Below are 72,089 nucleotides of genomic sequence, written 5' to 3' on the forward strand. Positions count from 1 at the left end.
TTAAGAAACAGTCGTACAAAGTTAGGAACAATTTCTGTATGCTGGGCGCAGCTGCTACGCCTGCCTACAACGCCATGCTGTAAATGTCTCTATCGTAACGCCTCTTCGTAGCTCTGTAGGAGGGGACTGTTTTAGCCTACAGCCGTTTGCACTTCGAAATTGAACGCTGTCAAAAGCGTTGCCAGGTGTCAGGGTCTTCTCTTAAGTTGACTCGACTGTAGGAGTGTCTTAGTAGTGAAAATTAAATGTATAAAAACTTCATGCATGATGCAGCATTTTTTCACGGATCTCAGTGATTATGCCGTAATATCCCTTGACCTGCGTGTCGTACAATAATGGTATATTTACGTAGGTACATTCAGCGGCGCATATGGATATTGTCTGCGAAGTATGTTGCGAACAGGCCCAGCAGCAAAGAAGTAATAAATTTAAACGTCATGCATGAAGCGGAAATGTTTTAATACATGACAATGTTTATGATGTTATATCCCCTGAACCATGACTAGTAAGTGGCTCTTCCCTCACAACTATTGTTCCTTGAGATTTACAAGATTTGTTAAAAGGAGGAGATGTGGAAAATACACACTCACACTCATGTTCAGAAAAAATAGAACACCCTGAACGACTAGAGATAGGAGGTACATATTTACAGGGCATGCACATTAGTATGTTGTGCAGAAATGATCAGCGTTTCAGGCAACTCGGTCCAGCATGTGTCCTGTTGCCTAGCAGGAAGAGGGTGCGACATAGGTTCTGATAACTTGTTCCATGCGTGATGGCATCGACGCGTATAAGGTGCGAATGGCGTTCTGTGGTGTAGTTACCCATGTTGCATTCACCTGGCTCCAAAGTTCGTCAGTGGTGGTTGGGACTGGGACACAGTGCAACATCCGTCATTTCACCATATTCCACACATTTTCGATTGGCGACAGTTCTGGAGATCTCGTTGGCCAGGGTGAAAGGCTCACATGCTATGACACCAAGAAGGCATGCGTTCGTGTAGCAACATGTGGTCGTGCATTGTCTTACTAAAAATTGTGTCTGGGGTGTTGTGCAGAAATGGTATGGCTACTGGTCGCAAGATGTCATTCACGTAGGACAGACTGGTCACATTGCCCTGGACACGCACCAACTGTGACTTGTGGTTGTAGCCAATAGTACCCGACACCATAAGGCCTTAGGTTGGCGCTGTTATGTCTTGTCCGGAAGCAGTCACCGTGATGCCGCTCCCCCTGTCTGCGGCGAACCAACAGAATCTGGATTCGTCCGAAAACACTACCTCATGCCATTCCCGTCCCCTGTCTTTTCATTCACGATTGCCGTCCAGCATGTTTCTGCACATTCGTAAAAGGTAGGCAGAGAAGTGGACGGCGCGCACGTAATCCATGCTGTAATAAACTGCTATGAACTGTCTTCGCTGATACTTTACGATGTGTTCCACTGTTGCACCAGAGCCGAGGAGGACGATATTCGGATGAGGTGTTTATCTTCTCGGGGGGGAGGGGGGGGGGGTGTAGATGGTGCGACCTAACCAGTCTCGTCGTGTTTTGCGGCCTTATGTGAACCATTCTGCACATACCCGTTGCACTGCCGAAAAAGTTGGTCTCACACGAGAAGCAGTTTTCAGGACGGATGCATCACATTTCTCATACCAAAAAAGCGCCCTCTTTCGAAGTCACTGATTTGACGGTACGATTAGGGCATACGTCTGTGAGCCATCCTGTATATCTGTTCAAGTCACGCTGATCCGTTCTCCTCGGTTCATAGCGACAACAAGCGCCGCAGGCATATTTTACCGGTAGACTCTGTTGCATCGCGATATCGATGAAGTACTTGAACCCGACATGGCTCAAATGCTAATCATTTCTGCAGAAGATACTAATGTACATGTTCTGAGGATATCAACGTCCCATCTCTGGTCGTTCAAGGTGTTCTGTTTTTTTTCTGAACATGAGTGTACATACATCCACTTCTATAGCATGTATGGATTTGTAAAAAGAGTCACACTACATCGAACACAATAAAGCCATAAAAAGACTCAGGAGAAGATGCCTTATGTAAATGAAAGTAATGAGCAAAAAGGAAAAAAAGTTATGTATTGATAATATAAACAGACATGTCTATCACAGGTTGACAACAATGGATTACAATACTTGTTGTAAATAAATAAATGTCGTGTGACTAGGGCCTCCCGTCGGGTATACAGTTCGCCGGAGCAGGTCTTTTCGATTTGAAGCAACTTCGGTGACTTGCGCGTCGATGAGGATGAAAATGATGATGATTAGGACTACAAAACAGCCAGTCCCTGAGGCGAAAAAATCTTCGACCCAGCCGGCAATCGAACCGAGGTCCTTAGGACTGACATTCTATTGCGCTGACCACTTCTTTTTTTTTAGTTGATCTCGTTTTGTTCGTAACTAATCGTTGTATTTGTTCGGGGCGGATGTCCTATGACACTTGTTCCAGCGTTGATCCTCTAACTCAGTTTCTTTATTACAGAGGTCAGCTAACTCTCTGACCGAACACGCTGAGCTACCGTGCCGGCTGTCCACTCAGCTGCCGGAGGCGGAAATTGTGAAGCTAATATCTTTCGAATATCATTCTCAGGTTTAGTATTACAAGCTTGATACGAGGGGTGCGTCAGGTGCGAATGACATTGTGATTACTCGAGAGGCTTGAGGTTTCACGACATTCTCTTTATTAAAAACAATCAGTCAGCATTCAGTAACGAAATAATACAGTATTATATACAATATGTACAGTTTTGGGAATCTCTGGGTGGCAGACTTTTACAGAGGAAGTGGTGTCTTGTGGCAGGACGCTACGCTGTAGGCCTCTTGCTGAGCCTCAGCTGTATCCCGCCCTTGGGTGTCATCAGGAAAGTCCTCGGTTCCAGGGACAAGTGGCGAACGCTCTTCTCGCTAGGTTCAACGCTGTATCTCGACAGTATGTTTATAAGGCCCACCTTCGTTTGCACCAGACCAAACCGCATGCCTGAAACAAGAAACATTTACTAGAGTACAAAAATACCCTCTCACATTTTGTAACAAGATGCAGGTGTTGTCTCGCGAAATGAGAAGTCTGTAATATCTGAACTTGATGAATCATGAAAAGAAATGTGATCGCAAACAGTCCAAGTCGGTTTTTATTTAAATGTGGTCAAATTTGTTCTGGCCCATGAAAATCTTCTAAACGTTCCAAAAACCCGTGTACGTTCGAGAGCTATAATTTTACGTACAGTTTAAATAAAAAGAGACTATAACTGTTTGAAGATCAGCTGTTAACATACAGTGACGAACATCGAGCATTACCAAATGTTCCGATATGCGAAAGTCACGTTCGTGCTATTTTTCTACACACGCTCATATACTCATCGTAACAACCCCCTGTTGTATAATACAACCCAACACGTGAAGCACTCGCGAGAGAGGAAAATCGAAATACCTTTATGCATCTATAACATGCCATTCCGGCCTTTATTTTAATGTGACTGACAGACTGGTGAAAGAAGCAATCACCATGTACAGTCAGGAGCACAACAACATCGAGAACTCAGGTTTAATAATTCAGTTCAAGAATGCGTTAAGAAACGCAAGGAGCCGTGAAAGGAAAATACCTAGCATTACTACACTGACGGAAACGAAAATCGCAGCATCAAGAACGAGATGTGCGACATAAACGAAAGTTGGCAGGTGTGTTTTTTCATCTGAAAGATGAAGTCTATTCAGATTACGTGCCAATCTCATACGAGTGGCGGTAGTACCGCCAGTATGAGGATGCAAATCAGGTTTGCTTTAATACACAGTGGAACGGTCGTGAGAGTTAGTAAGCTTTGAGATTGGACGTGGTGTACATATAGTAGTCAAGAATTCCTTTAAGACGAGAAAGACGCTATCTTCAGCACCACACTGAGGTTGAACGACGTCATGTAATGGGGCTACGAGAAGCTGCACGTTCGTCCTGCGGTATTAGACTTGACGGGAATGTAGCCACTATACATGGCTGCTGACAGCGGTGATCACGAGAATGTACGGGTTCCGCACGGCCACATGTCATTACCGAGAGGGAAGACCGTCGTGTTCGACGTATGGTTCTGGCCCATAGTATTGCATCTGCAGCAGCAATTTGAGCAGCAGTTGGCACCACAGTGAAACAACGATCTGTTACAAATTGGATACTTTAAGGACAACTCCGAGACCTTCCACTGACCCCAAACCACCGCCGTTTGCGGTTTCAGTGTTGTCAAGCGAGAGCTCATTGGAGGGCAGGGTGGATCTCTGTTGTGTTTTGTGATGCAAGCTTGTTCTGTCTCGAAGCCCATGGTGGCCGTGTATTGGTTAGAAGGAAGCCAGTTCTTTGTCTGAAACCAACCTGTCTGCGTGCTAGCCACACTGGTCCTACTCCCAGAGTAATGATCTGGAGTGCGATTTTGCATAACAAAAGAAGCACCCTCGTGTTCATCCCACGCACCCTGACTCTTATTTGTACATCAATCTGGTGACTCCACCTGTTGGGCTGCCGTTCGTGAACAGCATTCCGAGGGTGTTTTCCAATAGGATAACACTCGCCCACGTACCGCTGTTATAACTCAACATACCCTCCAGAATGTCGACTTGTTGCCTTGGCGTGCTCGATGACCTGTCTCCAGTCGACCACGTATGGGACATCATCGGAATAAGTCCAGCGTCATCCACGAACAGCATTAACAATCCCTGTATTGATCGACCAAGTGCAACAGGCATGGAACTCCGTCCCACAAACTGACATCCGGCTCCTGTAGAACACGCTTACATGAAACATTCTGTTGGCTACATCGGTTATTAATGTACCAGCATCTCAGATTTGGAATGGCTTATCTCGTGCTTACATTGACCTGTGATCTTGGAATATTTGTCGTTTACGAATGTCAGCCAGACAATCGCATTCCGAAATTTCATTACTTTGCATTAATTATTTTGTGCTGCGAGATTTTTTTCTCGTCAGTGTACAGGATATCGTTGTAGTTAAGTATATCCATGTACATCAGCATTCCACTGCTATACTAAACGACGTGTACGATCAGGATTTTTCCTAACTGTGACTCGCCTCTAGCTTAATTATGGATACGATAAAAAACCACACCCAACTGGGAGAGAGAGCTCGCCACATTGAGGGCGCCAAGAAACAAGAATGTGTCGAGGTAAGAAAATCGAGTTTTAAATAATAACTATAAAAATACACATAAAGAAAGACGATTAACACTTGTAATGTATGTGTGTGTGTGTGTGTGTGTGTGTGTGTGTGTGTGTGTGAGCATATATGTAGCAAAGAGTGTGATCAAATGGTTCTGAGCACTATGGGACTTAACATCTGAGGTCATCAGTCCCCTAGACTTACAACTACTTAAACCTAACTAACCTGAGGACATCACACACATCCATGCCCGAGGCAGGATTGAAACCTGCGAGCGTAGCAGCAGCACGGTTCCGAACTGAAGCGCCAACAACCACATCAGTCAGTCACGTGATTCCTCAAGAGGGGCAGCAGCTTTGGGGGCAACAGTCTGTGTGAGCGATTGACCGTGTCACGCTGGCCAACTGCTTTGTCGATACTACAAACTATTGAAAGCAAGGGAAACTACAGACATTATTTATCATAAGGGCATGCAGCTCTACTGAATAGCTTAATGATGATGGCATCCTCTTGGGTAAAATATTGCGGTGATAAAATAGTCACACTTTCAGATTTCGGATCTCGTGATGTCCCATGAGCCACTATCAGTTAAGTGAGGAAGATGGAAACGCGTCACAGCTCTCTGAATGTCGCTCCCAATGAAACTAGTAAGAAAATCAGAAGAACTGTAGTGATCAGAGGAACGTGGAGCAGCCACTCTTCCGGCATTCCACCCACGACTGGAACGGAAGAAAACACTACTGTGTGGAACAATCCATCGCCGTGTACTTTACGGTGACTTCCAGAATATGAATGTTCGTGTAAATGTAATAATGATACATAAGTAATGAGAAATCAACACATTAAGATGGAATCGCACAAATTAACAATACGATCCTATGGCCAACTAATGGCCTGTTGTAATTGGGGATGTTGAAGACAATGACTGGAGGTACAATGAAAGAAATAAAAGATTATAAATGCTCTGTAATGTATTGACAAATTAAACATAGGTTTCAAAACTAACATTCCCGTGTGTCTAGTAAGAACCTTCTACGATCAGTCACTGTGTACTGATGAAAGGCAGTAACAGTTGAACTTTTCACGAGAAAATCATTTTAAAAACTGAGGACTACTTGACGAACAATGTAGACATGCACGTGTGGAATCTCTGGGGAGGAGAGGGTGGAAAGGAGGCACATGGATCACGGGATGGTCAGGAGCAGCAAACCAAATTACAATCATACTGACGATGAATCAGAGATAGGCGTGACATGTAACCAGCTGGCTGTATGAAAGGTGAACCAGTGAAGATACCTGTGTGTTTCCAAGAGGTAAGAACATAATGGAGCACCGAACTGACGGAATATGGGCTGATGACACAAGAAAACACTTTAGAGATTCGTAATGCAGAAATAAGTCTCGTGTGGACCTCTGTCCGAAAAAGGACGTCATATTGTTTAAAATATAACAATTCACAGGATAAGTACATTTTAGATATTTTTCCCTGCTTGTGACTGAATTCAATCCGTGCGTCCTTTTAATTTCCTATATAAGTCCTACCTTAACTTGAAGTAATAACAACGTTAAGTGAAACGGAAGAAATTGTGGGGGATGTGAAGTCAGTTGATAGATACTTGAAAATACGTGAAGAAACCCATTTATAAACACATGTAGATGCAACTTTTGTGTGAAACGAAACAAGAATACAGTTGAAAAATTGTAATGCTGTAGAAACAGCAAGAGAGAAGTGAATGAGCTTGACTGCCAGAAGAGTGGGACCCTGTGGATCAGCAGCAATGAACTGTCTTGCTCGTTCTGATAGTTCGTTTGAAGCAGTAAGAAGTGCAAGTTTCGTTCGACTCGATGGAGGCAGGATGACCAGCTTCACGGGAAACTTTCTTTACAGACAAACTAAAATATATTCAAGTCTTCAGCATAGAATATAAAAAACGAAGAATGACTAATTGTACGAGGGTCATTCAATACTTAAAGAGACAAATTGGTCTGGGGAAAAAACTGTTAGCAGCGCAAGTTTGGCACTTTTATGGCTTTATTAAGTCGACATCACCGGGATGAGCCCTAATCAGCTGATGTACCAACAATGTTTTGTTTATAACCTCCAAAATACATTTCTAGATTGCGAGTCCGCCTGGAACGTCCACTTTAGTTAAACAACGTTCTGTTATTCGTTTTTTACTTGCTGAAGGCGAGAAATCAGTGAATATATACTGTAGAATATCTAAAGATTATGGTGAAGGTTGTATGAATCGTGCAAATTTTTACAAGTGAGCAGAGCAGTTCAAAAATGGTCGCGACTCAGTGACTGACGGACACCTTCTGGCCGACCATTTGCAATTTTAACTCCCTCACTTGAAAGTCGAATCGATGACATTATTCGTGCCGACCACCGTGTGACTTTGGAAATGATAGCTGATAACGTTCAAGTTAGTACTGGTACAGTTCATAACATTATCTGTAACAAGCTGAAGTACCGCCAAACATGTCCAAGATGGGTCGCAAAGGAGTCGATGCGCCTACACAGGGAAATAAGGTTGAGAGTGTGCAGAGAGCTAAAAGAACATTATGAAAGAGAAAGTGAGCACTTCCTCAACAAAATTTTAACTTGTGATAAAACTTGGGTTCAATACTATGAGCCAGGATCAAAAAGACAAATCATGGAGTGAAAGCACACCAACTCACCTGTCAATAATTCTAGTATTTGCTTTTAAACAAGGTGAAGCCAGCCATGAGAGAGAGACGTCATGGATGTCAGAGGAGAGGTGTGATTCTCCACCAAGGCAACACACGTCCTCATGTTGCTCAACTAACACGTGAAAACATCGACAAAATGGGCAGGGAAGTACTGCCACATCAACCATACAGTCCTGATTTAGCACCAAGTGATTTGCATTAATGCACTGAACGAGGGAACACCTGGGAAGCGACCGCACTCCGTAGCTGAGTTGTCAGCGCGACAGAATGTCAATCCTAAGGGCCCGGGTTCGATTCCCAGCTAGGTCGGAGGTTTTCTCCGCTCAGGGACTGGGTGTTGTGTTGTCCTCATCATCATCATTTCATCCGCACTGACGCGCAAGTCGCCAAAGTGGCGTCAAATCGCAAGACTTGTACCAGGCGAACGGTCTACCCGACGGGAGGCCCTAGTCACACGACATTGACATTTACCTGGGAAGAGGTTCCAGGACAATGAGAACGTGAAAACATTTGTGAGAAATTGGTTCAAACATCAAGATAAAGAGTTCTTTGCAGCCGGAATAAAAATATTGTAGCCTGTTGGAACAAGTGCATATACGTTCATGGTGATTATATTGAAAATTTGAAGAAGTATTTTTTTGCAAAAATAAACGCTTTTTTCTCCAGACCAATTTGTCTCTTTAATTATTGAATGGCGCTGATAGCTTCAAGGGCGAAAAATTACAGTTTTAGAGAAGGAATAACAAGAATTTTAATTATGAGAAAGTATACGTTTTAGGATCGAAAAACGAGAATTTGCGTTGTAAAGAACGAAGACTTCGTAGTTGTGAAGATGGCAGGAATTTAGTGTTTAATGTTATAAACTTTAATCTTAAGAATAATATGTAACTGGCACAATAGGAAGATAATACGCTGACGGGTATTAACACATGATAAAAAAAAGACACTCCGTCTACAGGCCACAAGTGGCCCATCGAGACCATCCGACCGCCGGGTCATCCTCAGAGGAGGATGCGGATAGGAGGGGCGTGGGGTCAGCTCAGCGCTCTCCCGGTCGTAATAATGGTATTCTTGACTGAAGCCGCTACTATTCGGTCGAGTAGCTCCTCAGTTGGTATCACGAGGCTGAGTGCACCCCGAAAAATGGCAACAGCGAATGGCGGCATCGATGGTCATCCATCCAAGTGCAGACCACGCCCAATAGCGCTTAGCTTCGGTGATCTCACGTGAACCGGTGTATCAACTGTGGCAAGGCCGTTGCCTGATACTTACACATGCAAGAAGAAAAATATTGCCATTTCTGAAATAAAAGAGTCATATTGTGTTCTGAAGAACTGACTGCCAGAAAGGTAAATGTGGATGTAGAGAGAGCTTTTCCGTTTGATTTGTGATCTGAAGATGCATTTTTCGCACTGTACATATAGTAGCAAGTAATGCTATAATGATAATGTGTAGTTCATTGTTCAATGTTACGAAATTTTGTGTGTACTGTAGAAAAGATGGCGATATTTAACAAAGCGACTGCGTTCACAGATCAGAATCATCGTAAAAGTCCTTGGATGTGTGGGTAAAAATGTTTGACCCTAAAACCTTGGAACAAAAAACCGTTAAATTTCAACAAAAATGGCCCGAATTACAAAAAAAAGTTATTGAAATGTCATTGATTTTAAACAGAAAGGCAGAACATAATACAGTACGGAAAACATGTAAAATAAATGTAAGTCTTCAAGCTGATTCCAACGATCTTTGTAATGGTGAAAAAAAGTTCTGTATTATTCGTATGAAAATGTAAATGACGTAAGTCAGGATTCGTGAGAGACCGTCTCTGTGGGCAATGGTTGACAGACCGACTACATGTTCCGTCCTGCGGTTTTATAAACTAAATGGAAGTTAAAAGCACAAAGTTATTTATCTGGGGAAGAACTTGGACCAGTTTACCTTGTAGGAAAATTGAGTAATTCGTAATTTTATAGCTTAACATTTCCGCCCCCATCGCCGGTTTGTACTGTTCTGATATACATGTAGTAATTCATAACAACAGGCCAGGACGGTCTTGGGAACACAGAATACATTTCAATGAGAGTTCCCACCTGCGCAGTTCAGAAAAGCTGGTGTTGGTGGGAAGGACCCAGACGGCACAGGTTGTGAAGCAGTCATGGAAATGAAGAATGTCGTGCTGGGCCCTTGGGCAAGACCAGATATCAGTTCTATTTTTCTCGATGACTTTCTGTCAATTACTACGAACTGTGACCGTTCTGGCAGAAAATTAGGAATCCAATAGCGGAACTACATCCACATCAATACTTCGCAAATGATGTGGGTGTAGTCGCGCGATTGGAATCGTAATTTTCTGACAGAACGGTCACAGTTCGTAGTAATTGACAGAAAGTCATCGAGCAAAATATTGTATTGATATTTTAGTTATTATCTGCGTTAATTAGGCTAGGTGAGAATGTTAAAAGGGAAACATTTTAACTTCTCAAAGACAAGAATTGTCCCTTCAGTTCTGATTCGGACAGAAAATAAATTTGGTTTTAAGAGCGGATAAAGGATTGTTTGCGAGAGGATGACGCTGGAGCCACTAATGGCAGGTGCAGATCATCTAAGAGACTCTGCCTTTGGAGGTGGAGTAGCGAGCGTAAGCTCGGACGAAAGGGTCGATTAGACGCCAGAGGAAAAAGAAGTGACCGAGTGCCAGTCTGATAACCTAGAGGTGCGGGTCGTGGGTTGGTCCCAGGACATTTTTTTGTCGTTTACCGCCTTTTTACACTCTGATAATCATTTGGTAAATGTTGCACAGTAGATGGGAGTCCACCTTATACTACAAGTCCCCTTATAACTGGCTGCTTCAGTCGGTTCTAGGGTAGAACGAAAGCGAAAGCATAGTACCTGCAATAGGACCGTGCCTCTTGGAGCACTGTGATTTTGAAACCAACCTTCGCGTAGAGGAAAGGTTTACCCTTTTTGTAATCTGGAATTTAAAGACAAACTTAAACACTGCTCATGGCGGGAGTGTGTACTCTTAATGTTTGTTCTAGCCTGAACATGTTATTTGCTTGTGAGGTGATTATGACGGGTTCTAGGCACTGCAGTCTGGAACAGCGCGACCGCTACGGTCGCTGGTTCGAATCCTGCCTCGGACATGGATGTGTGTGATGTCCTTAGGTTAGTTAGGTTTAAGTAGTTCTAAGTTCTAGGGGACTGATGACCTCAGAGCCATTTGAACCAATTTTATTATGACGTAAACCGACATTTGTAAAGTTTGGGCGGTGTTGTCGTGAGGGTGAAGGGCAGCTGGTACAGCTGCAGGACTCACCTATGCAGATGCGAGGCCCCTCTCCGAACGGCAGGTAGACGTAGGGGTGTCTCTGGGCCTTCTGCTCCTCGGAGAACCTCTCGGGGTCGAAGCGCTCGGGGTCCGGGAAGATGTCGGGGTCGTGGTGCAGGCCGTACACCGGAATTATGATGGGGGTGCCCTTGTCGAGCACTACGTCCGTGTCGGGAATCCGGTACTCGGCGTTGCTCTCCCTGTTGAGTATCATCACCGGCGGGTACTTCCTCAGCGTCTCTGCAACAGGCGTCGGACTCCGTAAGCCTTCTCCCTATCATTTGACAGTCACGACAGCATTCCCAAGCTCAACAGTAGTTGCTGATTACCCTTTAGATATGAATAACTCAACTACTGGCCATTAAAATTGTTACACCAAGAAGATGACGTGCTACAGACGCGAAATTTAACCGACAGGAAGAAGATGCTGTGATATGCAAATGATTAGCTTTTCAGAGCATTCACGCATGGGTGGCGACACCTACAACGTGCTGACATCAGGAAAGTTTCCAACCGATTTCTCATACACAAACAGCAGTTGACCGGCGTTGCCTGGTGAAATTTGTTTGTTGTGATTTATTTATTTATTTTTGATTTACATGTCAAGTTCCGTAGGACCAAATTGAGGAGCAAATCTCCAAGGTCATGGAACGTGTCATTACATGAACTTACAACATAAAAGTAATAACAGATAAAAATAAATGTTCATGAACCTGAAAGAAAATCAGTCCATAAGTTTAAGCAAACGCTAGCAGAAGTACAATGAGAATCAGCTTAATTTTTCAAGGAACTCCTCGACAGAATAGAAGCAGTGACCCATGAGGAAACTCTTCAGTTTCGATTTGAAAGCGCGTGGATTACTGCTAAGATTTTTGAATTCGAGTGGCAGCTTATTGAAAATGGATGCAGCAGTATACTGCACACCTTTTTGCACAAGAGTTAAGGAAGTCCGATCCAAATGGAGGTTTGATTTCTGCCGAGTATTAACCGAGTGAAAGCTGCTTATTGTTGGAAATAAACTAATATTGGTAACAAGAAACGACAATAAGGAATATACATACTGAGAGGCCAATGTCAAAATACCCAGACTCGTGAACAGAGGTCGACAAGAGGTTCGTGAACTCACACCACTTATTGCCCGAACTGCTAGTTTCTGAGCCAAAAATATCCTTCTAGAATGGGAAGAGTTACCCCAAAACATAATACCATACGACATAAGTGAATGAAAAAAAGCAAAGTAGACTAATTTACGTGTCGAAGTATCACTCACTTTCGATACCGTTCGAATAATGAAAATGGCAGTATTAAGTCTTTGAACAAGATCCTGAACGTGGGCTTTCCACGACAGCTTACTATCTATCTGAACCCCTAGGAATTTGAACTGTTCAGTTTCACTTATCATATGCCCGTTCTGTGAGATTAAAACGTCAGGTTGAATTGTGTGTTAGAAACTGTAAAATCACAGTCTTACTGTGATTTAACGTTAGTTTATTTTCTACAAGCCATGAACTGAGGTCATGTACTGCACTACTTGAAACCGAGTCAATGTTGCACACAACATCCTTTACTACCAAGCTAGTGTCATCAGCAAACAGAAATATTTTAGAGTTACCCATAATACTAGAGGGCATATCATTTATATAAATAAGGAACAGGAGCGGCCCCAGCACTGATCCCTGGGGCACCCATCACTTGACAGTACCCCACTCAGATCCCACATCACAGTCGTTATCAACATTGTGAATAATGACCTTTTGCTGCCTGTTGCTAAAGTAAGAGGTGAACCAATTGTGAGCTACTCCCTTTATTCCGTAATGGTCCAACTTCTGGAGCAATATTGTGAGATCAACACAGTCAAATGCCTTTGTTAAATCAAAAAATACCCCAAGCGTTCGAACCTTTTTGTTTAGCCCATCCAGTACCTCACAGAGAAAAGAGAATATAGCATTTTCAGTTGTCAAACGACTTCTAAAGCCGAACTGTACATTTGATAGCAAATCGTGTGGTATAAAATGATCAATTAACCTTACATACACAGCCTTTTCGATAACTTTTGCAAACACTGATGGAATAGAAATAGGTCTAAAATTATCTACATTATCCCTTTCTCCCTTTTTATAAAGCGGCTTTACTACTGAGTACTTTAATCTCTCAGGAAACTGACCATTCCTAAAGGAAAAATTACAAATATGGCTAAATACAGGGCTAACATGTGCAGCACAGTACTTTAATATTCTACTAGACACTCCATCATAACCATGAGAGTCCTTAGTCTTCAGTGATTTAATTATTGACTCAATATCCCTCTTGTCTGTATCACAGACGTCAATCTCGGAAAGGCATTTGTTAAGAAATTTACATGATTTCCTGTCGAAAATAAATTTTTATTTAATTCACCAGTAATGCTCAGAAAATGGTGATGCCTCGTGTAAGGAGGAGAAATGCGTACCATCACGTTTCCGACTTTGATAAAGGTCGGGTTGTAGCCTATCGCGATTGCACATTATCGTATCGCGACATTGCTGCTCGCGTTAGTCGAGATCCAATGACTGTTAGCAGAATATGGAATCGGTGGGTTCAGGGGGGTAATACGGAACGCCGTGCTGGATCCCAACGGCCTCGTATCACTAGCAGTCGAGATGACAGGCATCTTATGCGCATGGCTGTAACGGATCGTGCAGCCACGTCTCGATCCCTGAGTCAACAGATGGGGACGTTTGCAAGACAACAACCATCTGGACGAAGAGTTCGACGACGTTTGCAGCAGCGTAGACTATCAGCTCAGAGACCATGGCTGCGGTTACCCTTGACGCTGCGTCACAGACAGGAGCGCCTGCGATGGTGTACTCAACGACGAACCTGGTTGCACGAACCTGTTTACAGCATCATGATGGTCCCATCCGTGTTTGGCGACATCGCGGTGAACGCACATTGGAACACGTGTATTCCTCATCGCCATACTGGCGTGCCACCAGGCATCATGGTATGGGGTGCCATTGGTTACACGTCTCGGTCACCTCTTGTTCGCATTGACAGCACTTTGAACAGTGGACGTTACATTTCAGATGTGTTACGACCCGTGGCGCTACCCTTCATGCGATCCTTGCGATACTGTACATTTCAGCAGGATAATGCACGACCGCGTGTTGCAGGTCCTGCACGGGCCTTTCTGGATACAGAAAATGTACAACTGCTGCCCTGGCCATCACATTCTCCAGATCCCTCACCAACTGAAAGCGTCTGGTCAATGGTGGCCGAGCAACTGGCTCGTCACAATATTCCAGTCACTACTCTTGATGAACTGTGGGATCGTGTTGAAGCTGCATGGGCAACTGTACCTGTACACGCCATCCAAGCTCTGTTTGACTCAATGCCCAGGCGTATCAAGGCCGTTATTACGGCCAGAGGTGGTTGTTCTGGGTACTGATTTCGCAGGATCTATGCACCCAAATTGCGTGAAAATGTAATCACATGTCAGTTCTAGTGTACTATATTTGTCCAATGAATACCCGTTTGTCATCTGCATTTCTTCTCGGTGTAGCAATTTTAATGGCCAGGAGTGTATTCTACTACTCGTATTTCGCCACTGGTATCCACAACTAAAGTAACAAACCGCTATTTCCCCGTGTTCTGTCCAAACCACGGTATAACCATACAAAATGTCAACAAATTTCCTCAATCGTGTTCTTCGCGGAGTATGGCACTCCGGTCCATGGACGACCACGTTATCGATGACGTTCAGGACACCTATCAAATGGGGTACTGTTTGCCGTTTAGTCCCATATCCCCAATCGGTGTGTGCACAGTGACAGACGCTGCAATATTGCACAGAGAAGACGCCTACAAAACCTTGCTGTGGAGGACCATGAGAAGAATGGAAGCAGGACAGACGCAAACTGATGTTACCGGAAGGCCTATTGTGAACCGTTTTGTTGTTTCTCGGATGTGGTGACAATTCATAGACACCAAAACAGTATCCCGAAAACCAGGGCAGGGCCGACCACGTGTGATATCAAAAGGAGAGGACCGTTATTTGGCCGTAAGGGCCTACGGTATCGCCTTAGTACCGCGCGGCAACTCGCATCTGACTTTGCAGCATCCACTGGAGGCGTTGTATCGAGACAAACAGTGCACAGAAGGCTTCGGAAGAGTAGCTTTTATTTTCGGAGACCTTCTGTATGTATATGTCTGATACGTGTTCACAGGCGGGAACATCTAGACAGAAGTCTTCAACATGCCACCTGGACGTAGAACAGTGGGCCAATGTTCTTTTCGCAGATGAGTCTCTATTTGATTCTCGACGCATTCGCATCTGGAGGGAACGTGGGACACAACTTCGGAATTCAAACATTGTGGAAAGAGACCGATATCGAGGAGGATGCTTAATGGTGTGTTGATCACTCGAACACCTCTTCATGAAACTGTACGGGTGAATCAGCAGGGTTTAACTGCTGTCACGTATCGTGAGGGGATCTTGGGACCTCAACTGCGGTTGTTGCGAGGTGCTGTTGGTCCAGACTTGATCTGATGCACGATAATGCTCGACATCATAGAGCACGGGTGGTTGATGTTTTCTTGGAAACGGAAGATATTGCATGCATGGTGTGGCCTGCTCGCTCTCCTGATTTGACTCATGTCTGGGATGCACTAGGGAGACAGGCTGCATCACGTCAGCATCCACCAATCAGTCTCCAAGACTTACGAGCAGCTCTGCGGGAAGACTGGGTGCTATGGCCTCAACATGAGAATGGATGACATCACTCAAAGCATGTCCCGTCGTTTTCAGGCTTGTATTGCAGCCAGACGTGGTAACACCCCACGCTCAGCACATTAACCAGTTCCACAGGTTACCTTCCATTCGGAAAGTGGGTGCTATCAGTGACTGTTATGTGACTTATAAATTATGGAGTGCGGCAATCAGTCGTCCTTTTTTAGATTTTACTACACAATTCCACATTTCGGCAAGTAGTTACTCATTCTCAATGCACTATTTTCTATTCTCATTGCGTGTAAGTCCCTGTTGTTCGGATGTCAGTCACAGTTCTTTGAATACTCAAAGAATATTCAAAGAACTGTGACTGACGCCCGAATAACAGAGACGTACATGCATTGAGAATAGAAAATAGTGCATTGAGAATGGGTAGTTACCAGCTGAAATCTGGATTTGCATAATAAAGTCTAAAAATGGACGACTGATTGCTGCACTCTATAAAATACGTTAACTAGTTGTTGGAATGTGGGTGCAAATCAGTTAAGTTGGATAAAACGCAGAACATTTTTGTCTACCGTTATGCGTATTGCCATTGTTGAGGTTCTGCATTCTTTAGATTGTTTCTACTTTACTATCACCTGTTTATATTGTTTTGTGGCAAAATAAACCCAACCTTGAAACTTCCTGGCAGATTAAAACTGTGTGCTCGTCCGAGACTCGAACTCGGGACCTTTGCCTTTCGCGGGCAAGTGCTCTACCATCTGAGCTACCGAAGCACGACTCCCGAACGGTACTCACAGCTTTACTTCTGCCAGTACCTCGTCTCCTACCTTCCAAACTTTACAGAAGCTCTCCGCAGTATCCTTTCTTTCAGGAGTGCTAGTTCTGCAAGGTTCGCAGGAGAGCTTCTGTAAAGTTTGGAGGGTAGGAGACGAGATACTGGCAGAAGTAAAGCTGTGAGTACCGGGCGTGAGTCGTGCTTCGGTAGCTCAGATGGTAGAGCACTTGCCCGCGAAAGGCAAAGGTCCCGAATTCGAGTCTCGGTCGGGCACACAGTTTTAATCTGCCAGGAAGTTTCATGTCAGCGCACACTCCGCTGCAGAGTGAAAATCTCTTTCTGGAAATCTCCCCCAGGCTGTGGCTAGGCCATGTCTCCGCAGTATCCTTTCTTTCAGGAGTGCTAGTTCTGCAAGGTTCGCAGGAGAGCTTCTGTAAAGTTTGGAAGGTAGGAGACGAGATACTGGCAGAAGTAAAGCTGTGAGTACCGGGCGTGAGTCGTGCTTCGGTAGCTCAGATGGTAGCGCACTTGCCCGCGCAAGGCAAAGGTCCCGAGTTCGAGTCTCGGTCGGGCACACAGTTTTAATCTTCCAGGAAGTTTCATGTCAGCGCACACTCCGCTGCAGAGTGAAAATCTCTTTCTGGAAATCTCCCCCAGGCTGTGGCTAAGCCATGTCTCCGCTATATCCTTTCTTTCAGGAGTGCTAGTTCTGCAAGGTTCGCAGGAGAGCTTCTGTAAAGTTTGGAAGGTAGGAGACGAGATACTGGCAGAAGTAAAGCTGTGAGTAGCGGGCGTGAGTCGTGCTTGGGTAGCTCAGATGGTAGAGCACTTGCCCGCGAAAGGCAAAGGTCCCGAGTTCGAGTCTCGGTCGGGCACACAGTTTTAATCTGCCAGGAAGTTTCATGTCAGCGCACACTCCGCTGCAGAGTGAAAATCTCTTTCTGGAAGCCTCCCCCAGGCTGTGGCTAGGCCATGCCTCCACAGTATCCTTTCTTTCAGGAGTGCTAGTTCTGCAAGGTTCGCAGGAGAGCTTCTTAAAGTTTGGAAGGTAGGAGACGAGATACTGGCAGAAGTAAAGCTGTGAGTGCAGGGCGTGAGTCGTGCTTCGGTAGCTCAGATGGTAGAGCACTTGCCCGCGAAAGGCAAAGGTCCCGAGTTCGAGTCTCGGTCGGGCACACAGTTTTAATCTGTCAGGAAGTTTCATGCCAGCGCACACTCCGCTGCAGAGTGAAAATCTTATTCTGGAAACCCAACCTTGAAAAATTTCTATTTGTTCCTTTAATTTTGGACACCAGTGTATTTCATTTTTTATTCAAACTTCCTTCTTCTCCCTATTAACAAACGTAAACATGGTCCGCAGTAGGCTGTAATGTGAGGTTTATTTAATCGTGCGATTATCTTATTTCGACTTTACGTCATTGTCAGTCAAATTTCTAACATCTGTGTTTCATATCATTTTCAAATCACTCATAATTACAAGTAAAAGGTAGACATATTCCGCCATTTTACGAAAGGATCCACACTACAGTGACAACTTTTAGTACCGTATTCTAACCTCTGTTCTATGTACAATATTCTTCTAATTGCATTACTCATTTTCAGTGGTCTGTAAAAGAAGTCGCAGTTATTCTGTGGTGTCACCGCCAGAAACCACACTTGCTAGGTGGTAGCCTTTAAATCGGCCGCGGTCCGTTAGTATACGTCGGACCCGCGTGTCGCCACTATCAGTGATTGCAGACCGAGCGCCGCCACACGGCAGGTCTAGTCTAGAGAGACTCCCTAGCACTCGCCCCAGTTGTACAACCGACTTTGCTAGCGATGGCTCACTGTCTACATACGCTCTCATTTGCAGAGACGACAGTTTAGCATAGCTTTCAGTTACGTCATTTGCTACGACCTAGCAAGGCGCCATATTCAGTTACTATGAATGTATTCTGAACAGATAATATTGTGTATCATGTACCGTCAAGAGCGACGTTCATCATTAATGGATTAATGTTAAGTATCAAACTAATTACGTCCGCTTTCTAAATTCTAATTCCTTGTCATGTTCCAGACCTCACGTCAGTATAGTTCTTCCCCCCTCATGTCAGCCTGCGTGAACTACAACGCGTGCATTTCGGCCTCCACTAGTAACACGGTGTTGGCTCTTCTGCCAACACAACATATTCTAACCATATGCTTTATTTTAAATACTAGCGGAGAAACCAGGTGTTGCCCAGGTATTTACTTGTAGCAGTGCGTCCACGCCCACACCACGCAGCGTTCAGTCTTGTGCTTAATGTTCACGACGTCGACACTCCTGAACTGCTGATCTACGTATCGTCCAGTGATATAATTTGTAGGTACATTCAATGGCTTTTGTGGATACTGTCTGCAGAATGTGTTGCAAATGGAGTTAGTAGTAAAGAAGTAATAAAATTAAACTCCACGCACGATGCGGCAGTTTTTCACGCATCTCACTGTTCATGACGTCATATCTCCCGAACTAAGTGTAAATAACGTATAAAAATAACTCCTGAAGTTGTATATGAGACCTTACAAATAGTCTACATAGTGAGTGAACCTAAATGTGTTGCCGTGACACTCCACACGTATAAGGAAAACGTCTCAAAGTAAAATATTCACAGTTAATAAAATAGTTACTAAAAGAAGCATTTTACTTAGAGATTACAGAAAATACCTGAGACGCTTAGAAGATACTTGTTGCCTCAACGAGCTCAGCTAAAATTCAGTCGCAAAACACCCAGTAATCGTACACTCCTGGAAATTGAAATAAGAACACCGTGAATTCATTGTCCCAGGAAGGGGAAACTTTACTGACACATTCCTGGGGTCAGATACATCACATGATCACACTGACAGAACCACAGGCACATAGACACAGGCAACAGAGCATGCACAATGTCGGCACTAGTACAGTGTATATCCACCTTTCGCAGCAATGCAGGCTGCTATTCTCCCATGGAGACGATCGTAGAGATGCTGGATGTAGTCCTGTGGAACGGCTTGCCATGCCATTTCCACCTGGCGCCTCAGTTGGACCAGCGTTCGTGCTGGACGTGTAGACCGCGTGAGACGACGCTTCATCCAGTCCCAAACATGCTCAATGGAGGACAGATCCGGAGATCTTGCTGGCCAGGGTAGTTGACTTACACCTTCTAGAGCACGTTGGGTGGCACGGGATACATGCGGACGTGCATTGTCCTGTTGGAACAGCAAGTTACCTTGCCGGTCTAGGAATGGTAGAACGATGGGTTCGATGACGGTTTGGATGTACCGTGCACTATTCAGTGTCCCCTCGACGATCACCAGTGGTGTACGGCCAGTGTAGGAGATCGCTCCCCACACCATGATGCCGGGTGTTGGCCCAGTGTGCCTCGGTCGTATGCAGTCCTGATTGTGGCGCTCACCTGCACGGCGCCAAACACGCATACGACCATCATTGGCACAAAGGCAGAAGCGACTCTCATCGCTGAAGACGACACGTCTCCATTCGTCCCTCCATTCACGCCTGTCGCGACACCACTGGAGGCGGGCTGTACGATGTTGGGGCGTGAGCGGAAGACGGCCTAACGGTGTGCGGGACCGTAGCCCAGCTTCATGGAGACGGTTGCGAATGGTCCTCGCCGATACCCCAGGAGCAACAGTGTCCCTAATTTGCTGGGAAGTGGCGGTGCGGTCCCCTACGGCACTGCGTAGGATCCTACGGTCTTGGCGTGCATCCGTGCGTCGCTGCGGTCCGGTCCCAGGTCGACGGGCACGTGCACCTTCCGCCGACCACTGGCGACAACATCGATGTACTGTGGAGACCTCACGCCCCACGTGTTGAGCAATTCGGCGGTACGCCCACCCGGCCTCCCACATGCCCACTATACGCCCTCTCTCAAAGTCCGTCAACTGCACATACGGTTCACGTCCACGCTGTCGCGGCATGCTACCAGTGTTAAAGACTGCGATGGAGCTCCGTATGCCACGGCAAACTGGCTGACACTGACGGCGGCAGTGCACAAATGCTGCGCAGCTAGAGCCATTCGACGGCCAACACCGCGGTTCCTGGTGTGTCCGCTGTGCCGTGCGTGTGATCATTGCTTGTACAGTCCTCTCGCAGTGTCCGGAGCAAGTATGGTGGGTCAGACACACCGATGTCAATGTGTTCTTTTTTCCATTTCCAGGAGTGTATTTATGTCTACAGGACGAGCAACATTAACTAGTAACTGAGAGTGAATATTGCAGATATTAACAACATACAAAATATCAAAACTGATTAAATGCGTGTACTGACTGCTTAAAGGTTGCAACCTACCAGATATTTTTTCTCCTATCATCAAAGAATGCTGCAATTAGAGAGGGTAGTAAGTCTTCGAAATACTCAGCAAGACACTCAGTTAACAGATATGGATGAATATCCGATAAGATTACTGTCTACAAAAGAATACAGCGTAGTAACTAAGGACGGGACACTGAACCAGACTGAAGAGAAAAGAAATTTATGGCACAACATAACTAGAAGAAGGGATCAGTTCACAGTACACATCCTCTGCCAGCAAGGAATCGTCAGTTTGATAGTGGACAATATTGTGGAGCTAAGAACTGTAGAGCGATACCGAAGCTTGAACACCGTATGCAGATGAAAATGGATGTAGGCTGCGGTACTTTTCTCGAACTGAGAACGCTTCCAAAGGACGAGTAGTATGGGGAGCTGCATCTGACCTGACTTCGGACTGAAGTCACAACAACACAAGGCATGAAACTTCCCGCCAGACTAAAACCTTGTGACGGACCAAGACTCAAAATCGGGACGTTTGCCTTTCGCTGGCAAGTGCTCTACCGACTGCGCTACTCAAGCACGACTCACGAAGCTTTCATTCCGCCAGTACCTCATCTCTCCTACCTTCCAAACTTCAGTCGGTAGAGCACTTGACAATGAAAGGCAAAGGTCCAGAGTTCCTGTCTCGATCCGCCACACAGTTTTAATCCGCCAGGATGTTTCTTATCAGCGCACAAATCGCTGCAGAGCGAAAATTTCATTCTAAAAACTCCCCTCCCCCCCCCCCCCCCCCGCCACCCCCACACCAGTTTGTGGCTAAGTTACGTATCCGCAATAGGCTTTCTTCCAGGAATGCTAGTCGAAGCTTCGTAGTTTTTGTGAAGTTTGGAAAGTGAGAGATTAGGTATTGGCGGAAGTAAAGCTGTGAGGACGGGTTGTGAGTCGTCCTTGGATACCTGAGTCGGTAGATCACTTGCCCGCGAAAGGTAGAGGTCCTGAGTTCGAGTTACGGTCTGGCACACACTTTTAACCTGCCAGGAAGTTTCGTATCGGCGCACACTCAGCTGAAGAGTGAAAAATTCACTCTGGAAAACAAGGCACGTTTGAAAAGGTGACTTTTTAAAATTTATGTTCTCTGTTAAGGGTAGTTCTTGTCACAGCAGTATGAAGTATCGGTATAAATTTCGTAAATTTCTCTCAGAATTTCTTAAGTTGTCGCCAGCTCTCCCCAAGTTTTGATCGTTGTTTGACATTCTCTCACGCCCCTCCTGCCTGATCCCTCCCATATGTCACGACCTGCATGCACTTCTCATTCCTGTCCAAACGCCAAAGGGGTGGGAGCAGAATGGATTGGTAACTCTATCTCGAAAACAAACGGTGCGTTTCCAAATGTTTAGCGGAGCAGCGGTATGTACCCAGTGGTAAGACTCATTTCGGACTGTTCTCTGTGTCAAATTTATTGACTCCTGTGCCATACGGCTTCGCATAGAAACATCCGAAGCATTCCAGAAAACTTACAGAGACGTAAATAAAGTTGACAAGTTTATGAACTGCAGCTCCGGTTTGAAAATAGCGAGGGAGTGTTTATCAAATACGGTTTCCTTTCCGCGTCTTCATCAGGGTACGGAAATGGTCCGGAGGTATATCTACATCTGCATCTACATGAGTACTCTGCAACTGTCACTGAAGTTCCTTGCAGACGGTTCTTCGAGCCACCTTCAGACTATTTCTCTATCTTTCAGTCTGCAGCAGAGCGTGGGAAAAATCGACACTTACATCTCTCTGTACGTGCTATGATTTCACTTTTTTTTTTACGATGATCCTTTCGTCCTATGTAGCTTGGAGTAAATAACATATTTTCACATTTTGAGGAGAAAATTGATGCTAAAAATTTCATCTCACCGCAACGAAAGAACTTTTGTTTTAATGATTTCCACCCCAACTCGTTTGTCATATCCGTGACACATAATACAAAACGAGCTGCCCTTCTTTGGACTTTTTCGATGTCCTTAGTCAATCGGATGTGGTAAGGATCCCATTCTGCACAGCAATACGTAGGATACGATGGACAGGCGTAGTGTAGGCAGTCTCTTTAGTAGACTTGTTCCATCTTCAATACAACGCAACCTTTTGTTTGCCACCTCCACAACACCATCGATGTCATCGTTACAGTTGACATTGTCCGTAATTGTAATTCCTAGTTATTTAGTTTAATTTGGCAGTCTTTAAATTTGTGTGTGTGTGATGTAACGAGTGGCCTATATTTAATGGATTTCTTTTCGTACGCATGTACATGCCCTCACATTTTTCCCGATTCAGAGAGATGGTTCAGATGGCTCTGAGCACTTTGGGACTTAATTTCGGACGTCATCAGTCCCCTAGAACGTAGAACTACTTAAACCTAACTAACCTAAGGACATCACACACATCCATGACCGAGGCAGGATTCGAACCTGCACCCGTAGCGGGCGAGCGGTTTCAGACTGTAGCGCCTAGAACCGCTCGGCTAGACCGGCCGGCCCGATTCGGAGGGAATTGCTACTTTTCGCACCATACAAATATCGTGTTTAAGTCATTTTGCAATTGGTTTCGGTCTTCTGATGACGTTATTAGACGGTAAATGACAGTATTATCTGCAAAAATCTTCCAAAACGTTTACATGAATTATAAACAGCAGACGACCTATAATACTTCCTTGGGGAACGCAACATATATCTTCCGTTTCACGCGATGATTTTCCCTCGATTAGTACGCACTGTACCTTTCGGAGAGGAAACCACGAATCCAGTCGTACAATTGAAACGATATTCCATGGGTACGCAATTTAATTACATGCCTCTCAGGTGGAATGGTGCCGAAAGTTGTCTGGAAATCTAGAAACATGGAATCAATTTGAGATCTCCTATCAGTAACTCCTTTCTGAATTCGTGTTGACTGTGTGTCAACAATCCATTATCTTCGAAATAATTCACAATTTTCAAACACAGTATATGTACCAAAATCCCACTGCAAATCCACGTCAGTGATGCGGGTCTGTAATTCATCGAATTACCTCTATTTCTTTTCTTGAGTATTGGAGTGACCTGTGAAACTTTGCAGTCTTTAGATACGGGCGAGCGGTTGTATATGTTTGCAAAGGAACCTAACTGCTGTACTATCTAGATCAGAAGACCTTCCTTTACTAGTTGATTTAAAGTGCTTAATTATACTAAGCCTTTCTTAATTGATTTAAGCTGCTTCGCTACACCTAGTATATTTATTTCTAATTGTAAGTTACTTATGTTAACAGCTGTTCTTCATTCGAATTCTGGAATATGTACTTCTTTGGAGATGGAATTTCGGAAAACTGTGTTTAGTAACTCCGCTTTGGTGGCGCTGACATCGGTCGTATTCCCATCGTTAATCGCGCAGCGAAGGTATTGATTATGTGTTGCTGATAGTGTACTTTATATGATATCGAGACAGAGTTTCGTTGCGGAAGCTGTTAAAAGCATCTCACATTGAAGTCTGCCTTAAGTTAAGAGCTTCAGTAAAATATCCGTAATGCTGGAGATTTTGTGTTCTTTTAAATCTGGCTGCTTTTTTCGTTCCTTTGCAAGTGTTCTGACCTCTTTTGTGTACCATGGGGAATCAGCAGCATGTTTTATTAATTTATTCGGTATAAGTCATCTACTGCTGCAGGTACTGTTTCTTTGAACGTAAGACACCTCTGGTCTGCAATTATATAGTCAGTTGGGAAGAATTTTTTAAATAGATATATTTCGGATTGACTTTTGGTGGATGTGGATGTTGCGGTGGACCTTGTGGTCATTAATCCCTGTATCTGTCATGATGCTCCCTATTTGCTGAGATTTTTTAACTCCTAAGAGGTGAAGTATTTTTGCGCAACCATTTACACTTAGAGTGGGGTACTGAAGTGATGAACCCAGGTTTCACTGCCCGTGACGATGTTCGACAAGAAATTGTCACGATCACCCTCGTAATTCCGCATAGATCGTCCTTCGTTGATCTTTATGGTCTTTAGTTAGGCAGCTAGGAACTCAATGGGCACGTACCTTTGAGCACCCCAACTGGTGGATGAGATTGTCAGCACTACCAACAGAGACGTTCAGTTGTGCAGCGAAGCGTTTGATTGTGATCCGTCGATCATCTCGAATTAGAGCGTCCACACGTTCCAACATTTCAAGAGTAACTGCTGCGTGATGCTATTCGGCACACGATAGATCGGACAGGTTTACACGTACCATGTTGCAATGATGACAGACGCCTCGCCCAACGAATCACGATGTTTTTGTTCACTGCCAGGTCTCCGTAAACATTGTGCAAGCGCCTACGAATATCAGCGATACTCTTGTTTTCCGCCAAAAGAAACTCAGTGACAGCTCTCTGCTTGGAACGCAAGTAGGTTACAAACGCCATTTCGAAGTCTGCGTATAGAGTCGCTACCTACACGAACTTCGTGAAACTATAGGGGCTGAAGCGGGTAGACTCCACTACGTCCCACAACAAATTCCGCATTTTTTGAACCGAAATTGGTAGGGAGAAAAATTTGTTGCATTGCTTATTGACCGCCCCTCGTATAAATATGCACGAATTATACACAGCGAAATGAGCAAAAAAACTTTTAACTGTTCTCTTAGGTGGCAGCTTTACCACCACTTCGTAAATCGCAAAAGATTACGAAAAATAAAACCGTATGCCCTAAACCGTGTAGCGTGTTGCTTTTAATCGAAAATATTGCATTTTCTTATGAACTAATACGCTAACAAATTGCATTTAGTTCGTTTATTTTCCTCAAGAGGGACTACATCTGCGACCATTCGACACTAGCTCCTAGATTATCTAGAAGAATCGCAACACAGTCCTGGTTCACCGTATGCTTACGTACCGCCTAGACTAATACAGTTGTTCAGATGCAGGTAATATACAGAAATTGTGCTGGCGTAAGCTGTCGCCAGCATACCGGTAGGCAAAGATACAGCTCGACGATCGATAGTAGGCGCTGGATGAAGCGCGCCTATCACGTGAGAGGCCAGAGACACACCGACAAACAATACGCCGCCAACGCCCTCTCGACAGCAGGTATTTAGACCGCCCCCGCTGATTGGAGCGCCTCACTGATTCTCTCAGGCTACGACAGTGCATAACGACAAGAAGTGTGACTATACCACTGAGACTAAAGTTTTTAGTACCAAGATTACCGATATGTCTGCAATAGTACTACTGCTGAGGAACTGGTAACACGAATATGAAAATTAAATATGAATATTAAAATTAAGTAGCAGCTTCAGGTAAGTAAAGAACCATATTAATCCACGTGCGCATTTGTGTTGTAGAAAGAGGATGCAGGCCACCCATAACAACGTCCTCTCCCTTGATTCCTTACGGTACAAGACTCTACAGCAGAAATGTTTTCATGTGTAAAGTACCAGAACCAGTGCTACACTTATCCGCTACAAGGCAGACCAGCGTGATGTGAGTCAAAAATGTTGCGGCAGAAATTCCTACGTACCTGCAACGACTTTTTCGAGGTAGGGCATGCTATTAACTGCCTCATAGGTGATTTGCCCACCGTGCTGCTTCAGAACTGCGTCGATTTCCGTCTGCAGACGCGCTTGATCCTTCGGATGGTAGGCGAGTTCGTGGAGGGCGAAGCTCATGGTAGTCGAGGACGTCTCGAAGCCCGCGATGAAGAAGACGAACGCCTGGGCAGCGACTTCATCAATGGACAGTCCTGGAACAGTCCGCCGGGATTCTTTCACTCTCCCATCTCGCGGTGTTCAAATGGTTCAAATGGCTCTAAGCACTATGGGACTTAACATCTGACCGAGGGGTTCTAGGCGCTACAGTCTGGAACCGCGCTGCTGCTACGGTCGCAGGTTCGAATCCTGCCTCGGGCATGGATTCGAACCTGCGACTGTAGCAGCAGCGCAGTTCCCGACTGAAGCGCCTAGAACCGGTCGGTCACACTGCGACTGTAGCAGCAGCGCAGTTCCCGACTGAAGCGCCTAGAACCGCTCGGTCACACAGGCCGGCATCTCACGGTGTCCAGAAAAATTTTCTGTACTGACATTTCAGCGTTGCAAGAATTTCTAATGTCATTTTGTTTCAATGTAAGAACTGGTAAATGAAGAGCTAAAAAATTAAGAAAATTCCAGTGTTACATTGTTGATTTTCTTTATTTAAACATAAGACTTATCGCCTAAATATGTTTTTTATATTTCATTTTATCTGATTCTACAATCGTGCTATGATTCCATGTATTGACTCGTTCCATGACCATGGAGACTTCTTCTTAATTTGGGCCCACGGAACAATAAATAAGTAAATAAATAAGATTTGTAAGAGTAAGCATTAACACTATACACCTCTTAGTTTTAAGGTTCAAAGAACATAAATTTTGATATTACCTTTCTCACAAAAAAAAAAATGGTTCAAATGGCTCTGAGCACTATGGGACTCAACATCTTAGGTGATAAGTCCCCTAGAACTTAGAACTACTTAAACCTAACTAACCTAAGGACATCACACACACCCATGCCCGAGGCAAGATTCGAACCTGCGACCGTAGCAGTCCCGCGGTTCCGGACTGCAGCGCCAGAACCGCACGGCCACCGCGGCCGGCACCTTTCTCACAATACGCATGAGTCGAAACAAATGAATACTAAACAAATGTACATTCATTCAACCATTACTCTCTTGTTTTGTAAGCTCTTTCTATAACAGTCAATTCCATTGATAAAGCAAAGTTCTTCTCGGAAGCTTCCACTTGTTTTCGTCATTTTAATGTTTTGAATGACGGTTCTCGTTTCTGTCAAATCTCTTATTGCCCCGAATAAAAGTCGCGAAAAATTACACAGTGTCGTCTCTGCACGATTATTTTTTGAATATCCCTGGTGTTTGGAAATAAATTCCTGTAATTAAGGTAACGATATAACTGTTTCCTCTTTTTGAAGTTTCGTTTAGGCAATATTTGTTATAGTGATCTCAGTTCCGATATCTTACACGGTCATGGAGGCACAATCTTCTCCGAGTAACTTAATGCGCACCAGTGAGTGGTAACTTTGAAAGAAAATCATCTACAAACTTAGAAGTTTAGCGCATTTATGAAATTAGTTTCAAACTCGCAATTATCAGTTTAGTGAAGTGTACGCCTAAGTGTGGTTTGGATAAACCAAATACGATGGAGAATAAACTGCAAGCTGTCGTTTCATCACGGAAATTCTACAGAGGACCGAAACCTGGGAAATGTGCTGAATTTGAAGCTGTGATTCCTTTCTTTGTACAAGGTATCTGAAAAACATGTGATACCTTTCTCTCGACAAACAGACGTGCGAAATGGCAATTTCGTTTATAAGTGAACACGATAATCGTCCTTGAAAATGTTCAGCTAACTGAAGATACCAGAAGACCCTGAGAAGAACCATCCAAACAGAAAGATCGAAACGTCGATTGTGAAGAAAGAGTTTTAAGAGGAACTTGAAGCTGTCTGACAACTTACATTATTTTCCATTCAATGAGGGCTGCTACGAAAACCTGCAGACGAACAAAGAACGCTCGTATGGGCAAGATGTTTAGACCGTTCTTGGAGGGCAGGAGAACCTCCGAAGAACAAGACGTAAATTACTTAATGATCAGGTTCTTTTCTCCTGTTGTCGTGATAACGACGTTATCGCCAATTTCATCAGAACTAATCGTCAAGTTCAGACAAACCATGCCTTGACGATCTATAAAAGGACTAGGGAAGAACTTCGGGAAAGAAGCTTACACAGTTCTGCTCTATTTTAATTGCTTTACATTTACCACTGGCGAGAATTCTTTCTCCTCAAGACTTGGATAAAGGGGACAGTACAACGTTCAACCATTCTACAAGGCTACGGGGTTAAAAAGATACAAACCAAAACGGGATGTTCAAGAAACCGACGTACAAAGTGTGCAGAAAAGACTGTATTCTGGATCAAAAACGAGTAGTCATTGTTGGGTGAGCTCGATGCAGGAGACATCTCTGTTGTGGGCAAAAGTGTGAATTCCGCAGCCAAATCTATGAGATCCCTCGCTGAAGAAATTGTCAGTGGTATCGATGCATCCCTGTTTTCACTTCCGAAGGTAGAAGTAAGACAGGACGTATTGAGAATCCTACGGAAAACGAAACCGCTCAAAAGCAACACATCGGTGCGGGAAGGAGAGGGTCTTCATTTCATAAAGAGCGACAAACGTATTGTGGTCACCAAACCGGACAACGGAGGTGCCCCGCAACTATTAGCTGATCCTGCATACAGGAAAATAAAAAGAGACCTCATGAAATAAAACACAGAAAACGTGTAATTTGATGAGAAATCGACCCAGCTTTCCCGAGTCAATAAACAGGGTTATAACCAGACATCGAATCCGCAAACCGGATTAACGACGAAGGCCGGTGGGCCAGCCAGCCTGGATGTTGTTTTTAGGCGGTTTTCCACATCCAGCTATGTGAATACTAGGCTGGTTCCCACGTTCCGCCTCAGTTACACGACTCACGGACATCTGAACACATTTGCACTATTCCATGGATTACACTAGACACAGGCAGATGGGATACACTCATTCCTTCCTGAGGGGTATGGTGTTGAGTCAGGAAGGGCATCTGGCCACCCCTTCAAATTAACATGGTACATCCAATTAACCAGCAGACCCCGCATGTCGGGATTAGTGCTTGGAAAGAGATAGATAACCAGACAATACGAAAGAGTGAAATGTTTCTTACCTCCATTGAATGGAAAGAGAATTATTTCTGCCTTTCTCTGCAGTTTAAAACCCGCAGTAGTATTGGTACCACTGAAGACATTCCATGATATCTTAATAGATGTCCTACCATTGTGTATCTTCCTCCTTACGGTTTTTTTCCATATATTCCTTTCCTTGCTGATTCGGCTCAGAACTTTCTCATTGCTCTTATTGACAGTTAACCCAATTTTTAACATTCTTCTGTGGCATATCAAATGGTTTGATTCTGTTCTGTTCTGATTTTCCCACAGTCCATGTTTCACTACCATACAATTCTGTGCACCAAACATACATTCTCACAACTTTGTTCCTCAAATTAACGTCCATGTTTGATACTAGCAGACTTCTCTTGGCCATGAATGTTCTTTTTGACGGCGCTAGCCTGCTTTTTATGTCTTCCTTGCTCCGTCGGTTGTGGGATATTTTGCTGCCAAGGTAGTAGAATTTCTTAACTTCATCTACTTCGTGATCCTCAATCCTGATGTTAAGTTTCTCGTTGTTCTCGTTTCTGCTACTTCTCATTACTTTCGTCTTTCTCGACTTACTCAATCCATATTTTGTACTCATTGGACTACTCATTCCATTCAGAAGGGCCTGTAATTCTTCTTCACTTTCACTGAGAGTAACAATGTCATCAGCGAATCTTATCACTGATATCCCCTCACCTTGAATTTTAACTCCACCCTCGAATTTTTCTTTAATTTCCGTTATTGCTTCTTCGATGTATATATTGAACAACAGAGAAGAAAAACTGCATCCCTCGTTTACATCATTTTCAAAAAAATGGCTCTGAGCACTATGGGACTTAACAGCTGAGGTCATCAGTCCCCTAGAACTTAGAACTACTAACTTAATGACATTACACACATCCATGCCCGAGGCAGGATTCGAACCTGCGACCGTAGCGGTCGCGCGGTTCCAGACTGAAGCGCCTAGAACCGCTCGGCCACACCGGCCGGCTCATCATTTTCAATCCGAGCAGTTCTTTCTTGGTCGACCACTCTTACTGTTCCCTCTTGACTCACGTAGATACTGTGCATTACCCGTTTTTTCCTAAAGCGTACCCCTCTTTTTCTCAGAATTTCAAACATCGTGCACCATTTTACATTGTCGAAAGCTTTTTCCAAGTCGACAGATCCTATGGACGTGTCTTGGTTTTTCTTTAGTTTTACTTCCATTATCAGCTGGAGCGTCAGAATTGTTTCTCTGGTGCCTTTCAACTTTTCTAAAGCTAAAGTGATCGTCATCGAGCACACCCTCAGTTTTCTTTTCCATTCTGCTGTATATTACTCTTGTCAGCGACTTGGATGCATGAGCTGTTAAGCTAAATGTACGATAATTCTCGCACTTGCCAGCTCTTGCAATCTTCGGAATTGTATAGATGATCTTTTCCCGAAAGTCTGATGGTATAATGCCAGACTCATGCAGTCCACACACCAACGTGAGTAGTCGTTTTATTTTCACTTCCTCAAATGATTTTAGAAATTCTGATTTCATGTTATGTATCCCTTCTTTGACCTTAAGTCTTCCAAAGCTCTTTTAAATTCTGTCTCTGATACTGGGTGACCTATCTCTTCCACACCGACTGCCGTTTCTTCTCCCAGACAAATCTCCCCCTTATAGAGGCCTCCAATGTACTCCTTCCACCTATTTGCTCTCTGCTCTGCATTTAACAGAGGAATTTCCACTGCGCTCTTAATGTCACCACCCTTGGTTTAAATTGACTTTTCTATATACTGCGTCAGTCCTTCCAACAATCATTTCTTTTTCGATTTCTTCACATTTTTCAAGCAGCCACTTTACCTTAGCTTCCCTGAGCTTTCGATCTGTTTTATTCGTAAGTGACTTGTCTTTCTGTATTCTTGAATTTCCCTGAACATTTTTGTACTTCCTTCTTTCATCGATCAACTGAAGTATTTTTCCTGTTACCTATGGTTTCTTCGCAGTCACCTTCTTTGATCTAAGATTTTTCTTTCCAACGTCTGTGATTACCGTTTTTAGAGACGTCCATTCCTCTTCAGCAGAAGTGTCTGCTGAACTATTAGTGATCGCAATATCTATAGCCTTAAAGAACTTCAATCGTACCTCTAATTCCTTAGTACTTACGTATCCAATTTCTTTGTGCATTGATTGTTCCTGACTAGTCTCCTAAACTTCAGCCTACTCCTCATCACTACTAAATTGAGACCTGAGTCTATATCTGCTCGTAGGTACGCCTTACAAATCCAGTATCTGATTTCGGAGTATCTGTCTGACCATGATCAAATCTAAGTGAAATGTTACCGTATCTCCCAGCCTTTCCCAATTATAGATCCTCCTCTTATTATTCCTGAATAGGGTATTCGCTAGTATTAGCTGAAATTTATTGCAGAACTCAGTTAGTCTTTATCCTTGTCCCAAGCCCATATTCTTCTGTAACCCATTCCTCTGCTCATTCCCCTACAATTGCATTCCAGTCCCCCGTGACTACTAGATTTTCAGCTTCCTTTACGTACTTAATTACCCGTTCAGTATCCTCGTATACTTCTCTGATTCTTCTTCTTCAGCTTGCGACGTCGGCATGTATATGTGAATCATCGTCGTCGGTGTTGGTTTGCTGTCGATCTTAATGAGAACGACCCTGTCAATGAACTGCTCACAGTAACTCGGTCTCTGCCTTACTTTTTCATTCACAGCGTATCCTATCCTCATTATACCATTTTCTGTTGTTGTTACTCTATACTCGTCTGGTTATACATCCTTACGTTCTTTCCGTTTCACTTGATTTGCCCCAAGTATATGTAGATTGAGCCTAAGGATTTTCCTTTTCACATTTTATAACGCGGCAGTTGGGCAGAATTTTTACCATACCTCTCAAGAGGACATCTGCCATCCCTGTCAATCAACGCCAAACCGATTGCCTGTTTGCATAAGGTAGAGAGGTGAACCATCTCGTTAGTGACTTGCTCAATTTGTAAAGCTATTTCTCTTAAATAAATCACAAAATTTTTCTGAAATTATAACCATTTGTTTGTCTGTAATTGTACGTCATACCTACCTATTTCGTCTGATTCGGATAATTCCTTTGTAGTGCGTCTTTTCTATTTTGCTCAGGATATACACGAGCTGAGAATATGCACTAAGATTCTACAACAAATGCACCTCAAGGACATTGGACAGCAGTTTTATGGATCTGAGTAACACCGTCAATGCCAGAATCCGCGTATTTCTCGAGTTGTGTCAGACTTCTTGTTAATTAAATCATCAGTGCTGCGGATCGTGTGGTGAGGCCAGAAAGGGGAAGCCGTAATGAGAATCTCGGTGTTTTTGTAGTCTGCAGACAATGTTCTGCAGAAGCTGATTTTAGCAGTCCCGTGTACCTAACGATGGCTTCCTAGGATGCTTATCTATCTTTATCTGGGCGGCTACGGGGTTATTCGAGTTTTTCCGCACAATACATTACAGGAGGCATTTAGAATTCAACAGTTCACTTTAATCCGTTGTGAAGACTTTAGTTAACACCTATACAACAACAGGGTGAGACACATCGTGTAGCATCCAGCACATTAATTTGGCCGATCCATCTTTCAACAAATATAATCTCTCACCGATAATTCTGTGCCAAGGTCGCACGAAATACGTTTGAGGGGACATGAAAACAGGGGGTGTGGGGGGGGGGGGGGGGATGCAGCGTCATCGTGAAGGTGTGGAGGACAATGGCATGTGGCAGGGGAGCTGAAGGGATAGAACAGTGCCAGCTAGAGTGAGGTACGGGGATTAGTCGATTGCTTAGACATGTATCTACTCCGCTATGCACTGCCCTGAAAAGCGAGTAGTGAGAAGTGAATACCTTTAATTTTCAGCCTAGGTGCTATACGTGGTCAACGGCCTTACCGCAGTGGTAACACCGGTTCCCGTCAGATCACCGAAGTTAAGCGCTGTCGGGCTGGGCAAGCACTTGGATGGGTGACCATCCGGTCTGCCACGCGCTGTTGGCAAGCGGGATGCACTCAGTCCTTGTGAGGCAAACTGAGGAGCTACTGGATTGAGAAGTAGCGGCTCCGGTCTCGGAAACTGACATACCGCTTGGACCACATGCCCCTCCATATTCGCATCCAGTGACGCCTATGGTCTGAGGATGACACGGCGGCCGGTAGGGAGCCGTTGGGCCTTCATGACCTGTTCGGGAGGAGTTTTAATTTTTGGGTGCTATATATGAATCCGTGCGCCGGATCTTCTTCGTATGGGATTTTGGTGCTAGAGAGTAATATTCATTAGGCTACTGCAGGACTGCAGATGTAGACCTCACAGTTAACAAAGGCGGCATGTTTTATTCAGCCGTCTAGGATCGGACAGATACCGGTTCCCGTATAGTATTACTGTCTTGTCCGTCTGTCAATCTTTCCGACTGTTAAGAGCCCTTTCTCTCAGAAAATTTATGTCACATACTAAGGTCTACAGTCCACTGGCGGTGTTAAAAATCTATGTCAGCACAGTCAAAAGCTAGGCCATTTCTGTCACATATTTTGATACTCGCAAACTCACATGTCGAAACCCATAAAGTAATTCCCATTGTCCTAGAATCATGAATTTTCGCAGGACGCAACGTTTCACGGGACAAGTAAAGGGAAAAAAATTCTAAAATTGTTAGTTTGTAGTTATAAGACAGTCTCCAAAGCCTTAGAATTCTTGGGACAGGCAAAATCGGCGAGGTTCTTGATTGCTGGGATGGATGAACTACCCATATACGTAATTAAGTTTCCATGGAACCCTCATTTCGCGAAACCTGCTTGCAGTTACCATTCTTTTTTCTCCTTGGCTGTTGCCAATTGCAAGGTGGATACAGTATTGTTAAAAGCTATGTATTCTGGGATTAACAACGGTATGGAAAGCCAGACAGTTGAGCAGCTTACCGCCGGCCGCTATGGCCGAACGGTTCTAGGCGCTTCAGTCAGGAACCGCGCTGCTGCAATGGTCGCAGGTTCGAATCCTGCCTCGGGCATGGATGTCTGTGATGTTCTTAGGTTAGTTAGGTTTAAGTAGTTCTAAGTCTAGGGGACTGACGACCTGAGATGTTAAGTCCCGTAGTGCTCAGAACCATTTGAACCATTTGAATTGAGCAGCTTACCTTGTAACCGACAATATTACGCAGTGAAACAGACACTGTAATTCAGTATCTCAAGAACTATAAATTCCTCCTTGTAGACAGTATATATAGTAAAGTTATCAAAGGAATGGGGCAGGAAAGTGTTTATGTGCTGCATTCGATGTGTTCAAGAATATGGGAAACTGGGGAGCGGTCAGAAGAGTAGTTGAAGTCTCTCCATCCTCCTATACAAGAAAGAGTCAACCAGGAACTGCTCCAACTAACGAGCTTTTGCTTTCATATCCCACCCAAGCAAAATTTTGCTCTACATCTTGAACCAGGGTTTGAGGCCATACATTCAGCCTGACACATCCAGGGAACAAGCAGGTTTGGTTGAAGGAAAAAGAACTTTTGAACGGATTCTCAACATCAGAAGAAAAATGAAAAAATCGCGGAAGATTTGTGTTCTTGTCTAATAAGTTGTCGGAAGTGCTTGCAGAGTTCAGTGTCCAAACACACTTGACAGCGCTTATCAGAAGTCCGTAGAATAATCACCTCGCAGCTGTGAAGACAAGAGCTGGCACGTCTGATTTCTTCAGTGTATCAAAAGGTGTTAGGGTTATGTTCAATCTTCCCCACCTCCATCTGTACGACAGCTACAAAGAACTTGTCATTGGGACTAGCTGGCTGGACTGTAAGGTCTACGTTGGTGGTAAAACTATTAACAACCTCCAATTTGCTGATGAAGCCGCCGTGCTTTTAGCTGCCAAGGAAGATGAACTAGCTGAGCTACTAATAAAAGGTAAAGGAGGTTAATTATCATGTGGACTGGACCTTGATCTCTAAAAACCCAAAATACTGATAATTGACTGAGGAGCCCAGGTTCAACTCACAGGTCGATTAAAGAAACTGAAAGTTGTGCAATCTTGCATCTCTCTTGGGCCAACCATTTGCTACACATGGAAGCTGAGAAGATGAGGTAAGAAGACGGATCACGCCAGAGCGAGTGGCAAGAAAGAAGCTCACCAAGATCTGACAACAAAGCAATAACGAAAAACACAAGGGTCCGGCTTCGTGAAACACTCGTGTTTTCCGTCTTCTTTTATGATTGGGAAACGTGGACCCTTAGGGCATTGGTGCTGGCGCAGAAAGCTGCGCATGTAGTGGCCCGAAAGAAGAACATATATGTCCATTATTGAGCAATTCAGTATCTCCAGGTGTCTTTCATCTTGTGTCAACCAAAAAATTCTCCAGTTCTTAAACTACATTGTGAGAAAAGATGAAAAAAACCATAGAGAAAATAGTCGTGGGAGAGAAGATCGAGGGCAAGAGAGCAATGGGAAGGCCGGACAGCAGATGGGTGGATCAGATCGGGAACATCTCTTACCTACCTCTTCAGCAGGCTCTAAGAGGAGATGGTAACCGTCCAGGATAGAGAAGCATGGTTAATGAGATCACAACGCTCAGCAGTGAGCACAACGACTTGTAATGACGACGACTCGCTTGTAACGTCGAGTTAATGTGTTTAACTGCCTTAATTTGACGATTACTTTGATGTTTTATCTGCCTTTAAGGTTCTTTAACCTTCATGTCTAACATGCTTCCAGAAATTACAGCTAGGGTTGCGGCCTGCACACGCAGCTTCCCTCTCTAGTGACTTGACAGTCAGTTAGGTCTGCAAGGCTGTCGAAAAATGTACGTAGTAAGCGCGCCCCTTTCCTCTGTTTGTTTCTCCCTCGTTTCTACTCTAGTTTGTAAGCTTTTTAGTGTTTTAGTCCACTATCATCAGTTCTTTTGAAAACTGGAAGCTTTTTTAACAAAGATAGGTAGCGTTGACTGTTTAAGTCCTATATATTAAGTAAACTAAGTGGTCCGGTACTTGATTGATCTTTATCTACTCTTTTACATAGCACGGAAGATGGATTGTTTGCCGACCTACCCTTGAAATACTCCAAGAGACTTCACAATCGGAGGGGTCTGAAAAGTACTAGTGTCTAATATATTAATCAAAAATGGTTCAAATGGCTTTGAGCACTATGGGACTCAACTTCTGAGGTCATTAGTCCCCTAGAACTTAGAACTAGTTAAACCTAACTAACCTAAGGACATCACACACATCCATGCCCGAGGCAGGATTCGAACCTGCGACCGTAGCGGTCTCGCGGTTCCAGACTGCAGCACCTAGAACCGCACGGCCACTTCGGCCGGCTAATATATTAATCAAGTATAACTTTTGTAATACGAGAGTGACGTACTTTAACTACAACTCATCTTTTATCCAAAATCTCTTCTGTGGCAAGTCCCATACTCTGAAACTCATTCGTGTTTTGTACTACTGGGGCGCTAGCAGTCACAGTTGAGGACAAAAAAAAAAAAAAAAAGAGGAGAAAAGCACTCACTCCACTTGTCGTCCTCGTCCTTTTGCTTGTTTGCTCCCGGCCGGTCGCTGTCGACGCAGCCCACATTCTTCAGCTGGATCAGCAGGTGCATGAAGTCGTTTCTCGTCACGCCGTTGTCCTCCCTGTACTTGACCGTGTCGCTCACCATCTTGCGGAAGTAGTGCGACACCTCAGTCAAGTTGCTCTTGGGACTGTAGGAAGCACAAGGAAATTTGTCTTTAGTGATCTACAACTGTTCTTACCGCGGTGCTGCAAATTAGAGAATTTTAAAAAAAAGGTCTATGGAACTCGACACCGTTTTCCGTAGTTTGCAACATCGACATACAGGGTGACAATTATTCAACTATGCGAAATCAAATCGTCATAACTTTTGAACGGTTTGCGTTAGGATGTTCAAGCTCCACGGTTGGCCGTGGGGCGTGATGTTAATTAGTATGGTTTGTTTAGCGACGAAGCCCACTTTCATTTGGATGGGTTCGTCAATAAGCAAAATTGGCGCATTTGGAAGACTGAGAATCCGCATTTCGCGTTCGAGAAGTCTCTTCACCTTTAACGGGTGGCTGTGTGGTGTGAAATGTCCAGTCACGGAATCATCGGTACGCCAAGGTTCTGGAAGACCGATTTCATCCCCTTTATCTAAATTGACTCTGATTTAGACAAAATGTGGTTCATGCATGACGGATCTCGACCAAATCGAAGCAGGAGAGTGTTTGATGTCCTGGAGGAGCACTATGGTGACAGCATTCTGGCTCTGGGGTATCCAGAGGCCACTGGCTTGGACCTCGATTGGCCATCATATTCTCCGGATAGTAATACAGCAATAACCCCTAAACGAATTTCGAGCTGAGAACAGCCATACAGGAGGTCATCGACAGCATCGATGTTCTGACACTTGAGCGGGTCATGCAGAATTTCGCTATTCGTCTGCCCCACATCATCGCCAATGATGTCAATCATAGAGAACATGTCATGACCTAAATCCGAATATATAGTAACGTTTAAATGTCGAATAAAGTGTAAAATTTGGAATTTTGTGGTAAGGTCTTATGGGACGAAACTGCTGAGGTCATCAGTCCGTAAGGTTACACAGTATTTATTCTAACTCAAACTACCTTACGCTGAGGACGACTCAAATACTCATGGCCGAGGGAGGACTCGAACCTCCGCCGGGAGGAGCACGAATAAAGTGTATACACGCCGTAGTTTGTAACTAATTTACGTTTTTTTTATATAATTCAGTAATTGTCAGCCTGTAGTTTTAGTGTTTCATTTACAGTAACATCGTTGCATTTCAGCTGCTAAATTGAATGTAAGCTATCAGTAGATTACACAGGATGGCCTGAGAAGGACGCTATCAGAAGAACATTTGTGCAGACAGTGAAAGTGCCCTGTTGGCAGGGCTCCTCAGATACAACACGGCACTGACGAAGAAACGCACCCTCTTCGTGAGTGCCGGTCCAGTCCATCCCTCTGTTCCGAAAGGGTGGCCACCCCAGTTCAGTGTCGACTGCCAACTTGCTGTGCAACTGGAACGTTCTTGTTGCTATCTCTTTTCAACCTAGCGTGGCACCACATGTGCAGGGAAAGTTGTGCATAATCTGGCACGTGTCACTGTATGCAACGCCGTTGCAGTAGAGCCAAACGGTAGGGGCAAAAGAGGAAACAATAAATCGCATATAAGACTATGAATGACAGGGTTCCAGGAACCACTAGCTATTCCAATCGGTCAGTAAAGAAAATAAAGCACAGCTACAAGTGCTTCCCCACGTTGCATTATTTTGAAAAACTGCGGAAGAAGACGAATTCTTTAATTGAAGGTAATACTTCCAAGCAGGTTGTCACTGGACAGACCGATAACTACCACGCATCCTACATTGTCAGCAATGCAGTAAGACATGTTGTACACTACACTCCCATCTGTTTCTACACTACACTCTTACATGTCGATCGTGGCACGCTCAGTCTGTGTCGATGCTTCTGCAGCTCACAGGAGGCAATGAAAGGATAGGTTCTTTATTTCGGCTTCTGTAGTAATGTGTGACATCACCAACAACTTTAATCTTGGCAGAATTAAGAGCTGCTTTAAGCCCTAATGACACAGACTGTGACTCGCTTATATTACGATGATTCCTCGTCCTGAGAACCAGCTGCATTGTGGACATATAATAAGATGTACCTCTATGTCAGTTATAGACTTAACATATCTGAAATGTCCGATAGGCAACAATTTATCGACAAAAGTCTCCAGCCCTGCTACAGTGTCTATTTTAGGATCACAGACTACGGCCATAGTAAACCAACCATTACCATGTCCATTAGCGTCTGCGTTCGTAAGCCTGAAATTCAATACGCGTCCGCAAAAGAATGGAGTGCCATGCAAAATTACTTGGGTCCATACTCCATTCTTCGTACTAATAGCAATATTATCAATAGCTTTATATACAGTAAGCCGCGAACGCCTTCTACTCCTATAACAACGCGGCATCACTAGTCTGTGTCGATACTGCTGCCAGTGCGGCTGCTCCACGACTGACGCCGTCTTAAGAGAAACGTCACTTGCACAGCACTTCCTTATCTAACCGCAGCGCGGCTTACGCAACCGCCAAAGTGAATTTTAGCCCGACAGAACTCAAGTAATAATAGCGAGCTCAACCAGCCGCGCTGGCCACCTTTAATACTATATTCTTGAGTATCGGAGATACGCGTAGTATACTGTTATATCGAAGATATATATCAAATGTGTTGCAGCAGCAGGATATCAGGCATTTCAGGTACGTGAAGTCTATAACAGAGATAGAGGTATACCTTATTATATGTCTACTATACCGCTGGTTCTCAGGACGAGGAATCATCGTAAAATAAATGAGTCAGAGTCTGTGTCTGTACGGATTAAAGGAGCTCTCAATTGTGCAAAGATTAAAGTAATTGGTGATGGCACACATTACTACAGAAACTGAAATACAGTACCTGTCGTTTCCTATTCCTATAGAATCTTCTTTCTATGCATGGTCATCTTGTTTTGCTTTGACAGATCATTTGTTAATGCAACTATTTCTCATCTACATTCTAGTGAGAAACCCTTGACCACACTGACATAAGCTATTAATAAGATCGTTTCCTGAATTTCTAGCTGTAGCTTATAAGTACCACGAAATAAATTTTAACATTAAAATAAAATTAAATAAAATAGCTTCACAAATTGAGCAAATCAATAACGCGTTGGGACACCTCTCGCACTTTTGCAAGCCGTTATTCCGCTTGTCATTGATTGATAGAGTTGCTTAATGTCTACCTTAGGAATACTGTGCCAATTTTTTTCCAATTGGCGCTTTAGATCGTCAGAATCGCGAGCTCATTGGAGGGCCCTGTCCACAATGCACTCTTGGAAACATTTCTTTTATGTTAAGAGGGACAGAGACTGAGAGAGAGGAAGAGAGAGAGAGAGAGAGAGAGAGAGAGAGAGAGAGAGAGAGAGAGAGAGAGAGGAGAGGAGAGAGAGACAGAGGGAGGGAAAAGAAAGAATGGGGAGGAAGGGTGGAGAAAGAGAGAGAGAGAGAGAGAGGGAGAAGAAAGTAAAGGAAGGAAGGGAGACTGGGATAGAGGTAGTGAGAGGGAGAGAGTGAGAGTGAAAGAGAGAGAAGAAATAAAGGAGAAGAAAGTGGAGAGAGAAAAGGACACACAGAGACAGAAGAAAGGAAGGGGAGGAACGCACAGGGAATGAGGGAGGAGAGAAGAAACAAAGGGGAGGAAGAGTGGGGAGAGAGAGAGAAGAATGAAAAAGGAGGAAGGGGGAGTGGGAGAGAGAGAGAAAAAAATAAAGGGAAAGAAGGAGAAGAGTGAAGGAGTGAGGCAGAGAGAAGAAAGAAAGGGGAGAGAGAGAGAGAGTAGAAATAAAAGGGAGGAAGGGAAGAGAAAAACAGAAGAAAGAAAGGGGAGGAGGGGTGGGCAGAGAGAGAGAGAGAGAGAGAGAGAGAAAGAAAGAATGGCCTTGAATTTGTGCAACACTGTGCGACGAGGCGAGGCGTGACGTCAGCAAAGAGCGGTCGTGCTCGGTAATTCGCATATCCGGAGTCCGGACAACAGACATGAAGCGAGTGTGTGACAGAGCAAGCAGTCATGTGGGACCGGCGACTAACTGCTAGGACTCCCCTTCAGCAGGCGCAGCCGCGTCGTACCTCGTCAAACACAGAGCGTTGCAGCACTCCAGTGTTTACCTTAAGAGGGTGAGCAGCTTGGGGTTGATGGCCGTGAGGGCGGAGTTGAGCGTGTTGCGGAAGTTTTGCTTGAAGATGCGGCGGCCCCACTGCCTGAACGCCGCCTCCGGGTTGCGCTGGCAGTTCACCTCGACGCCGAACGCGACGGACGCGATGACGTCAGTGGTGAAGCGCGCACTCAGCTCGCGCATCTCGACCACCTGCCCTCTGGACGCGGGCTCCTCCATCACCTCCCCCATCTCGCGGCCGCAGTCCGCTAGCGTCTGCAAGGCCGAGGGCGCACCATCATAGTAACTATGTCAAGCTTTTCATCACCAATAGCTGGGCGGACCGCAAATGGAATACTGTGCAAAACAGCATTTTACAACTCTACCGAAATGAATGCGACATTTCAGGCACAGATAGGAGAGCATTTGAATTTTTCCCTGACAACAGACTGGTCGTGGCCCGTATGGCACCCAACTGTACAAAATCAAAAGACACACGAACTATAGTTGCACCTGTGCCAGGGTGTGAACTACCTGCTGTCACGGATCCACGATTTGGTTGTGAGGGTCAACAGTTCGTTACTGTCTCTCCACTTCCCCCCATCGAAAATATAACTTGCTGTCACCCTCCTCGTTAAACGAGCCATAGACACCTGCGACTTCATTAACAGAAACAGCCAAGTATGTACACGGACTGAGCCAAATCTATAAGACTACTTTCCAGAACGAGACCGACAGTTCCATGGTGGCGTTGTGGGCACATGTCGTAATAAGAAAAGTATATAACCTGGGCAGAGACAAATGAGGAATCACAATAGTGATGATAAGAGCCGCGAATGGGGATATCGACTGACATAAGAGACTTTAACAAAGGGAAGATTGGTATGCAGCCGCCGACTGGGAACGAACTTCGAGCAAACAGCTAGTCGGCACTTAGAGCTACTCTGTCGTGACCGTCAAGGAAAATGGTTGAAGGTAACAAGGCGTTGGACGCCCATGCCTCATCGCAGAACTTTGATGATGTTTGCTTTCTCTGTAAAACAGGACTCCGACGTCCTTCCATGTTGACCCAACCACATCGTCAGTTATGTTTGTAGTGGACACATTATCATTGACATGGAAACGTATCGCACAGTCAGATGAATCACGTTTCGTGTTACACCAGATTGATGGTCGTGACTGGAAACGCCATCATCCCAGTGAGCAGCTGCACCAAACATGAAGTGCACCATAGATCGCAGCCTGATAACGTCAACTTTATGCTACGCAGGACATTCACCTGGGCTTCCGTAGGACTTTCGGCAGTAACCGAAAACAGCGAGTCAGCTGTGGACTACGTCAACATTGGCGAGGACCACCTGCATCCCTTCATAACTGGTGTATTTTCCGATGGCTATGGCATCTTTCAGCAGGACAACTGTCTGTGTAAGAAGGGCAGAATCGTACTGCGCGGATTAGCGGAGCACATGGTGAATTCACATTGTTGTCTTTGCCTCCAAATTAGCCTGACCTGGTGACATACATTTGGGAAGCTGTCGTAAACTATCCGCGTCCTCAGACCACTGACAGGAACTGCGTGACCTGTGTGTAGGCGTCTGTCGGCACGTCCCTCTGGAAACCTAACGAGGGCTTGTCACAACCACGCCACACAAAATCACTGATGTATTGCGTTCTATAAGTCGACCAACCCGTTATTACAACGGTTTGGCCCATCAGTGCAGATGTTTTCGTTTCATCATTCTAGGGGCGTCCGAAATTGTTTTATACTTTATTTTTTCCCATCGTTCGTGGTGGGGTGACTCATCATTACAGTTGCAAGTCTGCAACACTTTTCTCTAACTGTCGGTGGCAGTACAGTCACTAGAAGGGTAATTCCTGCACAGTACAGCCCCTTTTTTCCACCTGCTGTCCATACGTGTGTAAACCCCCATGGTTCTTTTGTAACATACAGTGCGTATATGTGGCTTGCTAATGTTGTCTCTGCAGCTGAATCCTCACACCTGTAAATGATTAAATCGACCCTGCCATCGACAGCCTACACCTAGGGACTTACATAAAACGAATAACGAAATGCTGTGTTATGGTTTTACTTCATTTTAGTCTACCGAATGAAACCAATTATTCCTATCGGGGAGCTACCAAAATGAATCACAACTTGACTACTGTAACTGATCAATTTAAAAAAAAAAAAAAAGGGGTGCCAAAAGTAGCAGAAATATGAAAAAATGACAGATTCTACCCTAAATGTAGTTTCGAGATTGGATGAACATTAGAGCGGGCTCCCCTTCATTAGACGGACACAAAGAGAGTTGATGCTGATGTTTCTTCTTTTGAGTCATCAGTCTTCTGAATGGTTTGATGCGGCCCGCCACGAATTCCTCTGCTGTGCCAACCTCTTCAATTCAGAGTAGCACTTGCAACCTTACATCCTCAATTGTTTGCTCGATGTATTCCAATCTCTGTCTTCCCCTACAGTTTTTGCCCGCTACAGTCTCCTCTAGTACCATGGGAGTCAATCCTTGAAGTTTTAACATATATCCTATCATCCTCTCCCTTCTCCTTATCAGTGTTTCCCATATATTCCTTTCCTCTCCGATTCTGTGCAGGACCTCTTCATTTGTTACCTTATCAGCCAACCAAATTTTCGACATTCTTTTGTAAAACCACATCTCAAATTCCTCGATTCTCTTCTGTTCCAATGTCTCACTACCATACAATGCTGTGCTCCAAACGTACATTCTCAGAAGTTTCTTACTCAAATTAATGCCTATGTTTGATACTAGTAGACTTCTGTTGGCCAGGAATGCCATTTTTGCCAGTGCTAGTCGGCTTTTGGTGTTCTCCTTGCTCCGTCTGTCATTAGTTATTGTGGTGCCCAGGTAGCAGAATTACTTAACTTCATCTACTTCGTGACCATGTATTCTGGTTTTAACTTTCTCGCTCTTCTCATTTCTACAACCTCTTATTACTTTCGTCTTTCTTCGATTTACTCTCAGTCTGTATTCAGTACTCATTAGACGGTTAATTCCGTCCAGCACTAAGGACAGCAGCGTGATCCATTAGCGAAAAAGTGTCATTGATATCCTTTCACCTTGAATTTTAATTCTTGTCCTGAACATTTCTTTTATTTCCATCATTACTTTTTCCATGTACAGATTGAACAGTAGGGGCAAAAGACTACATCCCTGTCTTATACCATTGTTAATCCGACATTTCGTTCTCATTCGTCCACTCTTAGTCCCTCTTGTCTCTTGTACATACTGTATATTATTATTCTCTCCCTATGACGTACCCCTATTTTTCTCTGAATTTCGAACATCTTGCACCATTTTACATTGTCGAACGCTTTTTCCAGGTCGAAAAATTCTATGAACGTGTCTTAATTTTTCTTTAGTCATGCTTCTATTATCAACTACTGATAAGCTGTGAGAAAGATAAGACGTAAACCCTGACTGGCACATCCAGAAGTAGCTCAGTGGACAATTGGGTGTAATTCAACACATTTACTGCGAGTGTTTTCCTATCTGCCGAACCGAATCGCACATATCTCCTTTTGCAGTATGGCTAGCATTTATACAGCACCGATGATCTGCTCGTTGGTGCGTTGGTCACACTGCAGACAATGCGGCGTACTTGTAATTTTCTGCCTACACAGTGGACGCAATACGCAGTCGGCAACCTCGTAGGGCTGAAATTACCAGAATGCAATCTCCCACCTGCACTGTCCATGCTACAAGAGTTCTGTGGCCTCCAGCGTTGTAAAGTACCGCCACCTCGCTCAGCTCTCTCTCAGGGCAGTAAATGTCCACCCCTGCAGGACATGACAACTGCCTTCCCAGCCCCTCTTCAGCCGAATGTGGCTTCTGAGGAATGTCTTGCCCGCATTGCCCTTTCTGTCAGCACTCAGCTCTATATAACTCCCAGGCGTGCAGTACTTCACAGCTTATTGGTAGGCCTACGTGATTATAGCCAATACCGACCAGTGAATTAACTAACAATCCGATTGTACATAGTGAAAAGTGACCTAATACAAATATAAATCGAAAAGAAGTTGTTATTGTTGATGTGCTCTTCAGTTTGAACACTCGTTTGATGTAGCTCTCCATGCTGCTCTATCGTGTGCGAGCCTCTTCATCTCCGAGTAACTACTGCAACCTACATCTATTGAATCTGCTTATTGTTTTCATCTCTTGGTCTCCCGTTACGATTTTTATCACCCACACTTCTCACCAATACTAAATAGGTGATCCCTTGCATGTCTCAGAATGTGTCCCGTCAACCGATCCCTTCGTTTCAACAAAGTTGGGCCACAAATTCCTTGTCTCCCTAATTCCATTCATACCTCCTCATTACTTACTTGATCTACCCACCTAAATTACAACTTTCTTCTGTAGCACCACATTTCGAAACCTTCTATTCTCTTTCAGTCCATGCTGTTTATTGTCCATGTTTCACTTCCATTCACGGCTACACTCCCGACAAATACCTTCAGAAAAGACTTCCTGACACTTGAATCTGTATTCGATGCTAACAAATTTCTCTTCTTCAGAAATGCTTTTCTTGCCGTTGACAGTCTACATTTTATATCCTCTCCACTTCAGCCATCATCAGTTATTTTGTCGCCCAAATAGCAAAACTAATCTACTATTTTAAATGTCTCGTTTCCTAATCTAATTCTTTTAGCATCATAGGACATTATTCGAGTACATTACGTTATCATTGTTTTACTTTTCTTTATGTTCCTCTTATACCTTCCTTTTAAGACACTCTCCATTACATTTAGCTGTTCTTCCAAGTTCTCTGCAGTGTCTGACAGAATTACAATGTCATTAGCAAACCTGAAAGTTTGTATGTCTTCTCCCTCAACTTTAATTCCTATTCCAAATTTTTCTTTGGTTTCTTGTACTAGTTTTTCAATGTACATACTGAATAGCACCAGGGACAGGCTACAACCGTATCTCACTCCCTTCTGAACTACTGCTTCCCTTTCATGCCCCTCGACTCTTATAACTGCCGTCTGGTTCCGGTATTTTACTCCTGCTATCTTCAGCATTTCAAACATGGTATTCCAGTCAACGTTGCCAAATGGCTTCTCCAAGTGCACAACTGCTATAAATGTATGTTTGTCTTTCCGTAACCAATCCTCTAAGGTAAGTCGGAGGGTTGGTATTGCCTAGCGTGTTCCCGTATCTTCTGTGAAGAATTCGTATTAGTATTATGCAACAATGAATTAATAAACTGATTGTCCAGTAATTTTCACATCTGTCAGCAACTGCTTTCTTTGGAATTAAATTACTACATTTTTCTTGAATTCTGAGGGTGCTTCGCCTGTCTCGTATATCTTTCACACCAGATAGAAGAATTTTGTCATGGCTCTGTCATCGAAGGCTCTTCCAGAAGTTCTGAGGGAATATCGTGCACACCTGGGCCCTAGTTTATACTGACGTCTTTCACAGCTTTGTAAAATTCTTCTCGCATTGTAATAAGTCTCAACTCATCTTCTAGTACGTCCACTTTCCTTGCAATAACATTGCCCTGTATAAATTGCTTCCATCTTTCAGTTTTCCCTTCTTTGCTTAGGACCTGCTTATCATCTGAGCTCCTGATTTTTATACAAGTGCTTCTCTATACCCCGAAGGTCTCTTTAATTTTCCTGTAGACGGTATGTGTCTTTGCCCTAGTGAAGTATGTTTCTAAATCCTTGCATTGGTCATGTAGCCATTCCTGCTTAGCAAATTTGCACTTCCTGTCAGTGTCTTAGGCGTTTGTATTCCCTTTCGCCTACGTAGTTTGCTGCATTTTTAAATTTTATCCTTTCATCAATTAAAATGATCAAAGAAAAAACAAGCCACATTTGACGTCATAATCCACATCGCCAACCATAAGTCAAGAGACTCAATCTCAGTGGCGGCACCTCACCACTTGACTTACAAATAGAGGGCGTTCGACAATATGTACTAGTAGCACTCAAGTCTCTGTAGCGTAAAACACGGAATCCCAGGACGGGTGGCCGAGTTAATTACAACTGTATTCCACGAAAGGCCTAAAACAGTGGCTCCTAACAAGTGGTTAACAAGTATGTTTTACCACAAGTAGGAGTTTTCAAGGAATTCATAATAAGGCAGGGCAAAATAACTGGGAATGACGAGGCACGTTATTCCATCACATTCCTCATACGCAGAACAAGTAATCCGCAGAGTGGAGAACAGACTCGGCTTGATAAGGTTGATCACCGTTGTAGAACAAACGAAGTACCCAAGGAAACACTAATCAATAACCGTCCATAAAACCTACAATACAGCATGCAAAGCCCGTACACATGAACAGCCACACATATGGCACCTGTATAGAGAGGCGCATATTGCCGCTATGCAACAGATACAAGAGGGCCAATACAAAAAAAAAGGCTGGACATTAATTTCCTACACTATTATGCACCACAAACGCCTCGGTAGTACATTGATTACGGGAGTGAAGAGATCATCATAGATGTCACCAACATGCTAGGGACTAAGAATCTGTGCATTCCTCTACAGAAAAAAAAGACAACGAATCAGACGCGATAGAGTAAGAGCTGAATAAAAGAGTACACCATACATTAAACATGAAAGCACCAGCTATCCAAACCAAGATGAGATTTTAAAGAGGTTTCCCTCACCTCTAAGAAAAATACAAGAATTGTGAAACTCCTTGAAACCAAGCAAAGCAACTTTAGAGTTACAAAACTCTAATCTGACCTCGTGAAATTAAATAACAGAACAAAACATCTTGGATGAAGAGAATTTTGCGGCACAGTAGCCCGACTACTCCCATAAGGAGCTGGAGGTAGAGTTGGAGCTTAGAGTTGGTTTGAGTGTGTGCTGTGAACAACCATAGCTCTCCAGAATGAAATCCAGAATCCGTAGATCTGTGCTCCACACTCTTGAGAAAGCTAATTAGAGAGACTGTCGGAAGCTCACACTATTTTGCCTACAACCTTCCAGACCTTGAGATTAAAGCAGCATATTTATATTAAACACGAATGGTGGGATGAGATATGAGAGGAAGCAATAGAACAAAGGATGAAGGCATGGAAGAAATGGCACTTAACCAAAAGTGATAAGGACTACCTGGAGTTCAAACAGCAAAGATCTTCTACAGCAAAACTCATTAGATCAGTAAAAAGACTATTTGAAAAGAACCAACTTATACAAATGGATAAAGATTTTAAGAGAAACAATAACAGATCCTTTTATAGCACATTCAGACAGAAACTACAAAAATATGTAGCACCAAATCTGTGTTTTAAAGATACCAGTGGAAAACTGGCAATGAATAATGAAGAAAATTGTGAAATATTAGCAAAATATTTTGAACAACTCCTCAACTATCAGGAACCTATTGAAAAATTACCAGCCAACATCCCAAACACAGTAAACAATAATTCTGAACCCCCATGCCTCATAGAAATCAGAGAAATCATTAAAAACCTTAAGAACAATAAAGCACCAGGGGAAGACATGATAATTGCAGAAATGTGGAAAAGTGTGGATAATACAACTCAAGAAAAACTACTGGGAATAATCAATGAGATTTGGAGAACGGAACGTATACCGGAAGAATGGAAAACTGCATTAATCCACCCCATCTTCAAGAAAGGGGATAAAACCGATGCAAATAACTACAGAGGGATATCTTTACTTCCGGTAACGTATAAAATTCTATCTAAGGCCCTACAAAACAGATTGGAGAAACAACTTGATCAAGAAATTGGTGAATACCAAGCAGGCCTTAGGAAGGGAAGATCTTGTGTGGAGCAAATTTTAAACTTGATGTTAATTGTTAAATATAGACGATTAAGAGGTAAAAGACATCTTTATCACGTTTGTTGACTTCAAGAAGGCGTACGACTCCGTTGACAGAACAACCTTGGTTAACATCCTTAGGGAGTTTGGAGCAGACAAGAAAACAGTCGCAATCGTCAAAGAAACACTTACGGATACCTATGCAAAAGTAAAGTTCCGGGGTGAGGTATCCAGACCATTCAAAATCAGAACAGGATTAAGACAAGGAGATGGGTTGTCACCTACCCTATTAAATTGTGTGTTAGAAAAAGTTATTAGAGAGTGGAGGAAGAAAACGACTGAAGAAGGAATACAAAAAATCAGATTAGGAAGAATAAAGGATGGATTAGAAGTAGATTGCCTCACTTTTGCTGATGACTTAGCAATTCTGGTAGGAAGTTTGGAAGAAGCAGTCAAACAGATCAATATTCTGAATGAAACAGCAGAAAAAGCAGGACTGAAAATCTCCTTTGAAAAGACAGAGTACCTAACCAATGTAAAAGAGGCACCGAACAATATGATTACAAAGTATGGCCAGATAAAGAAGGTTTCTAATTTCAAATATTTAGGGGAAATCATCCAGCCCAATGCTTCAGATAAAGAAGGAAATAAAACAAGAACAAGAGAAATGGAAATCGCATTCCAGCTAACAAAGAATGTGTACAACAAGAAGTCAGTATCAATTAACGCAAAAATAAGGCACTACAACACTGTGATTAAGCCAGAGTGTCTGTATGCATCTGAATGTTTAGCAATGAACACTAACAAGGAAATGGAAGCTATAACAAAAAAGCAGCGAAAAATCATTAGAAGAGTTCTTGGGCCGAGGTTTGAGAATGGGACTTGGAAGCTTAGAAGTAATACAGAAGTGTATGACAAAATTGAGAAAGTGGGAGATACTATGAGGAAGAGAAGAGTAAGCTTTTACGCCCATTTCAAAAGAATGAATGATGAAAGGCTGACAAAGAAAATATTCATGTTTTTTGACAAGAACCCCAGAACCCAAATTACCTGGTTCAAAGAAGTCAAAGCAGACTTAGAGGAGATGGGTATAGGAGAAGATGATATAACCAACAGAGACTTAATGAGAGACAAAATTCAACATTTTGAAGGATTTGAAGTGAAGAAGAGAAGAACTGGAGGAACAGTGTGGACAGAAGACCGAAGGGAGCAGCACAGAGAGAGGATGAAGACATATTGGCAGAAGAGAAAAGAGGAGGAGCGCAATAGGAGAAATGTACATTGAAAAATAGTTGTTTAACGCGGTCCCTAGACGGCCAAAATCGGAATTAAAAAAAAATGTTATGTTATTGCTGGTTTAGTTTCAGGGTCAACAAAAGCATTATTCGAATACTTCCGTGAATTGTGCAGCTGAAATTGTGCAACGATTCTCCGTGTAAAACGACCTGCTTGTCGTTAAACAGTCAATCCATAAACCATCGCCGGCCGGTGTGGCCGTGCGGTTAAAGGCGCTTCAGTCTGGAACCGCGTGACCGCTACGGTCGCAGGTTCGAATCCTGCTTCGGGCATGGATGTGTGTGATGTCCTTAGGTTAGTTAGGTTTAAGTAGTTCTAAGTTCTAGGGGACTGATGACCACAGAAGTTAAGTCCCATAGTGCTCAGAGCCATTTGAACCATTTGAAACATTTACCATCGCAACTGGTGGAAGTTCCGTTACATGAATAGATTACACACACTTCAGGAGTAGGGACTAGCACATTACGGACCTTTTCAGTAATAGTAAAAAATAGCAAACAGCATTTCAGAGAACAGACATTTCCTTGATTTTATGTGGAACTTCAAGGTCTCGTTCAATATAACACCTTTTGTGATGGCCGGTACCGTAAAGACGGCAAGGTCTGATGACGAGCACCTTCGCAGCGGAACACAAGTTCCAGGTGCGAATAAATCAGACTATGGGTTTGAAAAGAAAAAAGTTTTAGCGAAACCACTGGAAATCGGAATCTGGGTGGTCTGAATAGGAATTTGAAGCGCTGTCTCCGGAAAGCACTCCAGAAACCGCTGCTCAATCTCATTCACTCTTTGAGATGTTTCTGAGATACTTGAGCGTAGCTGCCCACATCCTAAAGCCAGAAGCAGGTCCTTGGGACATCAGAGCATAAGCCACATGCCGAAAGTCCGCAACGTGCTCCGCAAGTCTAGGGGCATTTCTGCATACTCCTAAATTAGGCGAAGAGGTTGCCGTGTGTTGAAAGTACTGAGAGAGCCACCTCACCTGGAACATCATCTTCATCTTGCCAGAAGTGAACGTGGGCGTCAGCTTCACACGCAGCCTCCTCCATTTGTTCCCGCCAAGTCGAAAAAGGTGGCCGTTGAGAGGTTCATTTTCGTCCGTCTTTATTCCTCTGTCCTGGAAGGTCCAGAAGTCCTTGACGAGAATTGTACGGATCAAATCTGGGTCCACTATCATGAGACTCGGTCGGTTAAAGAAATATACTCCGCCGAAGCGTTGGCCTGGAACAAACAAGATGGCTTACATTTGCTTCACATTTCAAATAAACAGGTTTCACGCAAACTCTTACACTTGCGATTCCTAACCAGACTCGTTATACGAACAGAGATAAATGCTCCTAAAGTGCATATACTGCCGCAGATTTTGCTATCTTAGAAGGCCAATTTATGCAGTTGACACTTCATGAAATTTGCATTTGAAGTTGGAACTCTACACGTATCAATTTTGATATAATTTTAACGAGAAACTGCAGAGTTTATTTCACAGATATACTTTTTCAGTTACGTATTTCCTGTATGCAAACTACTCGAAAATGTTTTGACTCATATCTGCGAACGCGTGTGAACGTAGAGTATAGGCGATCAGAGAAATAGCTATACTAAACTAAAAAAAAAAAAGTCTACTGTAATTTGAGAACAAAAGAATAATCAAAGTAAATGCAGTCACTTCGATATTGCATATCCTTTCATATGCCGGTCGGAGTGGCCGTGCGGTTCTAGGCGCTACAGTCTGGAGCCGAGCGACCGCTACGGTCGCAGGTTCGAATCCTGCCTCGGGCATGGATGTGTATGATGTCCCTAGGTTGGTTAGGTTTAATTAGTTCTAAGTTCTAGGCGACTGATGACCTCAGAAGTTAAGTCGCATAGTGCTCAGACTCATTTGAACCATGCTTTCATATTGGTGAAATTTTAATCTACTACTGGGTAACATCAAACCTTCCGTAGCAGCATCCCACGAACTATGACGTGCTTGAATCCCAAATTCAGTTATTGTATCTTTCCAGCCTGGAATCACACAAAAAGTGTCACCAGACAACAGTGAAAAAGTGTTATATGACTCATGCTTACGAACTCAATCTTCTGTAGACCAGCGTGATCTAATGTGCTTGTAGAATCATGGGATGACGACTTTCTGGAAAAAATACAACAAAATATCTTTGTTCGCTAGACAGTCAGCGTGATCCCCTAGGGCTTAATGCTTGGTTTATGTGCGATTGTATCCTCCTTGGCCTGCTGTTCAGAAAGTGGTGGGGGTGTTGGGGTACAAGACTCTAGTTATCTTCGATGGTGCCCCATGCTGACCACAGGTCATGTTGTCCTCACACTACACAGTCCTCAAATGACCCTCGGCAGCGAAGAGAAGCGTCCAGCATCCAGTCATGACATTGGCCTCAAACATGCGTGACCCATCACACTGATCTACCTGTGATACTGCAAGCCTGTAACGTGCACTGCTACCTGGGCGTATTCGCATTTATTTAAGTCGATAATCAGAGTTGAAATAAATCCTGCACACGTCAATGAAGAGAACCCAAAGCCACTGATCCTGATACTATTCCAAGACTTCCCTTGCTCAGTGTCGTTGTGCACCACAAAGCTGGGGAACAGTGACTTTTTCAGTTGTTTATAGTGGACGTGTAGAGCTCAGAGTGATAGTGTGTGGATGGTTATGTGCTTTATGTTGTTACTAAACTGGGAGTAGGAAAAGGGAGTGGGAGTAGGAAAAGGGAGAGAAGGAAACATAGTAGGTGAATATGGATTGGGGGGAAGAAATGAAAGACGAAGCCGCCTTGTAGAATTTTGCACAGAGCATAACTTAATCATAGCTAACACTTGGTTCAAGAATCATAAAAGAAGGTTGTATACCTGGAAGAATCCTGGAGATACTAAAAGGTATCAGATAGATTATATAATGGTAAGACAGAGATTTAGGAACCAGGTTTTAAATTGTAAGACATTTCCAGGGGCAGATGTGGATTCTGACCACAATCTATTGGTTATGAACTGCAGATTGAAACTGAAGAAACTGCAAAAAGGTGGGAATTTAAGGAGATGGGACCTGGATAAACTGAAAGAACCAGAGGTTGTAGAGAGTTTCAGGGAGAGCATAAGGGAACAATTGACAGGAATGGGGGAAAGAAATACAGTAGAAGAAGAATGGGTAGCTCTGAGGGATGAAGTAGTGAAGGCAGCAGACGATCAAGTAGGTAAAAAGACGAGGGCTACTAGAAATCCTTGGGTAACAGAAGAAATATTGAATTTAATTGATGAAAGGAGAAAATATAAAAATGCAGTAAATGAAGCAGGCAAAAAGGAATACAAACGTCTCAAAAATGAGATCGACAGGAAGTGCAAAATGGCTAAGCAGGGATGGCTAGAGGACAAATGTAAGGATGTAGAGACTTGTCTCACTAGGGGTAAGATAGATACTGCCTACAGGAAAATTAAAGAGACCTTTGGAGAGAAGAGAACCACTTGTATGATTATCAAGAGCTCAGATGACAACCCAGTTCTAAGCAAAGAAGGGAAGGCAGAAAGGTGGAAGGAGTACATAGAGGGTTTATACAAGGGCGATGTACTTGAGGACAATATTATGGAAATGGAAGAGGACGTAGATGAAGACGAAATGGGAGATAAGATACTGCGTGAAGAGTTTGACAGAGCACTGAAAGACCTGAGTCGAAACAAGACCCCGGGAGTAGACAACATCCCATTAGAACTACTGACGGCCTTGGGAGAGCCAGTCATGACAAAACTCTACCATCTGGTAAGCAAGATGTATGAGACAGGCGAAATACCCACAGACTTCAAGAAGAATATAATAATTCCACTCCCAAAGAAAGCAGGTGTTGACAGATGTGAAAATTACCGAACTATCAGTTTAATAAGTCACAGCTGTAAAATACTAACGCGAATTCTTTACAGACGAATGGAAAAACTGGTAGAAGCGAACCTCGGGGAGGATCAGTTTGGATTCCGTAGAAATGTTGGAACACGTGAGGCAATACTAACCTTACGACGTATCTTACAAGAAAGATTAAGAAAAGGCGAACCTACGTTTCTAGCATTTGTAGACTTAGAGAAAGCTTTTGACAACGTTAACTGGAATACTCTCTTTCAAATTCTGAAGGTGGCAGGGGTAAAATACAGGGAGCGAAAGGCTATTTACAATTTGTACAGAAACCAGATGGCAGTTATAAGAGTCGAGGGGCATGAAAGGGAAGCAGTAGTTGGGAAAGGAGTGAGACAGGGTTGTAGCTTCTCCCCGATGTTATTCAATCTGTATACTGAGCAAGCAGTAAAGGAAACAAAAGAAAAATTCGGAGTAGGTATTAAAATTCATGGAGAAGAAGTAAAAACTTTGAGGTTCGCCGATGACATTGTAATTCTGTCGGAGACAGCAAAGGACTTGGAAGAGCAGTTGAATGAAATGGACAGTGTCTTGAAAGGAGGATATAAGATGAACATCAACAAAAGCAAAACGAGGATAATGGAATGTAGTCAAATTAAATCGGGTGATGCTGAGGGGATTAGATTAGGAAATGAGACACTTAAAGTAGTAAAGGAGTTTTGCTATTTAGGGAGTAAAATAACTGATGATGGTCGAAGTAGAGAGGATATAAAATGTAGACTGGCAATGGCACGGAAATCGTTTCTGAAGAAGAGAAATTTGTTAACATCGAGTATAGATTTAAGTGTCAGGAAGTCGTTTCTGAAAGTATTTGTATGGAGTGTAGCCATGTATGGAAGTGAAACATGGACGATAAGCAGTTTGGACAAGAAGAAAATAGAAGCTTTCGAAATGTGGTGCTACTGAAGAATGCTGAAGATAAGGTGGGTAGATCACGTAACTAATGAGGAGGTATTGAATAGGATTGGGGAGAAGAGAAGTTTGTGGCACAACTTGACTAGAAGAAGGGATAGGTTGGTAGGACATGTTTTGAGGCATCAAGGGATCACAAATTTAGCATTGGAGGGCAGCGTGGAGGGTAAAAATCGTAGAGGGAGACCAAGAGATGAATACACTAAGCAGATTCAGAAGGATGTAGGTACTGGGAGATGAAGAAGCTTGCACAGGATAGAGTAGCATGGAGAGCTGCATCAAACCAGTCTCAGGACTGAAGACCACAACAACAACAACAAACTGGGACTGTTACACAGTATCTCAGTTGTACCAAGTCGTTTAGTACTGATGATAGTGTGGGGATGGTTTCATACTGTCTGGGTTGTTACCAAGCTATTTAGTGAGGACAGTGAAAGCTGTATACGGATTCGCCCTTGTTTGGGGAGTCCTCTGATTAAAGCTCCGAGTGGTGCTAGCTTCGGTCGCACAGCTTGAGGTTGTTGCCACTAGAGATCTGTGTGATAAATTAGATGTGGGGAGTCAATGGATGTGCAGCACGTCCCACGCTTTCCCTGACTGGTCAGCTGCTGTGGTGGGCTCGGTTTCTGCCAGGACTGAGCGCCCTTACTCGTTGTTGAGTGGGAGTTCGTTTCGAGGCGTGACAGACAGTGAATGATTCTCTGGCAGGTCGACAAAGAGTCTTCGGGTGCTATCTGTGACTGTTAAAATAGCGTTAGGCGTATGGTGGTGTTCTTTTGAGGGATAGGGCTCACATGGAGTGAAAGAAATCCATAGGACACTCTTTGTGCGTAACAGGGGGAAACACTTCCGATGTGGAACCGTTCATTCCAGATTCTTTCAGCAATGAGTTAACTCGACGGCGAGTAGATCTCGTGGAGCACGAAATTCAGGACGCCACACTTCGTTAGAAATTTTTTTCTGGTTCGTGGATAGCCAATACAGAAAGCTTCCCATCATCCGTTAGCAGATTATCAGTGCAAAGTAAACCGATATTTGAAAAAAATACAAAAAGAATCTTCAAGTATTTTGTTACAATTAGATTGAGTGTTTTCGTGTAGAAGATACTGTTACGCAAGTGACTCAGGCCCCAGTCCAACCCTGAAAAATGTTTCACATGTCATTCATTTCGTCTTCAGATAACTACGGGAAATCTGTCCTAATAACACGTCCACAGCTATTCTCCTGGCTATACGTCTGCCTCTTTTTTTCCCTAGAAGAAAGATGTCCATAAATATCAATTAATTGGGTCCAGTCAGTGACGCGTACGTAATGTAGTTTGATGTTCAATTTGAGCCTAATATATTTTAGATTTATTCGTGATTTCTGATTATTTGTGGCGTCTCAGGTTCTCGTTAAGCTGGATAAGCGAAAGCTCGCCGCAGTTCCTTTTGCGATCTCACTGTAGAGTTTTGTTTTTGATGACGCGATGTGTTAAGCACCCTCTATTTATTTATTTACTTGACTTTTCCTATGCTAACAAAGGATAATGAGAGATAACTAGCATGTTCTTACATCGTCCCAGTAAATGAATCACATTCCGTTGCTCTTCACATGATTCCGCACATATACTATGTTCTACTTCCTTTGTTTTGAGTTGTGTTCATTAATTAAGTTTGGTGTTCTTCATTACTTCATATGGTTGCGTTTTCGATTCATTGTTGGATGACAATGACAACGTCCATCAGCCCAACTAACAACAACACCGAATTCAGTTAGTTCACCTGTGTGGACGAAATATCTTCGGAACATGCAACACGTGTCGAAATTTAGTCAATAGAATGACTTCCCTACAGAGACTCAGGTGATGGAATAATATACCTTGTTACTTGCATTACTGCGTCGCTATCCTCCGAACCTTACATTGCTTAAACTTTTGCCGTTGTCGCCATTCAATAATTAAATAAAAAATAAAAGTGACACACTAAGAACGTGCGAAACGTCAACCAAACAATAATTAAGAAAGCCGTTTAAATATCGAAGAAAAAGTTTCTCCATCTAGGTCGTATATGGAAGCTATGAGACCTCAAATAGTTCTTTGCAGTGATCGTGAGTTTCTTAATAACGGATCGGAAATGAGTCTACATCTCCGAAACTAATTATAAGATTCGTATCCGACTCAGCTAACAGTACATAAAGAAGAAGGAAGAATGAGTGAAGCTTTTTGGTGTCTCCTCTTACCTTTAAACTGCAGGTAAGCTTCATTCAGTTCGATCGGCCCGGACATCTTTCCCACGAAGCTGTTGTAGACATTGCCGAAGGGGAACCGCGGCTCGAGGTAGGGCACGCCCTTTCTCTGCCAGTACTTATAAGAGTACGAGAACCACGCGTACACTGCCGCCACTACCAGCGACAGGGCTACCAACACCTCGGTTAGCCACGACTCTGCGTAGAAAGCCATTATGGCGATTCTGCAAAATAACATTCAGGCATTGCATTGGTTCTCATATGCTTAGGGAAAAATTACTGTCAAGAATTTCACAGAAAATTGTTGATACCACTCCAAGCCTTCCTCTCTCTCTCTCTCTCACTCTCTTTGTGTGTGTGTGTGTGTGTGTGTGTGTGTGTGTGTGTGTGTGCGTGTGTGTGTGAGTCCGTGCGCGCCATCTCCAACCACCACTTCGCGCCCTCCGCCTTTTTCTTAACACCCACCCACCCATTCACACACACATAGACATACACACACACACACACACACACATACACACACACACACACACACACACACACACACAAACACACACACACACACACACACACATACACATACACACTCACACACGTGCGCGCGCGCGTGCGCGAGCGCGCTAGCACACACACACATAAATGACAAATTACGAACGAAACCCCGCTAGAGAGAAGACGAGTGTACCCTATAGACTATACTTTAAATATCTGTATTGGCGACATTGGTAGACAATGGAAAAACATGATCAACCGAGGCACTAAAACAGGTCCTCATAACTAGATGAACACCATGATGTTCGCTGAGGATAATCCGAAAAGCTCATTAAATTGTCTAGACTTCTCATAGAAAGTGTGAGACAACGAATTTTAAAGTAAAAGACCATGCGCTGCTGGTGATATTTTAGAGCGTATTTCCCGTTTTAATTTCTTTGGTTGTGCTGTAAGTTACGAGCTTGAATATTATATCCACACTAAATTAAATCAACATCATAGGATACAAAGAACACTAGGCAACAGATTGAGGAAGTAAATGACAGTAAAACTGTATAAGTAAGAGTTGCACTTGTTAGCACTCCTCGTTCAGTCTCGTTTACAATAAGAAAGAAAGACCTAACACATACACAGGCCACAGAGATGAAATTCACAAGACGCAAGAGACGTTGCCAATCTCGGGGGATCTGATAGGAAATGAAAACATTAGAATTACTTTCAAGCAAGTAAATCTTTTTTTCACAAAACTAAACCTCAAGCTCGCTACTTTGATATCTCATTTGTCCATTACCCACTTTTCGTTTAGCTATGAAAAGTCGGACGAATTTCCATTTTGTAATTTCTGAGAAGTTTTGTTTATCATATATCATTTCTGACTCACTACAGCACGAAGATGCTAGATAAGATAAATACTTAAGATTATACCGCAATCACGAGATAAGAAGCTGAAGCTGATAATATCCAACTCTTAGAAAAATGGCCAAGTGTAGGCCATTATGAAGAAACCCTTTGTGGTACGTTATGGAAACAATTGTCACAAGACTTACGGCAAGAAATAATAAAAATGTCGAGCACAAATAAAACTTCACAAAGATAGGCCATGAGAGCTAAAGGAACAGAGAATACTTGTGAAATCAGTATACAGTGTATCTTTGTGCATTGCAGGTTGTCGTGACGTTCTCTGTGGAATAGCCTCACGTATATCTCGCATCTGTGACAACTAACACACCTTCATTGCTTCAAGCTGCCACTCTTCCTGTCACACAGCTGGCTTTCATAGCTCTTCAGTGCCTCGATGTCGACGGGACGTTAAACCCACCTTCCTTAGATCCATAGACTTTCACAGGCGCTTCAGGACATTAATTTCTCTGCCAGAACCTCAGTAAAACCATGATTTTAAATATATGAAAGGAAAGACACATTGATAACAATTTTTCAACGAAGAATTTATAATGTAAACAAAAAAGGTAACGCCAGTATAGATTGTTCCGCTGACGCTAATGGAAGACAAATGGTTATTCACACGTTAGGAATTAAATCTCCCCCATGATCAAGCAAACAACGAACTGTGCTCATGTTATTTTAATACACGAAAGAGAAATTGAGTGAACAAAAGAATATGGATAACGATCCGATGATCATATATACAGATAAAAATTTCTGTTATCACACCTGTGTAACGTGCATTTGTAAGAATTCATCCCCAATTACGTGTCGACTGGGAGTGAAAGTCAACATTTGTGCGTAACATGAAGCTTTTCCACCGTTCATCAAAAGTGAACAGAGTACGTCAAATGAATCGCTAAGACGAAATGCTGAAAGTCTCTGTTAAAACGATTTCTGGTTATGACATTCAAAAAACCTGTTAATTGCAAGAAGTGACATTCTACCAGTAATTGCGATATTTATATGTACTGCAACAAAATTAAAGGATCAGTTTATACATGTACATGTCAGAAACGTAGACACCAATTTACTCTTGTGGCTGATCTAGCACCTGAAGGTAGGCAAAACCCACTTATGGAAAGTCGAACGTGTTGCCTAATCCTCAGGAGTTAGAGAAGCCTGGAGACGAAATTAGTGTTGAAATTTCCCACAGGTACATTTTTGATGTGTTCAACAAAAATGTGAGGGTGCCACTGAGGAAGTTGCGGAACTGACGCGTCTCAGAATGACCGTTTGCCGTTTTATTCACGTACATGATATTGCAGCATCCCCCTGTGATCACGTCACAGAAGGGAACAAAACAGAAGCCCTGAAAAAACATAGAACCCGTTTGCTGCTTCGGATCGCGGTTTGGTTTTCATCGAATGATTCTGAACGGTTCCTAATGATTCCAATGGGTGTAACGGGGCAAAAACTGTGGTCACACTACATCACATAGGGGTAGATCGCGTTCAGTGTGGTTGCGGCCCTACGAAGTCCTTACAGTAGGGATGCAGCGCCCAGGGCAGCAGCGTCAAACGTTGTGAAGAACGTCATCTTGTTGCTCAATGCAGTGCAAAATTGTCATATTCGACGCTGAAATGCGTGGGCATCTACGTTCCAAGGGAAGGGGTGGTTTCATTGACTCTCCCTGTGCTACCCAATGGAACTTTAAAGTATGGATTCTGAGTGGCTTGATGTCTGTAAAGTTTCCCTCGGCCACCCACAAGAAAACCGGATGATTTCAACGCTGGATATCGTTTTTCAATTGCAGAAGCATCACAGTAAGCGTTGAAACATGGCTAACGAGGATGTCATGACCTTCCCATCTTGTGACACGTCCACAAGGGCTTAGGACAGAATATTTGTGGTGACATATGGTGGCAATGTGGCATTATTAACCCACCTTACAGCTCACACGAACTTCTGAACTCTGACCTTTTTTTCGCATGTGTTTACACTTCGAATTATTGCTGAGCCCGAGGGTGACGTCACAGCTTGCCACACTGTAGCACCATTACAGATGAAGATTGTGGGCACCTCTGTGCGAAATTTCAAAATTATGCGTCGCAATGCGAGACAGTTATAGGGGTTTCGAAAAAGTTATCCTTCAATTTTGTTGCGCAGTGTATAAAGGGTGAATCACCTAAACCTTGTACGGTCGCAGGTTCGAATGCTGCCTCGGGCATGGATGTGTGTGATGTCCTTAGGTTAGTTGGGTTTCAGTAGTTCTAAGTTATAGGGGACTGATGACCTTAGATGTTAAGTCCCATAGCGCTCAGAGCCATTTGAACCACTTTTGAACCTAAAACGTGCACCGTAAATATTGCGGAAATGAAAAATGCTAGTGATGTGCGGTTTTCACAGAATGGATCGCTAGTCAGGGGCTCGTACTATTAGGCAATAAACAGACTCTAATCATACTTCTAATGTGTATTTTTTGTGCACACAAACACTTTTTGATATGGAACACGGCCTATTGACATTACCAAACTGGAAGTACGGTAAACTGGAATGTCAGTGGCGTTTGTTACGGGACGCTAGTGCGAGTCGTTTACGATACACCGTGTTGTGAAAAGTTTCCACACGGACACTTGCTTCTGCCATTCAGCTAGCGGAGATGCTGGGAACGATCGTGTTTTATGTTTGCTTGTGTGCTCCTTGAGTGCATTGCGACTTGCTAATCAGTCAGTGTGTGACGTTTCAAGCAGTAGGTCGTGAGTGGGCGATGGGATGTACCAATGCAGAAAAAGGCGACATGCTCATCGTATATGGAGAGAGTAGAAACAGTGCAGTTCGTTGTTGTGCTGTGTGTTGTTGTTGTATAGTCTTCAGTCCAAAGACTGGTTCGACGCAGCTCTCCATGCTACTCTATCCTGTGAAAGCCTCTTCTTCTCCGAGTACCTATTGCAACCTACATCCTTCTGAATCTGCTTAGTGTATTCATCTGTTGGTCTCCCACTACGATTTTTACACTTCACGCTTCCCTCCAGTATTATTTCGTGATGACTTGATGCCTCAGAACGTGTCCTGCCAACCGACCCCTCCGCCATAAGTTCCTCTTCTCCCCCATTTTATTCAGTACCTCCTCATCTGTTACATGATCTACCGTACTAATCTTCAGCATTCTTCTGTAGCACCACATTTCAAATTCTTCTAATCTCATCTTGTCTAAACTATATGCGGCGAGATATCCCAACTGACGTCAACCACCTCGGAAATTATTTATCAACATTTTCAAGCAGTTACGTAAAAGTCGTAGTGTAACACCTTGACAACGTAAGAAGGAAAAATGTGACGACTGAATAGGGGCAAATTAATGTTCTTGCTGCTGTTGCAGTTGATACGCACTTTAGGTTCAGCGCAATAGCAGGAGGAAGTGGCACGAGTCAGGCAAGAGTCCTACGCATTCTTCATCGACAAATGTTTCATTCCTGTCACATCTCTGTCCACCAAGAGCAGCATGGAACCGATTATGAGAATCGTATTAACTTCTGTACATGGGCATTAAAACAGGGTACTCCAGATGTATCATGTATCTTGTTTAGTGATAAAAAGACTCAACCAATTATGGCCGGTTAAACCTCCGAAACCTGCACTATTTGTCTCTTGACAATCCCCGTTGCGTTTGTCAGATGGGGACTACAGCCAGCTAGATCCGCTGGTATGCAACGAAGTGTTTCTGCAGCCTGCTGACACATCTCTGCCAAAATGCTGGCACGTGTGCAGCAGTCGTTCCACCATAAACGCGTGGTGTGGGATAGTGAACCATCAGTTCACACACTCGTGTTTCATAGACAGAACAGGAATTTGTGATACCAACATGATGGCTATCCAGCCCAAAGTGCACCAGGTATAAGAGCACGTCTCAACAAATTGTTTTCAAGTCTTTGTATTGGACGCAGAGGGCCTGCCAGCCTCTTCCCAGATTTGATGCCTGTAGTCTTCTTTTCTCTGGGGAAAGATGAAAACCGCCGTCTACAAGTACATATCAACAATATCCGCTGATATGCAACAACGTATTACTGCAGCCTGCTCAGACATCTCTGCCGAAATGTTAGCGAGTGTGCAGCATTTCATTCGTACAAGACAGGAAGCGTGTACTGCCGTTGCAGGTTGTAATTTTGAACACAACCTGTGATGGTCACTTGTTGTTGTTGTTGTTGTGGTCTTCAGTCCTGACACCCGGTTTGACGCAGCTCTCCATACTACTCTATCCTGTGCAAGCTTGTCCATCTCCCAGTACCTACTGCCACCTACATCCTTCTCAATCTAATTAGTGTATTCATCTCTTGGTCTCCCTCCAAGCTGCCCTCCAATACTAAATTGCTGATCCCTTGATGCCTCAGAATATACCCCATCAACCGATCCCTTCTCCTAGTCAACTTATGCCACAAATTTCTCTTCTCTCCAATTCAATTCAATACCTATTCATTAGTTATGTGATCTATCCATCTAATCTTCAGCATTCTTCTGTAGCACCACATTTCGAAAGCTTCTATTCTCTTCTTGTCTAAACTATTTATCGTCCACGTTTCACTTCCATACATAGCTTCACTCCATATAAATACTTTCAGAAACGACTTCCTGACACTTAAATCTATACTCGATGTTAACGAATTTCTCTTCTTCAGAAACTCTTTTTATGCCATTGCTAGTCTACATTTTATATCCTCTCTACTTCGACCATCATCAGTTATTTTGCTCCCCAAACAGCAAAACTCATTTACTACTTTAAGCCTCTCATTTCCTAATCACCCGATTTAATTCGACTACATTCCATTATCTTTGTTTTGCTTCTGTACATGTTCATCTTATATCCTCCTTTCAAGACAATGTCCATTCCGTTCAGCTGCTCTTCCAGATCCTTTCCTGTCTCTGACAGAATTACAATGTCATCGGCGAACCTCAACGTTCTTATTTCTTCTCCATGGATTTTAATTCCTACTCCAAATTTTTCTTTTGTTTCCTTTACTGCTTGCTCAATATACAGCTTGAATAACATCAGGGATAGGCTACAATCAGTATCCAGATACCTAACGTATACACTTGTGTTGTTCCTGAGTGTGCGCTACCACAGATGCTGTACAAGAGTCAGTGTGGGAACTTTTCAAAATACGATACCTCGTAAACGACTCGCTCTAGAATCCTGCACCAAACACTGTGGCCTTCCTAATTTAACCTACTTTCAGTTTGTTAATGCCAATAGGTATCGTTCCATTTAAAAAGTTGCGCGTGTGCACCAAAATCACACTTTCTGAGAATTATTAAGCTCTGTTTATTGGCTAAAACTACGAGCACCTGACTATCGATACATTCCGTGAAAACCGCACGTCAGTAGCACTTGCCATTTCCGCAGTATTTGCGGTGCAATGGTTTGTGTGATTCACAGTGTATATATACAATAGAACCTCGCTAATCCGTCCCCTACAGGATCGAGAGCATGGTCGCAAGGCAAGAAAGGTCGGATTAACGGAAATTTTTTTTGTCCTGTAACATTGCAATGCGGTACAGTAAAACTTTAAATTTCAACTGGAAATACTGTCTGAAATACTGTTCCATGCTAAAAGAGTAACAAAACGAGAAGAAAACGTTGGCGAATTAAAAATCTTACACGAAAGTTTAAAGTGAAGTAGTATCTGTACTGGAAGACACGCCTGTGGCGTACGGTGAGACACTGTTAATGTGAGTGAAACATTAATAGCTCTACCTACCTTATTACAGTACTGAAGTGACACACAATTCACTTGCAATTAACTTTTTAAAACATGAAATCGTATGGTAAGAAAATGTTCTGTTCTTAAGCAGGACAAAAAGAATCTGGAATGAGCATTTGCTTAGCAACCAGCGATTTTGATTTTGTCGCAATGCTCCGCCTTTACCTACGCACAAAATGTCTTATGGGGGGGACGTAGAGCTTCGTTCGATGTATTGAGAGACTATATAAAATCCATTTTTACGATCTGTATGCGGTACTTGCCTTGTTGCCGTCATCGTCTTTCTCGTTCTCATCTGTTGTTCGATGTACGGCATAAATGATTTGACCGTCAGTTAATTCTTTACCCGTTGTGCAGTCAACGTCAGCACTCAGTTACATCATTTTGCTCAACAACCGGTTGTAAAATCTCCAATTCCTTCAAAATCGCTGGATTGTCTACACCTTAATTTCATCACTTTTTGCGTAGTTTGTTTCATCTTGATTCTCTTTACCCGCTTCTTTTGGTCTTTCATCTTTAGCGTCATTCATTTTTGGTCACAGTTTGCGTCAAGATTTTTCAAGCGTTGATGCCGAAATTTCTTCCCAAACTGCGGCAGTTGCGTTGATTACATCTTTTATTTTTATTAATTTCATTGAAACGAGCTGCTTCCTTCTTGAGTCCTGAAACTGATCAAATGTATTTTTGGCTATATCGCCTCTTCAGCCACTCACTGACCACATGGTCCACGGGTAATATTACACATGCTAAATTGGCAGTAAGAAATAAAGGTTTTATTTCACTTTTTAAAGTTCATCTTCGGATGGATGAGATGTCAAATTGTCGAGTATCAGTATAGAACCTTTAGCGAGTTTCTTTCCCTTTTAGGTATTTCGTAACGGCAAGACTAAGTGGTCATGTATTGCTGTTGCTTTGCGTGGGCAGCTTCATTATCAGTCACGGCACATGACTTCCACTAATCTTTACACTCTTTTCTGCCTATATAAACGTACTTTACCTGGCGGACGAAGTAACGCTGTTGTAAGCAACGAAATACAGTCATTAGATGCTTTGTTTCCAAAATTTGAAGTAAATATATTGAGATTTCAGTCTAGATGATGCGCTGGCAATCAGAGGTAGCTTACAAAAATAACAGGAGGAAAACGTACAGACTTTGATACTCCGAATTATTGACTTCAGCTATGTTACCCTGCAAGGCCTTTCTCAGAAAATCTCTCGGCACCTGGAACGGGTTATGAATGCCATTGTTCTTTATACGTCTGATGTTCGACTCCGTGGTCATATTTCGCCAACTTATGAACAGTTGCCTTGACTGCGTGCAGACAGGCGCACGGATTTCCATTCCATCTGTCTTCTCTACTGTCTTATCAATGCAGACAGTCTCTCATAATCTCTCCTCGTCCTTGACGCTCTTGCCTGAACAAAATGACAGGAACATCCCATCCCGTCAGACCAAAATCCTCTCCGTTCCCCTCCATTGTTCAGCTACTTCCTCTAAGCCCTTGTCAGTAACAGAAACTCGACGCTGCAATAATCACACACATTATGTTACATAACTAAATAACACATACAGACTCAGAAGGCAGTTACTGACGTATCTTCTAAAGCAACAATAATGACTACCACTGCTTCTGTTACCCCTATACGTCCTTCCTTAGAATCTATTATACTTTTTCTTTCAGTGTACTTGCCTGGTGCAGTTTCCTTAAATTTCCTTTACCCAGGGCTCGCTAAATCATAAAACATCTGTTTTGTACGCCTTTAAATTCGTTATTGTTATTATTATCATTATTCATAGTATTATTGTTCAAAAATGTGTGTGAAATGTTATGGGACTTAACTGCTAAGGTCATCAGTCCCTAATCTTGCACACTACTTCACCTAAATTATCCTAAGGACGAACACACACACACACACACACACCCATGCCCGAGGAAGGATTCGAACCACCGCCGGGATCAGCCGCACAGTCCATCACTGTAGCCGCTTAGACCGCTCGGCAAAGCCCGTGCGGCTCAGTATTATTGCTGTTATCATGATTAGAAGTAGCAGTAAGCAGTAACAGAAGTACAGCTAGTATAAGCTTTTGTAGTTCACAGTCAGTATTATTTACTCTCATTCTCACTATACCACTCAAATAGTTTTCATACCATTTGTATATTAAAATCGTTATTTTCTAGGTAACTATGATGTAAAAAGTGTATTGTACGCGTGAAACCCTGGTCCGAAGTAAGAAAGAACCTGATGGCGCTAATGAGAGCAGGTTAATTAAATAAATGAATAAAAATAAAATATTTCCATCCAAGAATGGTGCTGAATGCACAGAGCATGACACGACGGTTAAACGTCAACTAGCTCCGTAGTTTCGTAACAGAACTGCACACTGCATCTGCATCAGAACTCCGCAAGCCGCCGTAGGGTGCATGGCGGAGGGTACCCTCTACCACCATTACTCATTTGCTTTCCTCTTCCGCTCGCAAATACACCGAGAGAAAAACGATTGTTTCTGTGTCTCCGTATGAGTCTAATTTCTCGTATCTTATCTTCGTGGTCTTTACCCGCAGTGTATGTTGGAGGCAGCAGAATTGTTCTGCAGTCATCTTCAAATACCGGATCTCTAAATTATCTCAATGGTGTTTCTTGAAAAGAACGTCGCCTTCCCTCCAGGGATTCCCATTTCAGTCTCCCAAGCAACACCGTAGCACTTACGTCTTATTCTAACCTATCGGTAACCAATCTCGCAGCCCGCCTCTGAATTGCTTCGAATGTCTTCCTTCAATCCGACCTGGAACGGATTCCAAACACTGCGGCAGAACTGAAGCATAGGTCGCACCAGCGTCCTATATGCATTCTCCTTTACAGGTGAAGCACTCTTTCCGAAGATTCTCCAAATACACCGAAGTTGACCATTCGCATTCCCTACCACAGTCGTCACATGCTCGTTCCATCTCGTATCGCTTTTCAACGTTACGCCCAGATATTTAAACGACTTGACTGTGTCAAGAAGGACACTAGTAATACTGTATCAGAACATTAAAGGTTTGTTCTTCCTACTCATCTGCATCAACTTAGATTTCTCCCACATTTATAGCTAGCTGCCATTCATCACACCAACTGCAAATTTTGTCTAAGTCGTCTTGTGTCTCCCTACAGTCACTCAATTTCGACACCTTACCATACACCACGGCATCAACCGCAGATTGCTACCCACTCCGTCCGCTATATCACTTATGTATATAGAGGACAATAGCGGTCCTATCACACTCCTAGGGCACTCAGGACGATACCCTTGTCTCCGATAAACACTCGCTGTCGAAGACAACATACTGGGTGCTATTACTTAAGAAGTCTTCGAGCGTCTCACATATCTGTGAGCTTTTTCCATATGCTCCTATCTTCAACAGCCTGCAATTGGGCATCCTGTTAAATGCTTTCCGGAAATCTAGAAATGTGGAATCTACCTGTCGCCGTTCGTCCATAGTCTGCACTGTAAGTAGGCTGTTTGGGTTTTTATGTTGGTAACGCCACGTAGTGCTCTGTGTGAAAATCACTGACTGTGCCGTGTGCAGTCTGTGGCTGGTTGGCATGGTTGGAATATTCGTTATTGTAGTGTTGGGCAGTTGGATGTGAACAGCGCGTAGCGTTGGGTAGTTGGAGGTGAGCCGCCAGCAGTGGTGGATGTGGGGAGAGAGATGCCAGAGTTTTGAGAAGTTACTATAAGCGAACGATCTGGAGTTGTGTCCGCCAGATGGATGTCATGAATTGATAGATATATATATGATGACTTTTGAACACAATTAAGGTAAATAGATCGTTTGTTCTCTATCAAAATATTTCATTTGCTAACAATGTCTATCAGTAGTTAGTGCCTTCAGTAGTTAAAATCTTTTATTTAGCTGGCAGTATTGTCGCTCGCTGTATTGCAGTAGTTCGAGTAACGAAGATTTTTCTGAGGAAAGTGATTCATGAGAGGTATAGGTTATTGTTAGTCAGGACCATTCTCTTGTAGGGACTTTTGAAAGTCAGATTGCGTTACGCTAAAAATATTGTGCGCCAGATTAGTAATGATCAGAATAAGTAAAGAGAAAACTGTTTGAGTACGTTGAGTTTTGCTCAGCTGTTTCAAAATCAAATAACGTAGAAGTTTGCAAAGACAGTCATTTGTAGTTTTTCAAAGGGGACGTTCCAGTAGTACATGATGTGAGAAAATGGCAGGTTAACTTTCGCATGAGCGACGCTTTCTGAAGCCTTGCTGATTCGATTCATGGACATAAGCTTCTTTGTCTCAAGAAAGTTTATTATACACGCACTGAGAATAGATGAGTGCCAAACGGTTGTTATCTGTTGACAGTCATCGCAGTTTCAGTTATTTTTCATTATCAGTTTTTTTTAACTGTCTGTTATCTGTGCTGTGACTGGCAGCTAAAAGTGAAACCGAATTTCGCCGCACACGACATTTTTGTCGGGATAAAACTCCATGCGTGACACGTCTGGTGATTTAAACCTGTGTGCCGCGAAAACGTTCTGTCTCGATTCCACGTAGCATTAAGAACCTCCCCAAAAATGCTTCATTAGTGATACGATCTGTTCCGCGGCATATCAAGGACTGTCTAGGCGGCAAACCCAAGTTTCTGAGTTCGAAAACACGCAGCTTCGTTACTGTAAGCAAAACTCGAAACCTAATATCTGCTGATGTTGCCTTGCTGCGCAGCGGAAAATGACCTGGTTAATTAAGGTACTGCCGGCACTGATTCACCACGTGGTAATGATATTTTCCATTTTTAAAAACTGTTCGTTGTTTTGTCCTATCATCCAATGTTACGAGTCCCTGTACGCTGCCGCAGTTATACGATCACCCCGCCGCCCCTTTCCTTTCAAGTTTACATCTGCTCGCTCACCCTCCCCACACAATCCCTCCTGCTCCCTCTCTCTCCGTCTCTCACTGCCTGACCATGGAACCCGCGCAGAGGAATGCTCGCTCTTTCATATTTAACATCGCTTTTCCTCAGAATGTCATCCGCTATCCCCCACACCTGCCTATCCCTTCGCAACAGCTACTGAATCCTCTGCCTTCTCATTTACGTTGAGCATCTTTTACACATTATCCTGCAAAAATTGTCATCAACTACAGCTCATGTCTTTCTGAAAATCAACATATCCCATTTCACTTCCTCCAGCTTCCAGGAGTCTCAAATTTTGCGGTACTATCCTGGAAATTGATATGGGAGATATTGGAGAACCAGAGTTTAACAGATTATTGGAAGAGTTGACATCAAATAAGGCTGAAGGTACAAATAAAATTGTTTTGGAACTTCTAAACTCATTAGCGGCAGTGGCAAAGAAGTGGCTGTTCCAGCAGGTTTGTGGAATCCATGAGTCTGGAGATGCAGTATCAGACTTTCGGAAAATTATCGTCCACACACTCTACATGGGAATGGCAGATAAGTGCGAAAACTATCGTACTATGAACTTAACATCCCATGCATGATAAGAACAATACACAGAAAAATGGACAAGAAAATTCAGACCCAGTTAGGTGGCGATCAGTTTGGCTCAAGGAAAGTAAAGGCGTCACAGAATCTCAAAAATGGTTCAAATGGCTCAAAGCACTATGGCACTTAACATCTGAGGTCATCAGTCCCCTAGACTTAGAACTACTTAAACCCAACTAACCTAAGGACATCACACACATCCATGCCCGAAGCAGGATTCGAACCTGCGACCGTAGCAGCAGCGCAGTTCTGGAATTAAGCGCCTAGAACCGCTCGGCCACACGGCCGGCGTCATAGAAGCAGTTCTGACGTTGCTCGTGGTAGTGGAAGCAAGACTTAAGAAAAATCACTACACGTTCTTAGGATATGTCGAACCTGGAATAATATTCGAGTATGCAGAGTAGTGCGCGATTCGAAATTCAGAAAAAAAAGGAATAAGCTACAGGGAAACAGCGGTATCATAGAGTGTGTGCAAAGTTAGTTAGTTTCACGTTCCATGGATTTTTTGCACGATAAATTGTAATGATGTAGAACAAGTCATTTTACATTCACATCACAAATTAATTTGTAAGTATGGCTGCATGGTAAATATTTACAAGTTCCTGTTTTAATGTAAAGATCAGAGTTAACAATGCTGCCACCACCTCTTACACATTACAATAATAGAATAATAAGAATGAAATCACGAGAGGGTGTAATATACAGGGATGCAGTCTATTACCGTTCAATCGAAAAAGCAATATGATGAAAATAAAAGAAATGTTCAAGAGTGAGGTTAAAATTCAGTCTGAAGGAATATCAATGCTAAGACTCCTTCATGGTATTAGAATCCCCAGTGAAACCCAAGAGGAGCTGCATGACCTGTCGACTGGAATGAACAGTCTAATGAGTAAAGTATGTACTGAAGGTAAACCGAAGAAAGAGGAAAGTAGTGAGAAGTATCGTAAATGAGATTAGCGATCAGCTTAACAGCAAAATGGGGGATCACGAAGAAAAATTACACGTAACTAACAAAGTAAGGAGGACATAAAAAGCTCGTTTAACAGGGCATTACGGGTCAAGAATAGTCTGCTAGTATCAAAAGTCGGCCTTAATCAGAAGAAGATATTTCTGAGAATGTACCTTTGTAGTACAGCATTGTATGAAAGTAAACCATGGGCTGCAAGAATCGAAGCGTTTGAAATTTGGAAATTTGCGGAAAGATATTATGGGATCAAACTCCGTAGATCATCAGTCCCTAAGAATACACATTACTTAATCTAACTTAAACTAACTTACGCTAAGGATAATACACACGACTATGCCCGACGGAGGACTCGAACCTCCGACGGGGGGAGCCGCGTGGACCGTAGCTAGGCGCCCCAGACCGCGCGGCTAAACCGCGTGGCGAAGCGTTTGAGATGTGGTTCCTGAGAAGGATGTTGAAAATTAAGTGGCCTGACAGTGTTCCGAATAGCGGAGTTCTCCACAGACTCAACGAGAAAAAGAAAGTGTGGGAAATACTCAGAAGGAGAACGGACAAGACTATAGGACATCAAGAAATAACTCCCTTGGTACTAGCGGGGGCAGTAGAAGTTAAAAACTGTAGACAAAGGCATAGATGGGAAAATACCCAACAAGCAACTGAGGGCGTTGCGTGCAAGCGCAGTTTTTAGGTGAAGAGGTCGGGACAGGAGAGAAATTCGTGGCAGACCGCTTCGAAACACACAGAAGACTGACACGAAAAAAAGAGAAAAATTCTCAACAATGCCAGCCACAGGAAGACTTCAGGTTTAAATGTGTAGTTACCCTTAATCATAAATAAAATTGGCTTTTACCTCTGTTCAAGGGAAATCATAACTTAAAAACTCACACAAATCATTAAAATAGATGTACCTACATATGCATATGTATGTACGTTCTACATCTGCTCCTAAACCACAGGACCGATTTCATCCAGATTTGGTACACACATCATT

The 72,089-nt window shown here is 43.4% G+C and overlaps 1 protein-coding gene and 1 pseudogene across 1 annotated transcript; one reads left to right on the top strand and one right to left on the bottom strand.

Annotated features, from left to right (window-relative positions):
• Positions 1-2,677: 2,677 nt before the first annotated feature.
• On the bottom strand, positions 2,678-51,648 carry LOC124798622 (probable cytochrome P450 6a14). The gene is made up of 6 exons (XM_047262103.1): positions 51,441-51,648; positions 41,395-41,657; positions 37,181-37,371; positions 26,466-26,687; positions 11,183-11,434; positions 2,678-2,994 (listed from the first exon to the last, which is right to left on the bottom strand). The coding sequence occupies exons 1-6, from the start codon at positions 51,633-51,635 to the stop codon at positions 2,822-2,824; spliced, it is 1,296 nt and encodes a 431-aa protein (XP_047118059.1). The 5' UTR covers positions 51,636-51,648; the 3' UTR covers positions 2,678-2,821.
• On the top strand, positions 33,576-33,693 carry LOC124799425 (annotated as a pseudogene).
• Positions 51,649-72,089: the final 20,441 nt, after the last annotated feature.

This window comes from Schistocerca piceifrons, chromosome 5, assembly GCF_021461385.2.
Source record: "Schistocerca piceifrons isolate TAMUIC-IGC-003096 chromosome 5, iqSchPice1.1, whole genome shotgun sequence".
Classification (NCBI taxonomy): Eukaryota; Metazoa; Arthropoda; class Insecta; order Orthoptera; family Acrididae; genus Schistocerca; species Schistocerca piceifrons.

Coding starts and splice junctions, on each gene's coding strand:
- LOC124798622 (XM_047262103.1), bottom strand. CDS start 51,635: ATGATAGTGGACCCAGATTTGATCCGTACAATTCTCGTCAAGGACTTC. Junction 41,658..51,440: donor AGATGAAGATGATGTTCCAG/GTGAGGTGGCTC, acceptor TCGGCCTTGCAG/ACGCTAGCGGACTGCGGCCG. Junction 11,435..26,465: donor CCTCGAAAAAGTCGTTGCAG/GTACGTAGGAAT, acceptor CGCCTGTTGCAG/AGACGCTGAGGAAGTACCCG.